Source organism: Glycine soja, chromosome 17 (genome assembly GCF_004193775.1).
Source record: "Glycine soja cultivar W05 chromosome 17, ASM419377v2, whole genome shotgun sequence".
In the NCBI taxonomy this organism is placed as follows: domain Eukaryota; kingdom Viridiplantae; phylum Streptophyta; class Magnoliopsida; order Fabales; family Fabaceae; genus Glycine; species Glycine soja.
Genome location: NC_041018.1, coordinates 19,673,735 through 19,745,823, shown reverse-complemented (window position 1 = coordinate 19,745,823; position 72,089 = coordinate 19,673,735). Strand labels below are relative to the sequence as shown.

At 37.1% G+C, this 72,089-nt stretch overlaps 1 long non-coding RNA gene, 1 other non-coding gene and 1 pseudogene across 4 annotated transcripts; 2 read left to right on the top strand and 1 right to left on the bottom strand.

The window, feature by feature from the left end:
• Nucleotides 1-6,708: 6,708 nt before the first annotated feature.
• On the bottom strand, nucleotides 6,709-6,815 carry LOC114394280. The gene has a single exon (XR_003662686.1). It is a non-coding gene; the product is annotated as a small nucleolar RNA R71 (small nucleolar RNA).
• Nucleotides 6,816-19,956: 13,141 nt separating this feature from the next.
• On the top strand, nucleotides 19,957-41,584 carry LOC114392985. Of its 3 annotated transcripts, XR_003662446.1 has the most exons (6): nucleotides 19,957-20,148; nucleotides 20,243-20,299; nucleotides 20,442-20,494; nucleotides 21,197-21,350; nucleotides 40,015-40,160; nucleotides 41,003-41,584. It is a non-coding gene; the product is annotated as an uncharacterized LOC114392985 (long non-coding RNA). The 3 variants fall into 3 exon arrangements; XR_003662445.1 differs by lacking the exon at nucleotides 41,003-41,584 and having other exon boundaries at nucleotides 40,015-40,996; XR_003662444.1 differs by lacking the exons at nucleotides 40,015-40,160; nucleotides 41,003-41,584 and having other exon boundaries at nucleotides 21,197-21,758.
• Nucleotides 41,585-62,422: 20,838 nt separating this feature from the next.
• LOC114391532 lies at nucleotides 62,423-67,046 on the top strand (annotated as a pseudogene).
• Nucleotides 67,047-72,089: the final 5,043 nt, after the last annotated feature.

The window sequence follows — 72,089 nt, the reverse complement described above, 5'->3', positions numbered from 1 at the left end:
TTGGCCAGCAATCAGCTATGGGCCACGCTACAATAATTTCCCTACGTCTAGATGTTTAGGAATTTTGCTCATCATAAATGTGTAGGTTTAAAATAGGTAGCAAAATACCTTTGGCAATTTACACTTTGGATATGGTAGCAAAATACTAGGGTGTATGTACATGAAATTTTGGGTAGTCAAAATGTCTCACAAAAAAATATATACATATTGCATGTTATGTAAAGAAAATACATTACAAAAAAAATATACCTTTGAATACAATTTTAGTCAGCAAAAGGAAATATACTTGAATTTGCATGCGGCTTTAGGTAGCAAAAACACTTGAATAAAGCATGAAATGTATCACCTTATTGTGTAGATAGCCAAGATTCATCACAAAGTTTGTATATGCATAAATATTAGAAATACCGGAATGTGCACATGTGCAATTTTTGGTACCCCAAATGCTTTGAGTATGCATGTATGTAAATTTAGCCAAGGAAGTGCATGTGATGTAGGTAGCAAATACACCTTGGAAGTACATATAAATAATCTAGGTAATGGATGTGTCTTGATTGTACATGGGTGCATTTTTCTTAGTTATAAGAATGTCTTGTGCAAGTGAACGTTCGTAAAAAAGTATGTGCATAAGTTTACTCTAAATTTACATTGATGTTTGTATGTTGTATGCCATTTTTGTTTTAAGAGTAGCATTTCTTGGTAAAACTAACTTTCCAAATGTTTGCTCTCGCAGGAAATGGCCCCGAGGAAGCTTGCCTCAAAGAGGTCCAGGAAGGATAAGGCGGCCGAAGGAACTAGTTCCGCTCCTGAGTATGACAGTCACCGTTTTAGGAGCGCGGTACACCAGCAGCGCTTTGAGGCCATCAAGGGATGGTCGTTTCTCCGGGAGCGGCGCGTCCAGCTCAGGGACGACGAGTATACTGATTTCCAGGAGGAAATAGGGCGCCGGCGGTGGACATCACTGGTTACTCCCATGGCCAAGTTCGATCCAGAAATAGTCCTTGAGTTTTATGCCAATGCTTGGCCAACAGAGGAGGGCGTGCGTGACATGAGGTCCTGGGTAAGGGGTCAGTGGATCCCGTTTGATGCAGATGCTATCGGTCAACTCCTGGGATATCCGTTAGTGCTGGAAGAGGGCCAGGAGTGCGAGTATGGCCAGAGGAGGAACCGGTCTGATGGGTTCGATGAGGAGGCCATCGCCCAACTGCTATGTATATCGGGGCAGGATTTTGCCCGGACTGCTGCAGGGAGGCGAGTGCGAAACATGCGCACCAACATGACCACCCTGACCCAGATATGGATGACGTTGCTCCTCAGCAACATCCTGCCCAGCGATCATAATTCCGACCTCCCCCTACCGAAGTGTCAGCTGGTGTACGCCATCCTGACGCGGATGAGCGTCCATGTGGCTCAGTTAATCGCTGATGCCATTTATATTTTTGCAGGTATGGCGCCTACCAGGCACCCTTTGGATCCAGATAAGTCCAACAGGGCCCTGGGATTTCCCGCACTGATCACAGGACTCTGCCAGTCGTTCGGAGTCCCCGTTGCACCTACCAAGGTGATTCGGCCGCCTATCACCCGGGCTTTTATTGAGAAGTACTGTACCCAGAGACAGGCTCAGGGTGATGCTCCACAGGCCGCAGGCGCGCCACCACCACCTCATCAGGCTGGCCAGGCTGGGGCATTTGACATGGAGCAGTATTTACGGCATTTGGTTCGCCAGCAGGCGGCCAACCACCGAGCACATGTACAGACCCATGATTGTCTGTACCAGATGAGCCTCAGCATGCAGAGCCAGGGATTCGCTTCTTTTTCATGCCCTACTCTAGACCAGTTCAGGGCAGAGGTTGCATGGCCCGGAGATTGGCCCGAGGCCCAAGCGGGAGAGGCGCCCCCAGAAGCTCCCGGCGATGGAGAAGAGGCCCACAAGGACGAGGAGATGGCCGATTTGCTTGACTTCTTGGGAGGGAGTGGAGATACATGACTGGGAGATCCCCAAGATTCATGTTTTCTTTCATATTTCTTTTATCATTTTTATGTTATGTTATTGTTTTGACTTGAGAGACTAATGTTTGTTTTTGTTGTTTCGATTGTCATTTGTACAGCGCATACATTTTTGTTTGGATTGTTGCGTTAGTGTTTATATATCATTACTATCGATGATGTTTGAAATCCTGGAACCGTGTAGAGTTCTTCGTTTAGCAACATCGTCCAAAAAATATATGTAAAACAAACAAAAATCATGATAAAAATAAAAATAGAAAAGAAAAAAATGAAATGGAAAAGAGAGCAAATGAGAAAAGAAGAGAGCAAGTAAAGAAAAAGAGAGCAAATAAGGAAAAAGAAAGCAAGTAAGAAAAAAAAAGATGGAAAAAGAAAAATAAGTTGTCTAGCTGAAAAACCGACATGCTTTTGAAAAGAGATGACTTCCAACTTTTCTTTGAAAAAAAAAATTTCACTGATCATAACTAGTTTTTGGAAAAATGTGTACACCTGAAGGGTGAATGCTATGAAATTTCCCCGGACGCCCGAAATGGACTCGGATGAATGCACAAATTGATAAAAGAACATATTTTGGAAACATTGGGTTGATTTAAAATAGAGGAAATGAATCCTGAGCCCTAGATCACATGACCATAAAAATTTGACACTTGAGTGTCCGCATAGGTGCATGCATGACCAGTTTTGCATAAAGTTTCCAAATCATCATTTTTGCATTTGTGTCATGGAAAAAATGTGGGGCATCCCTTTTATCCTTGAGCCAAACCAAACCCCGACATGTATCATGTCTAGCCATTCTACAAACTTTGAGCCAAAATCCTGACTCACCATAAACCTTGACCCGGGGTGAGAATGTCAATCCTTACTCTCGGAAACAAAAAAGAAGGAAAGGAAATTTCCAATCAAAGAAAGAAAAAAAGAGAGGAAAGGAAATTTCCAATCAAAGAGAAAGAAAAGAAGAGGAAAGGAAATTCCCAATCAAAGAGTGGGAGAAAGAAAAAAGAAAAGAAAGAAAATTCCCAACCGAAGAATGGGAGAAAGTAAAAAAGGGAAGGAAAGAAAGTTCCTGATCAAGGATCGAAAGAAAACAGAAGAAATGTGCAGAAAGGTCTTTTTGACCAGACAATATCTGAACAATACAAAATTGTCACCAAATGAATAAAAAGAAGGAAGGGAAACCACGACCTAAAGTGGTCTTCTCCCTTTAATTACCAACCAAAATCCTGTGCGCTAGCGACTTTTTCGCCTCGCATCAACAAAAACAGAAAAGGAAAAGGCCAAAAACACACAAAAGCCGAAAAACCCACCAAAAGAACCCATTCCCAAGGGAAGTCCTATTGATCCATGATCACGCATGTAATTTTTGATTTGATAGGGAATAATTTGCAAAGTCAAGTCATGACATATCTATGGTTCGGAATTAGGATAAAACACTTACCTATGCGAGATTGATACACCTTGAGTGGATTTCTTCTATGTTTGTCGAACCCAGTGTTTCCTCTAAATGGTCATTTAGAAACGAAATGCTAACATCCAAAATCTCATTTATGGTTATGGGGGATTCCATCAGCAGACTCTCCTTCCCCGGTAGACGCATTGTTTTTCACTCAAAAAGGCATATGCTGCTCTAATCAGTTGGAATATTTGTCTCCTTTGCTAAAGCATGTTTGCATTTTTAGTGGAGAAAACACCGAGACTTTTTCAAGTCTCGCAAGTTATCCAGAACTACGTAGGTCTGAGTTCCTCATTGGAGGATACGTAGGAGCAAGAGCCTCGCTTTTGTCGACCGCACCTCTTTTTGTTACCATGACTCAAAAGCTGGTAGCCCGCGGAGACACCTTACAGTTATCCGCGCCTCGTCATTCAGTGACCCCAAGTGTGATTGATGAGCAGAGGCCAATATGGTCATTTGCGCCCTTTCCGGAGATGTCAGCATCTTCCGGTGGAGACTTTTTCAAGTCTCGCAAGTTATCTAGAACTACGTAGGTCTGAGTTCTTCATTGGAGGATATGTAGGAGCAAGAGCCTTGCTTTTGTCGGCTGCCCCACAAGATCTGTCATATTGACCATGAGGTCATGTGACATGCGGAGACAAAATTTGGTCATTCTGCACCCCTTTGCCATTCAGACACAGTCGTGTCCGATGGCACGCAGAGACAAAATTTGGTCATTCTGCACCCTTTGTCATCCAGAGGCGGCGGGCCCGATGACACGCGGAGACAAAATTTGGTCATTCCGCACCCCTTTGCCATTCAGACACAGTCGTGTCCGATGGTACGCAGAGACAAAACTTGGTCATCCTGCACCCTTTGTCATCCAGAGGCGGCGGGCCCGATGACACGCGGAGACAAAATTTGGTCATTCCGCACCCCTTTGCCATTCAGACACAGTCGTGTCCGATGCTACGCAGAGACAAAACTTGGTCATTCTGCACCCTTTGTCATCCAGAGGCGGCGGGCCCGATGACACGCGGAGACAAAATTTGGTCATTCCGCACCCCTTTTCCATTCAGACACAGTCGTGTCCGATGGTACGCAGAGACAAAACTTGGTCATTCTGCACCCTTTGTCATCCAGAGGCGGCGGGCCCGATGACACGCGGAGACAAAATTTGGTCATTCCGCACCCTTTTGCCATTCAGACACAGCCGTGTCCGATGGCGCGCAGAGACAAAATTTGGTCATTCTGCACCCTTTGTCATCCAGAGGCGGCGGGCCCGATGACACGCGGAGACAAAATTTGGTCATTCCGCACCCCTTTGCCATTCAGACACAGTCGTGTCCGATGGCACGCAGAGACAAAATTTGGTCATTCTGCACCCTTTGTCATCCAGAGGCGGCGGGCCCGATGACATGCAGAGATTTACATCATCTTCCGCACTTACAAGATCTGTCATACTGACTTTTGAGTCATGCTGACGGGCGGAAATACCCGAGTGGTTATCCGTATAAACATTCTTTTGCTATCTGTAAGACAGAACGCTTGATAGCATGCAGAGACTGACATAGTCTTCTGCACCTTTTGTTCCCCCGAGAACAACAAGTCATTTGCATGCGAAAATTTTATGGTCACCCGCGACTCTCGTCAACCGAGAGGAACGAAATTAGTGTCTTATCTTTACTTTCCTTTTATCTCCAATAAAAGACAAGTAAAGAGGGGCAACTGTCATACCCTAATTTCGTCCGGGGACCTTTGCTTGATGACATGCGACTTTTCTTTGGTCTTTGTGAGGTGCTTGGCACCCATCATTAGGCAATTTGTGAAATTCGGGACATGCCGAAAAACAAAAGAAAATATTGATGCACAATCCGTAAGGTTCCGTGACACACCGGAAATCAAATGGAAGCATCGTTGCACAAATAAGTGAGGTTCTCTAACGTTCCGTAAGTCAAAAAGGGGATGATTATGTAATCCACAAGGTTCCGTAACATTACGGAAAGAAAACAAGTATCGTTACGAAATTCGTAAGTTTCCGTAACTTTACGAAAAAAGAATCACCAAAAAAAAGGCAGGGGGGTGTACTTAGTAAAAATGGGGGTGCAAATAGCAACCAGGCCCACTTGGGCCCTCCAGAATATTCCTCCAGAAGGCTGTTGCTTCTGGAGGAAGCAACCCTGCTCGCCTGATAGTTAGGGTTGTTATTTTTGGCTGAATTTTTGTGTGGGAAGTTCTTTTGACTCATATTTTGTGTGAAAAGTACCAGGAACACTTGGTGTGGCTGGCTTTGAGAGATTCAAAAAAATTTGAGAAGTTATTTTTAGCAAAACTTAAAACAACCATAACTTTTGTTCCGGGTATCAGAACGACTATTATTATATATGTATTTGGGGTAGAAAAAATTTCCCATATTTTGGCAACCCAGCAGAGCTCGGTTGAGGTCTCTAACTAGCCAAATTCGCCTATTTACTAAGTTTTTTTTTTATTTTCAAGTTTTATTATTCGATTTTTCTAAACTTTCCTTAGGCAGTTTCCATAGTTAGACTTTGAATTTTTGTTTGAAATTTTTTGTGCTATCTTTTCATGATTTTAGGGTGTTCCTCACAAAATTTCAGCTCATTTTGGTATCATTTGAGTATAGTTGTAGTTTTACCCCCTTGTTAGGTGCTTGTTGAGAAACACAGTATTTGCTGCATATAGTGCATGACTAGGGGAAATCCAGGCGATTTACAACCCTTTGATCCTGAAATAGATAGAACCTTTCATAGATTAGTTAGGCATAGTGTGCATCCTGGTCATTCTGTGCATTTTGAACATTCTGAGCATTCTTTTGAGGGTGATTCTAAATATTCTGATTTTGAACATTCCTCTACTAATTTTATACTGAGAACATGGCTCAATCTCCACCTCGTGGGAGGACTCTAAGGGAGATGGTTGCACCTGATTTCACTTATGAAAGCGTGTGCTTTCAATATCCTGATGAGGGTGTTCCATATGTTCTCAAGACTTGACTAATACATTTGCTGCCCAAGTTTCATGGTCTTGTAGGTGAAGATCCTCTTAAGCATCTTAAGGAGTTCCATATTGTTTGTTCCACCATGAAGCCCCCTAATGTCCAGGAAGATCATATCTTTCTAAAGGCTTTTCCTCATTCTCTGGAGGGAATGGCAAAAGATTGGCTATACTACCTTGCTCCTAGGTCCATTTTTAGCTGGGATGACCTTAAGAGAGTGTTCTTGGAGAAATTCTTCCCTGCATCTAGGACCACTGCCATCAGAAAAGACATTTCAGGCATCAGGCAACTTAGTGGAGAAAACTTGTATGAATACTGGGAAAGATTCAAGAAATTGTGTGCAAGTTGTCCTCACCACCAGATTTCTGAGCAACTCCTTCTGCAGTATTTCTATGAGGGACTTAGCAACATGGAGAGGAGTATGATTGATGCTGCTAGTGGTGGAGTCCTTGGTGATATGACTCCTGTTGAGGCTAGGAATATCATTGAGAAGATGGCTTCCAACTCCCAACAATTCAGTGCAAGAAATGATGCTATTGTTCTTAGAGGAGTCCATGAGGTGGCCACAGATTCATCTTCATCTACTGAAAATAAAAAGCTTGAAGGAAAACTTGATTCCTTGGTCAACCTAGTAACTCAGCTTGCCATGAATCAGAAATCTACACATGTTGCAAGAGTTTGCGGTCTATGTTCTTCTGCAGATCACCATACAGATCTTTGTCCTTCTTTGTAGCAATCTAAAGTCAATGAGAAACCTGAAGCTTATGTTGCAAACATTTATAATAGACCCCCTTAGCAGAAAAACCAACAACAACAAAATAATTATGATCTTTCAAGCAACAGATACAATCCAGGTTAGAGGAATCATCCAAATCTGAGATGGACAAGTCCTCCACAACAACAGCAGCTTGTCCCTCCATTTCTGAATGTTGCTGGCCCAAGCAAGCCATATGTTCCTCCCCCAATGCAGCAACAGCAACAACAACAAAGGCAACAAGCAACTGAGGATCCTCCTCAACCTTCCTTAGAAGAGTTAGTGAGGAAAATGACCATCCAGAATATGCAATTTTAGCAAGAGACAAGAGCCTTCATTCAGAGTCTGACAAATCAGATGGGGCAGATGGCTACTCAGATGAACCAAGCTCAGTCCCAAAATTCTGACAAATTGCCTTCACAAACTGTCCAGAATCCCAAAAATGTGAGTGCCATTGCATTGAGGTCGGGAAAGCAGTGTCAAGGACCTCAACCAGCAACATCTTCCTCATCCGCAAATGAACCTGCCCAACTTCACTCTATTCCAGAAAAAGATGATGACAAAAATTTAAAGATTAAGTTGCCTAACAATTCCTATGCAGGTGAATCTTCCACTGGTAATTCTGATTTACAGAAGCAGCATATCTCTCTTTCATTCCCTCCAAGAGGAATTTCCAACAAAAAAATGGAAGAGGTAGAGAAGGAGATATTGGAAAGATTTAGAAAAGTAGAGGTAAGCATACCTCTATTGGATGCAATAAAGCAAATTCCAAGATATGCTAAATTCTTGAAGGAGTTGTGCACTAATAAGCGGAAGCTTAAAGGAAGTGAAAGAATTAGTATGGGTAGAAATGTCTTCGCATTGATTGGTAAATCTGTTCCCCAAATCTCTGAAAAATGTAAAGATCCAGGTACATTTAGCATACCTTGTATTATAGGGAACAATAAGTTTGACAATGCCATGCTAGATTTAGGAGCTTCTGTTAGTGTGATGCCTTTGTTTATTTTTAATTCTCTATCTCTTGGTCCCTTGCAGTCAACTGATGTGCTAATTCATTTAGCTAATAGAAGTGTTACCTATCCTGCTGGTTTCATAGAAGATGTCTTAGTTAGAGTTGGTGAACTGATTTTCCCTGTTAATTTTTATATTTTGAATATGGAGGAGGGATTTTCTAAAGGATCAGTTCCCATCATTCTAGGCAGACCTTTTATGAAAACTGCTAGAACTAAGATAGATGTATATGCAGGCACACTATCTATGGAGTTTGGTGATATAACTGTTCATTTTAATATTCTTTATGCTATGAAACACCCATCTGAAGATCTTTCTGTATTTCGTGTTGAAATAATTGATCATATTGTTGATGAATACATGACTAATCTGCATGTCTATCACTCCTCATGCATTGAATCTGAATTTGTACTTGATCATATGCCTAAATTTGATGCTGAGAGTGAATCTGAAATTTATATTGATTACATGTATGGTGATGTTTTACCTCTTGAGATTGATTTTCTAGAGTCAGATAGAACTAACCATGTTTCAGGAAGTACACATACCTCTGACTTTCTTTATGAGGTACAGGCTAAGAAACCATCTCTTTCTACCATTATCCAGCCGCTCACACCAGAATTGAAGCCTCTGCCATCAAATTTAAAATATGCTTACTATGAGAGCAAAAGTTTTCCAGTAATTATATCTGCCTCCCTTGCTGATGAGCAAGAGGAGAAGTTGTTATCAGTTCTCAAGAAGCATAAGAAGGCTATAGGCTGGACCCTGGCGGACATTCCTGGTATTAGCCCATTCACATGTATGCATCGGATACTTTTAGAGGATGGGGCTAAACCAATAAGACAGCCACAGAGAAGACTCAACCCGGTAATTCTTGATGTAGTGAAGAAGCAGGTAACCAAGCTTTTGCAAGCTGGAATCATTTATCCTATCTCCGACAGCCAATGGGTGAGTCCCGTCCAGGTAGTCCCAAAGAAAACCGGCCTCACCGTGATAAAAAATGAGAAGGAGCTGATTCCTACTCGGGTGCAGAAGAGTTGGAGAGTCTGCATCGACTATAGGAGGCTGAACCAGGTTACCAAAAAGGACCATTTTCCCCTGCCATTCATTGACCAGATGCTTGAACGCTTGGCAGGTAAATCTCACTACTGTTTCCTTGATGGTTTTTCTGGTTATATGCAAATCATTGTTGCTCCTGAGGATCAGGAAAAGACCACATTCACCTGCCCCTTCGGCACTTTTGCCTAAAGGAGGATGCCTTTTGGCCTGTGCAATGCCCCTGGTACCTTCTAGCGGTGCATGATTAGTATTTTTAGTGATTTTTTAGAAAATTGCATAGAGGTGTTTATGGATGATTTCAATGTATATGGATCCTCTTTTGATGTTTGTTTGGATAGTCTGGAAAAAGTTTTGAATAGATGCACTAAAACTAACCTTGTTCTAAATTTTGAAAATTTTCATTTTATGGTTGAGCAAGGTATAGTTTTAGGCCACATTATTTCCAAAAAGGGCATTGAAGTAGATCCTGCAAAAATTTATGTTATTTCACAATTGCCTTACCCCTCTTGCGTGCGAGAGGTGTGATCTTTTCATGGTCATGCTGGATTCTACAGGCGCTTTATAAGAGATTTTAGCAAAGTAGCCCTTCCACTATCCAACTTGTTGCAAAAGGAGGTGGAGTTTGACTTTAATGATAAATGCAAGGAGGCTTTTGATTGCCTCAAAAGAGCACTGACTACCACCCCCATCATACAGGCACCCGACTGGACAGCCCCTTTTGAGCTTATGTGTGATGCATCAAATTATGCATTGGGGGCTGTCCTTGCTCAGAAAATTGATAAATTGCCTAGGGTGATATATTATGCTTCTAGGACTTTAGATGCTGCCCAAGAGAATTATACTACTACTGAGAAAGAGCTACTAGCCATAGTTTTTGCTCTTGAAAAATTTCGTTCTTATTTGCTTGGTACTCGCATTATTGTCTATACTGACCATGCAGCTCTAAAGTACTTGTTGAAGAAGGCTGATTCAAAGCCTAGGTTGATCTGATGGATGCTCTGGCTCCAAGAGTTTGACTTGGAGATCCGTGATAGGAGCGGAGCACAAAATTTAGTTGCTAATCATTTGAGTCGGATCGAACATGTGTTTGATGAGGACTCACCCATTCGGGATGATTTCCCGGATGATCATTTATATATATTGTATAGTATTTCTGATTCTTTTTCTACTCCTTGGTTTGCTAACATTGTCAATTATTTAGTTGCTTCTGTTTTTCCTCCCTTAGCATCTAAGGCTCAAAAAGATAAAATTAAAAGTGATGCTAAGCATTTTATTTGGGATGACCCCTACTTGTGGAAATTGTGCAATGATCAGGTCATTAGACGATGCATTCCAGATCATGAGACTGACTCAGTCCTACAGTTCTGTCATTCTTCCGCACCGGGAGGTCATCTGGGTGTTCAAAGGACAGCTCGCAAAGTGCTTGATTGTGGCTTTTATTGGCCCACTATCTTTAAAGATGCGTGGAAGATCTGTAGCACTTGTGAGCAGTGTCAGAGAGCAGGAAGTGCACTTACATGGCGACAACAAATGCCTCAGCAACCTATGCTATTCTGTGAGGTGTTTGATGTCTGGGGCATAGATTTCATGGGCCTTTTCCTGTCTCTTTTGGTTATGTTTACATTCTCCTTGCAATTGATTATGTTTCAAAATGGGTGGAAGCCAAGCCCACTAGAACTAATGATGCTAAGGTTGTTGCAGATTTTGTCAGATCTAATCTATTTTGCAGGTTTGGAGTACCTAAAGCAATCGTTAGTGATTAAGGAACCCATTTTTGCAACAAATCAATGCATGCCTTGCTTAAAAAGTACGGGGTCGTACACAGGGTATCCACACCATACCACCCCCAAATCAATGTGTCATACCCTAATTTCGTCCGGGGACCTTTGCTTGATGACATGCGACTTTTCTTTGGTCCTTGTGAGGTGCTTGGCACCCATCATTAGGCAATTTGTGAAATTCCGGGACATGCCGAAAAACAAAAGAAAATATTGATGCACAATCCGTAAGGTTCCGTGACACACCGGAAATCAAATGGAAGCATCGTTGCACAAATAAGTGAGGTTCTGTAACGTTCTGTAAGTCAAAAAGGGGATGATTATGTAATCCACAAGGTTTCGTAACATTACGGAAAGAAAACAAGTATCGTTATGAAATTCGTAAGTTTCCGTAACTTTACGAAAAAAGAATCACAAAAAAAAAGGCAGGGGTGTACTTAGTAAAAATGGGGGTGCAAATAGCAACCAGGCCCACTTGGGCCCTAGAGGAAGCAACCCTGCTCGCCTGGGCGAGCTGGGCGGCAAGCATCTCCCCTATTTTGCTATAAATAGGGGAGGAAGTGAGATGGAAAAGGGTTCAGCCCCTTAGGCACTTCTCTCTCTTTCGAATTTGCTTGGAAAAATTATTTCCGTGAAGAAAATCCAAGCCGAGGCGCTTCCGAAACGTTTCCGTAACGTTTCCGTGAGGAATTTCGCGAAGATTTTCGACCGTTCTTCGACGTTCTTCATTCGTTCTTCGATCTTCAACGGGTAAGTACCTAGAACCAAGCTTTTCGATTCATTCTATGTACCCATGGTGGTCCACATTGTGTTTCGTGTATTTTTATTCTCGTTTCATTTACTTTTTATACCCCCTTTTGACGTGCTTAAGCCATTTTATTTAAGTCATTTCTCGCTTAACCTAAAAATAAAATAAATTTCCACCGATCGTTTGAATTGTATTATCCGTTAACTTCGATTAAAATGAATTCCGATCGTTCGGTCGTGCCGTAACCACGTTGGAAATAAAAAAAAGAGGTAAAATAATAATATAATAATAAAAAAAAAAACGTCTTTTAGTAAAATAAAGCGGAAAATCAATCGGACGTTTTCTCTTTGGGATTTCTCATTCTTAATTGAATTGACTAATAACTAAAGTGAAACTAAGGCTAAAATCAACTCGCCTAGTCAAGTTCGTCCATAAAAATAGGTTTTTGAAGTTTGTCATTTCAATTTCTTACTAAGTAAAAATGGATCATTTTCAAGGTCCAACGCCTTAAAATGATCACCTTTTTAAGTAAAAACAATCACTTGATAAAAAAGAACTACGTAGGTCTGATTTCCTTATCACAATTGAGGAATACGTAGGAGCAAAGGGAAACACCCTTGTCGACCACAAAAAGAGAAAAAATATAAAAAGGGTATAAAGGATATAAAGACATAAAAAGGGAACGTAAAAATCAAAGTCATGTTTGCACATTCGATTAAAGGCTGCCGCCCCTTGGGACGGACGTGTGGGGTGCTAATACCTTCCCCGTGCGTAAATACAACTCCCGAGCCTTTCACTTAAAAGTTCGTAGATCACGTCCTTTCCGGTTTTTCCGACGTTTTCCTCAAATAAACGTTGGTGGCGACTCCGCACGTATTCCTTTCGTGGAACACGCATCCCGCGAGTCTCGCGTCGCCCTCCCGCCGAAGGGTAGGTTGCGACACAATGGAAAAGCAGAAATTTCTAATAGGGAGATCAAGAGAATTTTAGAGAAGATTGTGCAGCCAAGCAGGAAAGATTGGAGTACCAGGCTTGATGATGCTCTTTGGGCACATCAGACTGCCTACAAAGCACTCATAGGAATGTCTCCTTATCGGGTTGTCTTTGGAAAGGCATGTCATCTTCCAGTGGAGATTAAGCACAAAGCATACTGGGCAGTGAAGACCTGCAACTTCTCTATGGATCAAGCTGGTGAGGAAAGAAAGTTGCAACTGAGTGAGTTAGATGATATCTGCCTAGAAGCCTACGAGAATGCCAAGTTCTACAAAGAAAAGACCAAGAAGTTCCATGATAGCATGATAATTAAGAAGGACTTCATGGTTGGGCAAAAAGTGTTATTGTATAATTCTAAGCATAGACTCATGAGTGGTAAGTTGAGGTCTAAGTGGATTGGTCCTTTTGTTGTTACTAATGTTTTTTCCTTATGGTACAGTTGAGATCAAAAGCGACTCCACAAACAAGAGCTTCAAGGTCAATGGACACCGACTTAAGCCATTCCTCACAAAACCCTTCTTTAGTGGACGTAGTGGTGGAAGAGACTTCCTTACTCCACCCTACTCTTCCTCCACCATAACTTAGGGAGTTTTTCTTTTCCTATCTCCTTCTTTACTTTTATTACATTTTTCCGATTCTATGTGATGGTTTAATTGCTTTTAATCTTTTACATGTGCTACATTGAGGACAATGTGTTGTTTAAGTATGGGGGGAGTGTTTTTTGGTTTTGCTAGTTTTGTTAGTTTTGTTAATTTTGTTAGTTGTGTTAAATTTGTTAAATTTGTTAGTTTTGTTGGGTTTCTAGTTTAATATTTTAGGTCAATTCTGTTTGCATGTACAACTTTGCATATTTTTCTTTGAAATATAGGATATGTTCAAGAAATGGGTAATTGTTCTGAAAATAAAAGTCTCTTGACAGTTTGTGATTTGAAATCCTTGTTTTTCCTCTACATGTCATGATAGTTTTTCCTCTCCTGTGAAAATTTTCCCGAACGCCCAAAATGGACTCGGATGAATGCATGAATTGATAAAGAAGCATATTTTGGAAACACTGGGTTGACTTAAATAGGAAAAATGAATCCTAAGACCTAGTGTCACATGACCATAAAAACTTGATGCTTGAGTGTCCACATGGGTGCATGCATGACCAGTTTTGCATAAAAATTCCTAATCATCATTGTTGCATGTGTATCATGGAAATAATGTGGGACATCCCCTTTATCCATGTACCGCTGGCCAAACCAACACTCTGACATATATCATGTCCAGCCGTTCTACAAGCCTTGAGCCAAAATCCCAACTCACCATAAACCTTGACCCAGGGTGAGAATGTCCGTCCTTGCCCTCAGAAGAGAACAAAACATAAAAGAAAGTTCCCGATCCAAGGTCAGAAGATAGCAAAAGAAGAAAATTCTCAATCAAAGATTGAGAGAAAGCAAAAAAAGAAAGAAAATTCCCGATCAAAGATCGGAAGAAAACAAAAGAAATATGCAGAAAAGGCTTTGGACTAGACAATATCTGAACAGTACAAAATCGTCACCACCAAATAAGGAAAAAAAGGAAACCACGGCTTGAAGTGGTACTCTCCCTTTGATTGCCGACCAAAATCCTGTGCGCTAGCGACTTTCTCGCCCCGCACTAAACAAAAATAGAAAAGGAAAAGGCCCAAACACTCAGAGCCAAATTCCCCTCCAAAAACACTATTCCCGAAAAAGTCCTATTGATCCATGATCACGCACGTAATCTTTGATTTGATAGGAAATGATTAGCAAAATTAAGTCATGACATATCTATGGTTCGGAATTAGGATAAAACAGTTACATGTGCGAGATTGATACACTTCGAGTGATTTTCTTCTATTTTGTTGGGCCCAGTGTTTCCTCTCATTTATAGTTATGAGAAAATTTCATTAGCATACTCTCCTTCCCCAATAGACACATTGTTTTTCACCAAAAATCATATGTTGCTTTGATCAGTTTGAGGTTTTGTTTCTTTACTAAAGCATGTTTGCATTTTAGTGAAAGAACACAAAGACTATTTTAGTCTCACAAAAGCAAGAACTACGTAGGTCTGAGTTCCTCATCACAAATTGAGGATAGGTAGGAGCAAAAGCCTCGCTTTTGTCGATCACCCCACTCTTTCGCTATCTGTCAGACTCAGAGTCTGGTAGCATGCAGAGACTAACGTCGTCATATGTACCCTTTGTTAATCAGGGGCAAGCAAACCCGTTGACACGCGGAGACTTGCATCATCTTCTGCACCTTTGTCATCCAGAGACGGTGAGTTCGATGACATGCAGATATACCCAAATGGTTATTCGTACAAACGATTTTTGTTAATCCTGACCCGTGAAGTCAAGTGGCATGCAAAGATACCCAAGTGGTTATCCGTATAAACACTCTTTCTCTATCCATCAGACTCAGAGTCCGGTAGCATGCAGAGACTAACATCGTCATCTGCACCCTTTGTCAATCAGGGGCAAGCAAACCCGTTGACACGCGGAGACTAACATCGTCTTCTGCACCTTTGTCATCCAGAGACAGCAAGTCCGATGACATGCGGATATACCCAAGTGGTTATCCGTACAAATGATTTCTATTAATCCTGACCCGTGAAGTCAGGTGGCATGCGGATATACCCAAGTGATTATCCGTACAAACGGTTTCTGTTAATCCTGACCCGTGAAGTCAGGTGGTAGGCGGAGATACCCAAGTGGTTATCGGTACAAAACGGTTTCTGTTAATCCTGACCCGAGAAGTCAAGTGGCAGGCGGAGATACCTTATGGTCATCCGCACCTTTTTTCAACCAAGGCGAACGAGTTCGATGGTATCGGGATGATGTTGGTCGTCCGATTCTGATTATTTTGAAAATTTTTGCAGGTTTTTACTCTCGTCATCCAGAGACATTCAAGCCCGGCGATGCACGAGATTCTTCTTTGCTAGGAGGGGACGATCAAGTTCGATAGCATGTGGAAACGTCGTGGTTATCCAATTTTATCGCTTTCAAGGCACTGAAGTTTTGCTAACGCTCCTGATGCCTTTTCTTTTCTTTCTGAATGATAGGTTTCGTTGGTTGGGATATTGATCGGCCGAATGATGCTCCTCTTAAACGAAATTAGTGTCTTATCTTTACTTCACTTTTATCTCCAATAAAAGATAAGTAAAGACGGGCAACTGTCATACCCTAATTTCGTCTGGGGACCATTATTTGTTGGCATGCGACCTTCTCTTGACCGCCTCAAAATGTTTAACACCCATCATTGTGTAATCCGTAAAGTTCCGCAACATTCTGGAAGTAAAAAAAAAGCATTGTTGCGCAATCCATAAAGTTCCGCAACATTCTGAAAGTCAAAAAGAGCATTCTTGCGTAATCCGTAAACTTTCACGACATTCTGGAAGGAAAAACAAGCATCGTTACGTAATCCGTGAAGTTCCATAACGTTTCATAAAGGAATCAATAAAAAAACACAAAGGGGGGTGTATTTAGTGAAAATGGGCATGCAAATAGCAACCAGGCCCACTTGGGCCTTCCTGAGGGTTCCAAAAGAAGGCAGTGTCTTCTGGTGAAAGCAACCCTGCTCGCCTGGGCGAGCTAAGCTGGCCTGGGCGAGCTGGGAGGCAACCACCTCCCTCTTTTCTCCTATAAATAGGGGAAAGAGGGCAGAGCAAAAAGGTTCAACCCTTCTGGTATAGAGAATTCTCTCGAAATTAGTGAGAAAAATTGTTTCCGTGAAAAAAATCCAAGCCGAGGTACTTCCGTAACGCTTCCGAGACGTTTCCGTGAGCGATTTCGTGGAGATTCTTCACCGTTCTTCATCGTTCTTTGGGCTTCAACCGGTAAGTTCTCGAAATTGAATCTTTCAATTCATTCTATGCACCCTTAGTGGTCCCTACTTGTTTCGCGTACTTTTATTTTCATTTCATTTGTTTTTTGTACCTCCTTTTAACGTGCTTTAACCGTTTATTTAAGCCGTTTTCTCACCTAATAAATGATAAAATGAATTTCAACCGATCATTTATGTTATAATCTCATTTAAACACCATTAAAATAAAATATAACCGATCGTTCACACTGTAATCGCGGTTAAACCAAAAAAGGGGCAAAATAATAATAAAATAATCAAAATATCTTTGAATAAAATAATCAAAAAAATCAATCAGACGTTTTTTTCTTTGAAAGTTTTCTTGCATGAATTGATTAATAACCAAAGTGAAACTAAGGCTAAAATCAACTCAAGAATCAAGCTTTGTCCGCAAAAATCACTAAAAACCGTTTTAAGGTCCAACGCCTTAAACGGTCCTCTTTGCTTTTATCGGTTAACATGGACCGTTCAAAAGCATAAAATCAACATGTAACTTTACCGCTTTTGTCGACCACCCCAAGAGATCGTTAATGGTCCAACGTCTTAATGTTTCTCTCCTTTCAAAACCAAGAGATCGTTAATGGTCCAACGCCTTAATGTTTCTCTCCTTTCCAAAAATCAAAAGATTGTTTAATGGTCCAATGCCTTAAACGGATTTTGTTTGGTCGAAATATATCTTGCAAAAAAGATAAAAAAAACAACTTAACCAATGTTCAGTTCTGAAAGAACTACGTAGGTCTTATTTTCTCATCGCAATTGAGGATACATAGGAGCGAGGGAAACACCCTTGTCGACCACGAAAAGATAAAAAATACAAAAGGCATAAAAAGACATAAAAACATTAAAAAGGAGGAAAATAAAACAAATCAAAGACATGGCATTTGCACACTTGATTAAAGGCCGTTGTCCCTTGTGACGGACCCACAGGGTGCTAATACCTTCCCTATGCGTAAAAACAACTCCCGAACCTTTCACACTTAAAGTTCGTAGACCACGCATTTTCTGGTTTTTCCGACATTTTCCTTAAATAAACGTTGGTGGCGACTCCGCGCATTTTCCTTTCTTGGAAGACGCACCCGTGAGCCCCGTGTCGCCCTCCCGCCGAAGGGTAGGTTGCGACAATACTGATGCCATCAAAAACAAGAAGAAAAAACTAGTCGAAAAAGAAAAATCAAAAGAAAAAAATTTCAAGTAGAAAGGTGAAGAATCAAAATTGGACTATATTTATGAAAATTCACCTTTAGGATTTGAGAAACCAATGTCCTTAGGATTAAAAAAGATAGAATCTCAAGATCCTTTAGAAGAAATTAACTTGGGGATTGAAGAAAATTGAAAGCCTATATATGTTAGCAAACTGTTAGACAATAGGCTTCATAAAATATAGTTTCTCTTTTACAAGAGTTTAAGGATTGTTTCACATGGGACTATGAAGATATGCTTGGACTTAGTAGAGAATTGGTGGAACTTAGATTGCCTATCTATGAAGGGAAAAAACTAGCGAAGCAAGTACCATGAAGATTTGCTCCCAATGTCGTAGAGGTCATCAAGGCAGAGATAGAAAGGCTATTGAAGACCAATTTCATTCAAACTACAAGATATTTTAACTAGATTTCTAATATAGTTCTTGTAATTGAAAAAGAATGGGAAATGCATATGTGTATAGATTTTAGCGATTTAAATGCAACAACACCTAAAGATGAATACCATATGCTAGTTACTGATATGTTAGTTGATTCAACGACATACAATGAAATTTTAAGTTTATTAGATGGTTATTTAGGATATAATCAAATATATATTAAAATGATGTATCTAAAACTGCTTTTTGATGCTCAAGGGCACTGGGAACATACGAATGGACGGTAATGCCATTTGGTATAAAAAATGCTGGTGCAACATATCAATGAGCAATGAATCTTATTTAGCATGATTTAATTGGGAGATTTATGCAAGTGTATATAGATGATGTGGTTGTGAAATATGAATTGAAAGACAATCATCTAGAACATTTAAGGTTATCATTCGAAAGAATGAAAAAGCATGGATTGAAAATGAATCCATTAAAATGTTCTTTTAGTGTCTTTTATTATCCATCAAAAAGGAATTGAAATAGATAAAAATAAGGTGAAAACCATTTTGGACACTTCTCCTCCAAAGAATAAGAAACAACTTCAATCATTGTTAGGTAAAGTGAATTTTCTCAAAAGATTCATTTCTAATGTATCAAGAAAAACTAAAGTGTTTTCCCCTTTACTCAGATTGAAAGACGAAGTTGATTTTTGATGGGAGAAGGAACACCAAGAAGCCTTCGATGACATCAACAAATATCTTGCTAATCCACCAATTCTAGTACCTCTTATGAAAGGGAGAGACTTAAAATTGTATATTTCAAATTCGACTACTGCAAACATGCTAGTGCAAGAAGATGATAATGACATATAATGTGCTATTTATTATCTTAGTCGAATTCTTAATGATGTTTAAAGATATAGTGCTATAGAAAAATTGTTTGTGCTTGTATTACTCTTGTACTAAACTCAAATATTATCTAAAGTCTTTTATTGTTCAAGTATTGTCTCATTATAATGTTTTTGATCCCTAAAAAATACTCAATTTTTGTGTTTGCTCCCTAATAAATTTTTGTTTTGCGTTGAATCCCTAATAAAATAAAAATTTTATTTTTTATCCATGATGTTTTGTTTTAGTCCCTGATAAATTAGAAAATTTTGTGTTTGCTTCCTAACAAATTAGAAAATTTTTTTAGTCTGTATTAATAATAAATGAGAAATATTTATCATGTAGCAAACACAAAATTTGATAATTTATTAGGGACTAAAAATAAGTGTCAAGAACAAAAAAAAATTGTTGTTTCATTAGTGACTCATCACAAAACAAAAATTTATTAGGAAACAAATACAAAATTGGATATTTATTAAGGATCAAAAATATATTTAAGCCTTTGCATAATAGAATAGGGAAACATACCCTTGCATTGATAGAATTTTCACTTACTTTTGTACCTTTAAAAGCTATTAAAGGCCAAATTGTAGTAGATTTTCTTGCTAATCATTCAAACATAGAAATATTGGAATGTTATATAGGGATTAAACCTTGGGTATTGCATTTCAATGGTTTGAAACATGTAGATGCACTACTAGAAATATATTCTTTTACGACACCTATTCTACGATGGTTCTCTGTGGAATCGCTTTAGAAAATGAGACAGTGACATTTTTGTAACTATTTTAATGAAAAATGTCTTTTACGACGTACATTATAAGACGGTTATTGAAAACCTCCTTAGAATATTCCATTCAGCGATTTCATGGTGGCGAGATGTATGCCGGCGATGGTGGTGGTGGCTATTGCCGCCCTTGACTTGACGGAATCCTCCAATTGGTAGCGGGACATCAACAGCTCCCCGCTCTGGCAGGATCGCATCTTCCACCTCCTTTCCATCCTTTACAGAATCGTCAACGTCGTCGCTCTCGTACGACACCGTTTCCACCAGATTTCTATTTCCACTTCCGTTAGGGTTTCCTTTCCAATTATTTATAATAATTTTAATATTATGATGATTTTAGGTTCAATTAGTTCGAATACAATTGAGAGTGCCAGAGTATGGTTGGACCACGCAGAAGGTCTTTCACTTTCACAATTTCATTGTGAATGGGGCTTTGTATCATTCTAATATTTTTTTCTAATTATTTTTTAATCTATTTGTATATGTTTCAAGATTGACATTTTTTTGGTACAAAGTTGATGCTCGCTCTGGTTTTGCAGTTTGGTGTCTTGTTTTTGTCTTCCGTCGAGATGTGCAGAAGTTGCAGCCAAAGGTAGAAATGATTTGTTTCAACTTTTTTTTTCAATTCCTTCATAAATTAAGTTTTTTAATCTCATAGCTAATGCTCAGCTTCGTGTGTGTAGATTGTCCAATATATCTTACTTGAGATGCCTCTTTTTTTATCACATCATTTCATAGCTAATCCTTAATTTAATAATTTATCTCTATATCTTTTTTTTTATCACATCCTATTACCTATCTATTTACTACCTTCATCTATGTATGATTGTATGGTCAAGATTTGTTATTCTCATAATAATAAGCAAGAACAATTCTCACTTGATATGGGCCATATGTGTCATGTTTGTGTGTATGACATAAGTCTGGATTTATGAAATTAATCAAGTTCAGTCTAGGTTGGGGTATTTTGTTAAGTTTGTTTAACTTCAAGGTGTAAAGATAGAAATGTTTTTACTTTGGTGATATTTAACTACAGTGATATGAGTCTTCTATTGTCTTTTGAAGGGTTGGAATTTGGAAGATGTTCAGGGCTTGCATAGAATGAGCTGTTGACATTTCTTTTTATTTGTTGTTTAGGGTCAGGGGTGTTGATATAACTTAAAACAAGATAGTTCATTGACTTGTAGCATGTTAGTTGAAAATGAGAAGTCATGTCATTTTACTTCAAACTCTTATCTCTTGTCTAAAGGATTTTGCTTATCTGTTGTCTTTAACTGTTTTTTCTACCTTCCAGTTCTTTGCATTGTTTTGAGGGTCTAGAATGGCTTCATCTGAAAAGAGGAAGAAAACAATTTGCAAGAGGACTAGTGGTAAAGGTTGATCCTCAAGGCAGGTGTGGTGGAGTTCTTATCTATGGTTTGCAAATGATAATACTAAAGGCTACTCAGGTTTATCCTCTCCTTGCAAATTTGAAATTCTTTGTAGTATATGGCACTACTTATTTCCTTTGTAACCTGTTTATTAAAAAAAATCATTAGTCACTAGAAAGAGAAGGGACAGCCTAAGATGCCCAGCCTCTGTATATGTCTATAAAGGGAACTTCCTTGAAACATCCTTTAGTTCCATAACTGTTGGTTCATTCTTTTCATACATTTGCGCTTGAAAGTAGGATTTGGGTTCAAGTTTCTATGGAGTCTAGTCATGCAGTTGCTGGTTCTGTTTTATTTTCCTTTCTTTTTTCTCCAAATAGGGATAAGTCTGATTTTGTAAACCTGCTTTGAAAGTCTTAGGTTCTATCCAAGGCAATGTCTTTCACCTAAACAATGAGTAATGTCACTACCCTAGTCACTGGTCAATGGTCACTAATGTTGGTAGCAGTACGTAGGGATTTCATAAGTAGCAAATATTAATAGGCTTGATAACACACATGTTTATATTAACTTTGGTGCCACGTCATGATCGGTACTCAACATTTCTCTCAATTAACAACCTTTAACAAGTGCCGTTATCAAGTAAATGATAATTAATTGACTAATTAATAAAAATTAAGACAGTGAGTAGCTGTTTCAAATGCTTTAAGTTAAAGCAACTGATTGTTTTTTTTTTCAAGCAACTGATTGTTGCTCAGACCCAAATCCTAGTATGCAATGGAAGGCAAGCTACAATCTTTGTTACCGCCGAGACCGTACTATGACTATGACCTATATACTGAGGGTGATGGTTGGTGCTGTGTACTACTTCAACCCTTTCTTAAAATTCACACTATTAATTAGTAGAAAATATATGAATTTCCTTTGATTTTAATGATGATTTAGTGAAATTCCCTTTGTCTCGGCACATTGTTGTGTTTTCAAAGTTGATTAATTAACAGAGTCATGAGACCCTTTACCTTTTTTATATAGTAAAAATGTGACAAGAACAAAAAAAAAACTCCGACGAAAGATGTAATTTGGCTAAGTTTGTAAAAGGTCAAATATCGCATTTACTATTCTCCTTTAGAACTTTAATTGAGTAGTGAATAGAATCTGTTCTATAAGTTCGTAGTCTGTACCATAGAGTAATTCAGTTTACCCCTTCCCCTGTGTGTTCTAGTGATCAATTAGACAATTATCAAAAGAGGAAGAAAAAAAAGCCTCCAATAACAATAGTTGCAGTTGCAGTCTTGCACTTGATTTTTTTTTTTTTTTGAGTTTTCTATCCGAGTCCTTCTCAAATCGAGGTAGACATTTAGATTTTTTCTTTATAAAATTAAATTTTGATTATTGTCGAATTAATGTGACTAAATATTGTCCTCTTGAGATGTCAAAGAGAATCATCTCGAATCATGTGTTAGCTGACCAAAGATTGCCTCTTAAGTATGTATTTATATATGGTAAAAAATAAAAATACTAGCTTTCATGAGATGAAATTTGGATTTAGTTTTTGATAAAAAATAGAATCATGGTTGTTGCTAGTAACATCAATATTAAAAGTTTCTTAAAAAATATGGGTATTCTTATTTCTTTTTTAATTTTGTGGTGTGTTGGAGGGGGAAGAAAATGGGGCCTAATCCAAAAGCAACAAAATGAAATAGAAACCATCTTTGGCAAACATGTCTGCACCATATCAGCAGTAATAAGCAAGGAAAGACTAGAAGGGACATGAAACATTAATTAAATGTTTATTTAATAAGCTCTCTTCACATGATAGCTTATGTCATAAATTTAACCATGAAATTTAGTGAAATAAGCTAAAGAGAGCTTATAGGAGTCCTAAGTTATATTCATAAGCTGAAATAAGTTCCATGTAAACTCCTCCAATCACCACCACACCACCTCATTTGTACGCAATACTTGCAGAATATTTGTTTTGCAGAGCAATGATAAATTGTAACATGGAATATGAGGATTTTATTTTTAACGCTAATGAATTTAATAATCAAATAAAAACATTTTGTTTTCTATTTGCATGTATTTGAATTCATTCATACATTTTGGAAAAAGACCAACTTTACTTTGTGATTATAATGCATGTTTCAAATCAATTGTATTATTTATAAAATTATATAAGCATTTATTGTGTTTTATTGTGTTTGTGCATAAAATATTGACTGTTGGTTTGGTCAAAATGACATGTTTCTTAAATTTATTTTCCTGTTTCTTTATTTGGTACCCTTCTTTTATTAGTTGAATATAATATAATTAGTAGCATTGTTTCTGGATCAAAAATTGAATTTGTTGGACAAGCGGCCTCAAAAATATTAAGAGGGGGGGTTGAATTAAGATTTCGTTGACTATTCCTAATTGAAAATTTCTCTTTCTTAATTATTCCTTAGATTCAATTATTTCTTTGTTAACAAGTTACTGAAATAATAAATAAAGGAAAATAACTTGCGGAAATATAAACACAACAGAAAGTAAAAGAGATAACGGAAGAGATAATGCAAAACCGGATTTATCCTGGTTCGGCCACAACCCGCGTCTACATCCAGTCCCCAAGCAACCCGCTTGAGATTTCCACTATCCTTGTAAAATTCTTTACAAGCAATGAACCACAAATGAATCCCCTCCTTTGTGTTCAGTGATTACAACCAAGAAGTTATGTCCACTTCTTGCAATGAACCCAAAAGCGGTTAGTCTTTTGAGTCTAGTGATAACAACCAAGAAGTTGTACCTACTTCTTGCAATGAACCCAAAAGCGGTTAGTCTTTTGGATCCAGTGATCAACCAAGAAGCAAATCCCCTTCTTGCAATGAACCCAAAAGTGGTTAGTCTTTTGAGTCCAGTGTTTAACCAAGAAGACCTTCTCTTGAAAAACAGACACCAAGAGTCGGTCTTGTGAAAAACTTTTTGTAAGAATGGAGGAGGAGAAGAAAATAGAATAACACAAGTTTTTGCCCAATGAACTTTTCTTGACAAAGAAAGTATTGAACAAAAACTTTTTAGAAAGATGTTGAGAATGATTCAGTAATCAATATCTTTTGAAATTCGTGCCATGATCACATATTTATAGCCATTTGATGGCTCTCGAAGAAACCATGTTAAAAGTTGTGATTCTTGGCAATTTCTTCAAAAACTAGTCACTTTAAAAGATGTGACTCTCTTGAAAAACTAGTCACTTAAAAGTTGTGACTTTGAAAACTAGTCAATTTAAAAGTTGTGACTCTTGGAAACTAATCACTTCAAAAGTTGTGACTCTTGACAAATTCTTCAAAAACTAGTCACTTTAAAAATCGTGACTCTTGGAAATTTATTTTTCAAAACCAGTCACTGGTAATCGATTACCATTATAGTGTAATCGATTACACATCAACAGATGTGACTCTTCATGTTTAGATTTTAAAAACCAATGTTTAGAAACACTGGTAATCGGTTACAAATGTTGTGTAATCGATTACACAAGTTTGAAAATGTTTTATCATAAGTTGTGACTCTTGAAATTTGAAATCCAACGTTCAAAAACATTGGTAATCGATTACATGCACATGGTAATCGATTACTACTTTGTAAAATAGTTATAAAACTGTTTGGGCTTCTGGTAATCGATTACTGCCTCATGGTAATCGATTACCAGAGAGTAAAAACTCTGGTAAAAAGATTTTTCTTTAAAAAATTCTTTTGGACAAATTTTTCTTGATGCTTTTCTTGAAGTTCTTGCATATCTTGAATCTTTACTTGAATCTTGATTCTTGATTAAGTGACTCTTTGATTCTTCAAACTTGCTTGAGTCTTGATTCTTGACTTGAGTCTTTGGCATCATCAAAATAAGCTTGGAAGCTTTGCTTCCACAATCTCCCCCTTTTTGATGATGACAAACCTGAAATCAAGAGAATACATGCAAGTTTTGTTCTATTGTTGACTCATCTCTTTCTCCCCCTTTCTTTTTGAATTCATGCTTGTCGCAACCTACCTTTTTGCGGGCGAGGCTCACGGGTGCGTGTTCCAAGAAAGGAAATATGTTAGTGCTTAGCTTTACTTAGTTTTAAAAGATTGGCTAAAATTTTGTTAAAACATAAGCACTTAGACAATGAAGGAAAGCTGGAGTTGCTGCACATGATGTCCAACATTATGTCAAGGAATCAGATTGGGCTGCACAATGCACAAGGCAAGATAAAATGTCAAATGAAGAATTGAAGCTGCAGGATCCACGATGTCGGATACAATGTCCAGGACATCCTGCCCGAAAATACTGGACACATAAATCTGTTATATCTTTAACAGATTAATGTGCAGTCAGCAACAGATTAGGCGCTCTATCTTTAGGAACGAATTAAAAGATAATTAAAGTTTGAATTACAAACTTGAATAGTTTCGTTCAGGGATTAGAGATTGAAGATAAAAACTAAAAGATAAAACTTTATCTTTTAGATCTTTAAGTGCAGATTTTTCAGGAGAATGATAGATCTTATCCAGCGCAAGTTGTTGCAGCCCAGATACGCACACTGCTATATAAACATGAAGGTTGCACGGGTTTTTCATCAAGTCAGAGATTGAAGAGTTATTTTGTGAGTTTTGTGACTTGAGTGTTTTGTGAGCCACCTTGATGTTACCCTAACATCAAGTGTCGGACCTGAGTGTGTAGAGTTGATCTCTATTGTTCAGAGAGCAATCTCTGGTGTGTCTTTGATTTGTTTGTAAACACGGGTGAGTGATTGAGAGGGAGTGAGAGGGGTTCTCATATCTAAGAGTGGCTCTTAGGTAGAAGTTGCATGGGTAGTGGTTAGGTGAGAAGGTTGTATACAGTGGCTGTTAGATCTTCGAACTAATACTATTTTAGTGGATTTCCTCCCTGGCTTGGTAGCCCCCAGATGTAGGTGACGTTGCACCGAACTGGGTTAACAATTCTCTTGTGTTATTTACTTGTTTAATCTGTTCATACTGTCATATATAATCTGCATGTTCTGAAGTGCGATGTCGTGACATCCTGTACGACATCTGTCCTCAGTATCAGAATTTCAATTGGTATCAGAGCGGGCACTCTAAATCACTGAGTGAGATCTAGGGAGATAAATTCTGATGAACATGGAGAAAGAAGGAGGACCAGTGAACAGACCACCAATTCTGGATGGAACCAACTATGAATACTGGAAAGCAAGGATGGTGGCCTTCCTCAAATCACTGGATAGCAGAACCTGGAAAGCTGTCATCAAAGGCTGGGAACATCCCAAGATGCTGGACACAGAAGGAAAGCCCACTGATGAATTGAAGCCAGAAGAAGACTGGACAAAAGAAGAAGACGAATTGGCACTTGGAAACTCCAAAGCCTTGAATGCCCTATTCAATGGAGTTGACAAGAATATCTTCAGATTGATCAACACATGCACAGTTGCCAAGGATGCATGGGAGATTCTGAAAACCACTCATGAAGGAACCTCCAAAGTGAAGATGTCCAGATTGCAACTATTGGCTACAAAATTCGAAAATCTGAAGATGAAGGAGGAAGAATGCATTCATGACTTCCACATGAACATTCTTGAAATTGCCAATGCTTGCACTGCCTTGGGAGAAAGGATGACAGATGAAAAGCTGGTGAGAAAGATCCTCAGATCTTTGCCTAAGAGATTTGACATGAAAGTCACTGCAATAGAGGAGGCCCAAGACATTTGCAACATGAGAGTAGATGAACTCATTGGTTCCCTTCAAACCTTTGAGCTAGGACTCTCGGATAGGACTGAAAAGAAGAGCAAGAACCTGGCGTTCGTGTCCAATGATGAAGGAGAAGAAGATGAGTATGACCTGGATACTGATGAAGGTCTGACTAACGCAGTTGTGCTCCTTGGAAAACAGTTCAACAAAGTGCTGAACAGAATGGAAAGGAGGCAGAAACCACATGTCCGGAACATCCCTTTCGACATCAGGAAAGGTAGTGAATACCAGAAGAAGTCAGATGAAAAGCCCAGTCACAGCAAAGGAATTCAATGCCATGGGTGTGAAGGCTATGGACACATCAAAGCTGAATGTCCCACCCATCTCAAGAAGCAGAGGAAAGGACTTTCTGTATGTTGGTCTGATGATACAGAGAGTGAACAAGAAAGTGATTATGACAGAGATGTGAATGCACTCACTGGGAGATTTGAATCTGATGAAGATTCAAGTGATATTGATATTGAAATCACTTTTGATGAGCTTGCTATATCCTATAGAGAACTATGCATCAAAAGTGAGAAGATTCTTCAGCAAGAAGCACAACTGAAGAAGGTCATTGCAAATCTGGAGGCTGAGAAGGAGGCACATGAAGAGGAGATCTCTGAACTTAAAGGAGAAATTGGTTTTCTGAACTCTAAACTGGAAAACATGACAAAATCAATAAAGATGCTGAATAAAGGCTTAGATATGCTTGATGAGGTGCTACAGCTTGGGAAGAATGTTGGAAACCAGAGAGGACTTGGATTTAATCATAAATCTGCTGGCAGAACAACCATGACATAATTTGTTCCTGCCAAAAACAGCACTGGAGCCACGATGTCACAACATCGGTCTCGACATCATGGAACGCAGCAGAAAAAGAGCAAAAGAAAGAAGTGGAGGTGTCACTACTGTGGCAAGTATGGTCACATAAAGCCCTTTTGCTATCATCTACATGGCCATCCACATCGTGGAACTCAAAGTAGCAGCAGCGGAAGGAAGATGATGTGGGTTCCAAAACACAAGATTGTTAGTCTTGTTGTTCATACTTCACTTAGAGCATCAGCTAAGTAAGATTGGTACCTAGATAGCGGCTGTTCCAGACACATGACAGGAGTTAAAGAATTCCTGGTGAACATTGAACCCTGCTCCACTAGCTATGTGACATTTGGAGATGGCTCTAAAGGAAAGATCACTGGAATGGGAAAGCTAGTCCATGATGGACTTCCTAGTCTGAACAAAGTACTGCTGGTGAAGGGACTGACTGCAAACTTGATCAGCATCAGTCAGTTGTGTGATGAAGGATTCAATGTAAACTTCACAAAGTCAGAATGCTTGGTGACAAATGAGAAGAGTGAAGTTCTAATGAAGGGCAGCAGATCAAAGGACAACTGTTACCTATGGACACCTCAAGAAACCAGTTACTCCTCCACATGTCTATCCTCCAAAGAAGATGAAGTCAAAATATGGCATCAAAGATTTGGACATATGCACTTAAGAGGCATGAAGAAAATCATTGACAAAGGTGCTGTTAGAGGCATTCCCAATCTGAAAATAGAAGAAGGCAGAATCTGTGGTGAATGTCAGATTGGAAAGCAAGTCAAGATGTCCCACCAGAAGGTTCAACATCAGACCACTTCCAGGGTGCTGGAACTACTTCACATGGACTTGATGGGGCCTATGCAAGTTGAAAGCCTTGGAGGAAAGAGGTATGCCTATGTTGTTGTGGATGATTTCTCCAGATTTACCTGGGTCAACTTTATCAGAGAGAAATCAGACACCTTTGAAGTATTCAAAGAGTTGAGTCTAAGACTTCAAAGAGAAAAAGACTGTGTCATCAAGAGAATTAGGAGTGACCATGGCAGAGAGTTTGAAAACAGCAAGTTTACTGAATTCTGCACATCTGAAGGCATCACTCATGAGTTCTCTGCAGCCATCACACCACAACAAAATGGCATAGTTGAAAGGAAAAACAGGACTTTGCAAGAAGCTGCTAGGGTCATGCTTCATGCCAAAGAACTTCCCTATAATCTCTGGGCTGAAGCCATGAACACAGCATGCTATATCCACAACAGAGTCACACTTAGAAGAGGGACTCCAACCACACTGTATGAAATCTGGAAAGGGAGGAAGCCAACTGTCAAGCACTTCCACATCTTTGGAAGTCCATGTTACATTTTGGCAGATAAAGAGCAAAGGAGAAAGATGGATCCCAAGAGTGATGCAAGAATATTCTTGGGATACTCCACAAACAGCAGAGCATATAGAGTATTCAATTCCAGAACCAGAACTGTGATGGAATCCATCAATGTGGTTGTTGATGATCTAACTCCAGCAAGAAAGAAGGATGTCGAAGAAGATGTCAGAACATCGGGAGACAATGTAGCAGATACAGCTAAAAGTGCAGAAAATGTAGAAAATGCAGAAAACTCTGATTCTGCTACAGATGAACCAAACATCAATCAACCTGACAAGAGTCCCTCCATTAGAATCCAGAAGATGCACCCCAAGGAGCTGATTATAGGAGATCCAAACAGAGGAGTCACTACAAGATCAAGGGAGATTGAGATTGTCTCCAATTCATGCTTTGTCTCCAAAACTAAGCCAAAGAATGTGAAAGAGGCACTGACTGATGAGTTCTGGATCAATGCTATGCAAGAAGAATTGGAGCAATTCAAAAGGAATGAAGTTTGGGAGCTAGTTCCTAGACCCGAGGGAACTAATGTGATTGGCACCAAGTGGATCTTCAAGAACAAAACCAATGAAGAAGGTGTTATAACCAGAAACAAGGCCAGACTTGTTGCTCAAGGCTACACTCAGATTGAAGGTGTAGACTTTGATGAAACTTTCGCCCCTGTTGCTAGACTTGAGTCCATCAGATTGTTACTTGGTGTAGCTTGCATCGTCAAATTCAAGCTGTACCAGATGGATGTGAAGAGCGCGTTTCTGAATGGATACCTGAATGAAGAAGTCTATGTGGAGCAGCCAAAGGGATTTGTAGATCCAACTCATCCAGATCATGTATACAGGCTCAAGAAGGCTCTCTATGGATTGAAGCAAGCTCCAAGAGCTTGGTATGAAAGGCTAACAGAGTTCCTTACTCAGCAAGGGTATAGGAAGGGAGGAATTGACAAGACTCTCTTTGTCAAACAAGATGCTGAAAACTTGATGATAGCACAGATATATGTTGATGACATTGTGTTTGGAGGGATGTCGAATGAGATGCTTCGACATTTTGTCCAACAGATGCAATCTGAATTTGAGATGAGTCTTGTTGGAGAGCTGACTTATTTTCTGGGACTCCAAGTGAAGCAGATGGAAGACTTCATGTTCCTCTCACAAAGCAAGTATGCAAAGAACATTGTCAAGAAGTTTGGGATGGAAAATGCCAGCCATAAAAGAACACCTGCACCTACTCACTTGAAGTTGTCAAAGGATGAAGCTAGCACCAGTGTTGATCAAAGTCTGTACAGAAGCATGATTGGAAGCTTACTATATTTAACAGCAAGCAGACCTGACATCACCTTTGCAGTATGTGTTTGTGCAAGATATCAAGCCAATCCCAAGATAAGTCACTTGAATCAAGTAAAGAGAATTCTGAAATATGTAAATGGCACCAGTGACTATGGGATTATGTACTGTCATTGTTCAGATTCAATGCTGGTTGGATATTGTGATGCTGATTGGGCTGGAAGTGCAGATGACAGAAAAAGCACTTCTGGTGGATGTTTCTATTTGGGAAACAATCGTATTTCATGGTTCAGCAAGAAGCAGAATTGTGTGTCCCTATCTACTGCAGAAGCAGAGTATATTGCAGCAGGAAGCAACTGTTCACAACTAGTTTGGATGAAGCAGATGCTGAAGGAGTACAATGTCGAACAAGATGTCATGACATTGTACTGTGACAACATGAGTGCTATTAATATTTCTAAAAATCCTGTTCAACACAGCAGAACCAAGCACATTGACATTAGACATCACTATATTAGAGATCTTGTTGATGATAAAGTTATCACACTGGAGCATGTTGCCACTGAGGAACAAGTAGCAGATATTTTCACAAAGGCATTGGATGCAAATCAGTTTGAAAAACTGAGGGGCAAGCTGGGCATTTGTCTGCTAGAGGAGTTATAGCAATTACTTCTATCTGAACGTGCTCAAACGTTAATAGCACGTTCACTACTGGGCCAAAACAAATTCAACCTTCGTTTCACACGTCCCCCTACATTCCTCATTCAAACTTACATTTTCGCGGCAATCTCGTTTTCATCAGCATTCCCCAACACTTCTCAGATATTCACGAAACCACTCCAAAAGCTCTGCTTCTCCATGGCTACCTCACCAAAAGAAACCTCATCCCCTGTTTCACCCTCTGCACCATCATCTCCATCATCCACCAAAACTCCATCAAACCAGGAACAACCTGAATTCAATATCCAACCCATACAAATGATTCCTGGTCCAGGCCCTGTTCCTGAGAAACTGGTCCCTAAAAGACAACAGAGAGTGAAGATTTCTGAAAACCCTAGCTTTGCAACAAGCCCTAGGGAAGAAGACACTGAGATGGATAAGAAGATCCGCAGTCTTGTGAATAGCATTTTGAAAAATGCTTCTGTCCCTGATGCTGATAAAGATGTCCCAACATCTTCCACCCCAAATGCTGAAGTCCTCTCTTCATCCAGTGAAGAGGAATCAACAGAGGAAGAGGATCAAACCACAGAGGAGACCCCTGCACCAAGGGCACCAGAACCTGCTCCAGGTGACCTCATTGACCTAGAAGAAGTAGAATCTGATGAGGAACCCATTGCCAAAAAGTTGGCACCTGGCATTGCAGAAAGATTACAAAGCAGAAAGGGAAAAACCCCCATTACTAGGTCTGGACGAATCAAAACTACTGCACAGAAGAAGAGCACACCAATCACTCCTACCACATCCAGATGGAGCAAAGTTGCAATCCCTTCCAAGAAGAGGAAAGAAATTTCCTCATCTGATTCTGATGATGATGTCGAACTAGATGTTCCCGACATCAAGAGAGCCAAGAAATCAGGGAAAAAGGTGCCTGGAAATGTCCCTGATGCCCCATTGGACAACATTTCATTCCACTCCATTGGCAATGTTGAAAGGTGGAAATTTATATATCAACGCAGACTTGCTTTAGAAAGAGAACTGGGAAGAGATGCCTTGGATTGCAAGGAGATCATGGACCTCATCAAGGCTGCTGGACTGCTGAAAACTGTCACCAAGTTGGGAGATTGTTATGAAAGTCTAGTCAGGGAATTCATTGTCAACATTCCCTCTGACATAACAAACAGAAAGAGTGATGAGTATCAGAAAGTGTTTGTCAGAGGAAAATGTATTAGATTCTCCCCTGCTGTAATCAACAAATACCTGGGCAGACCAACTGAAGGAGTGGTGGATATTGCTGTTTCTGAGCATCAAATTGCCAAGGAAATCACTGCCAAGCAAGTCCAGCATTGGCCAAAGAAAGGGAAGCTTTCTGCAGGAAAGCTAAGTGTGAAGTATGCAATCCTGCATAGGATTGGCACTGCCAACTGGGTACCCACCAATCATACTTCCACTGTTGCCACAGGTTTGGGTAAATTTCTGTATGCTGTTGGAACCAAGTCCAAATTTAATTTTGGAAACTATATTTTTGATCAAACTATTAAGCATTCAGAATCTTTTGCTGTCAAATTACCCATTGCCTTCCCAACTGTATTGTGTGGCATTATGTTGAGTCAACATCCCAATATTTTAAACAACATTGACTCTGTGAAGAAGAGAGAATCTCCTCTATCCCTGCATTACAAACTGTTTGAGGGGACACATGTCCCAGACATTGTCTCGACATCAGGGAAAGCTGCTGCTTCAGGTGCTGTGTCCAAGGATGATTTGATTGCTGAACTCAAGGACACATGCAAGGTGCTGGAGGCAACCATCAAAGCCAACACAGAGAAGAAAATGGAGCTGGAACGCCTGATCAAAAGACTCTCAGACAATGGCGTTGATGATGGAGAAGCAGCTGAGGAAGAAGAAGATGCAGCAGAGGATACAGAATCAGATGATGATGATTCTGATGCCACCCCATGACCATCAGACCTTTATTTTTTTTTTTTTTTGCTTTTTACTCTTACTAGCTATTGGGGCATGTCCCTTTGAACAATTGATTGTTATTGGTCTGTAATATTTGCACATTAATTTCATGCATTCTACTCTTGCCAAATTCTGTCTAAAAAGGGGGAGTAGTAGGATATTATGCATGATTTATGATTTTGAGGGGGAGTAGTATTTATACTGCTGCTGCTGATGATGATTGATGTAAGCTATTGAAACTAGTAGCTGATAGAAGATGCTGCAGTGAACTGCTGCCTAGCAGAATATTCACTTCACAGCAGTAAGAGCATGGAGACAGGGGGAGCAGAAAGCTGATGTCACGTGAGATGTCTTGACATCCTGGAAAAGACTTGTAGATTTGCAACTTGCAGAATTTTGCTGTCACCACTACAGATACTGCTGTGCTTGATTACTCTGATAATGAAAGTTGCTGATCCCACTTGCATGACTGCTCGTACCTGCTCAGGAAGTGTCTAAGTATGTTTTAGACAAAATTTGCCAAAGGGGGAGATTGTTAGTGCTTAGCTTTACTTAGTTTTAAAAGATTGGCTAAAATTTTGTTAAAACATAAGCACTTAGACAATGAAGGAAAGCTGGAGTTGCTGCACATGATGTCCAACATTATGTCAAGGAATCAGATTGGGCTGCACAATGCACAAGGCAAGATAAAATGTCAAATGAAGAATTGAAGCTGCAGGATCCACGATGTCGGATACAATGTCCAGGACATCCTGCCCGAAAATACTGGACACATAAATCTGTTATATCTTTAACAGATTAATGTGCAGTCAGCAACAGATTAGGCGCTCTATCTTTAGGAACGAATTAAAAGATAATTAAAGTTTGAATTACAAACTTGAATAGTTTCGTTCAGGGATTAGAGATTGAAGATAAAAACTAAAAGATAAAACTTTATCTTTTAGATCTTTAAGTGCAGATTTTTCAGGAGAATGATAGATCTTATCCAGCGCAAGTTGTTGCAGCCCAGATACGCACACTGCTATATAAACATGAAGGTTGCACGGGTTTTTCATCAAGTCAGAGATTGAAGAGTTATTTTGTGAGTTTTGTGACTTGAGTGTTTTGTGAGCCACCTTGATGTTACCCTAACATCAAGTGTCGGACCTGAGTGTGTAGAGTTGATCTCTATTGTTCAGAGAGCAATCTCTGGTGTGTCTTTGATTTGTTTGTAAACACGGGTGAGTGATTGAGAGGGAGTGAGAGGGGTTCTCATATCTAAGAGTGGCTCTTAGGTAGAAGTTGCATGGGTAGTGGTTAGGTGAGAAGGTTGTATACAGTGGCTGTTAGATCTTCGAACTAATACTATTTTAGTGGATTTCCTCCCTGCCTTGGTAGCCCCCAGATGTAGGTGACGTTGCACCGAACTGGGTTAACAATTCTCTTGTGTTATTTACTTGTTTAATCTGTTCATACTGTCATATATAATCTGCATGTTCTAAAGCGCGATGTCGTGACATCCTGTACGACATCTGTCCTCAGTATCAGAATTTCAAAATACACGCGGAGTCGCCACCAACGTTTATTTGAGGAAAACGTCGGAAAAACCGAAAAAGACGTGATCTACGAACTCTAAGTGAAAGGTTCGGGAGTTGTATTTACGCACGGGGAAGGTATTAGCACCCCACGCGTCCGTCACAAGAGACGGCAGCCTTTAATCAAATGTGCAAATATGACTTCAATTTATATTCTTTTCCCTTTTTACGTTCTTATGTCCTTGTTTATGCCTTTTTATGTTTTTATCTTTTTGTGGTCGACAAGGGCGTTTCCCTTTGCTCCTACGTATTCCTCAATTGTGATGAGAAAATCAAACCTACGTAGTTCTTTTATGAACAAAGTGTTTTGGTTAAGTTATTTTTTATCCTTTTTTGCAAGATATGTTTTTATTGAATGAAAGGTCATTTAAGGCGTTGGACCATTAGATAATCTTTCAATTCTTTTGAAAAGTGAGAAAACATTAAGGCATTGGACCATTAATGATTTCTGTATTTTTGAAAGAGATAACAAAGTTACATATTGATTTTAGGCTTTTTAGAAATCTACATTTAACCAATAAAAGCGAAAAAGACCATTTCAAGGCGTTGGACCTTTAAAATATGGCTTTTTTAGGCGTTTGACAAAATGTTTGGTTTATGAATTGATTTTAGCCTTAGTTTCACTTTGGTTATTAGTCAATTCAATTAAGAAAGAAAAATCCCAAAGGGAAACGTCTGATTGATTTTTTTGTTTTATTTTACTAAAAGATATTTTTTGATTATTATATTATTATTTTACCTCTTTTTGGTTTCCAACGTGGTTACGGCATGACCGAACGGTCGGATTTCATTTTAACAGAAATTAACAGATATTACAATTCAAATGATCAGTGGAAATTTATTTTATTTTTTGATTAGGCGAGAAAATGACTTAAGTAAATGACTAAAGCACGTCAAAAGGGGGTACGGAAAGTAAATGAAACGAAAATAAAAGTACGCGAAACAAATGAGGACCACTAAGGGTACATAGAATGAATTGAAAAGTTCGATTTCGGGAACTTACCGGTTGAAGACCGAAGAACGATCAAAGAACGGTTGAAAATCTTCGCGAAATCACCAACGAAAACGTTACGGACAAGTTACGGAAGCGCCTCGGCTTGGATTTTCTTCATGGAAACAATTTTTTTCACTAATTTCAAGTGATCCCGAAATACCAGGAGGGTTGAACATTTTTCTCCTTCACTCCTCCCCCTATTTATAGGAAAAATAGGGGAGGAGCTTGCCAGCCAGCTCGCCCAGGCGAGCTCAGCTCGCCCAGGTGAGTTAGGTTGCTTCCTCTAGAAGCAACCGCCTTCTGGAGAAACATCCAGGAAGGCCCAAGTGGGCCTGATTGCTATTTGCACCCCCATTTTTACTAAGTACACCCCTTGCCTTTTTTTGGTGATTCTTTTTTCGTAACATTATGAAACTTTACGAATTTCGTAATGACACTTGTTTTCTTTTCGTAAGGTTACGGAACCTTACGGGCCATGTAATTACTCCTTTTTTAGCTTTCGGAATGTTACGGAAACTCACGGATTGCGTAACAATATTTCCTTTTGATTTCCGACATGTTACGGAATTTCACAGATTGTGCAACAATGCTTCCTTTTGATTTCCGGCATGTCTCGGAACTTCACGAATTGTCTAACGATAGGTGTCAAGTACCTCAAAGTGGTCAAACGAAAGTTGCATGCCACCAAACAATGGTCCCCGGACGAAATTAGGGTATGACAATGCTTAAATTTAAAAACTTAGTAAATTATTTTATGTCTTGATTTCTAAAATACCCATTTTCTCTCCCCCTTTGGCAACATCAAAAAGCCAAAGTGCGTGGATGTAATAATAAACATATATAAATAATTTTAAAATATACACAAAACATAATTTTAATAGCACATTCATAAATTTCATTCATAGTCATATATCAACAAAATAACCAAGTTTAAACACATAACATAAACAACTAAGTGCAAATAAGTAAATAAAATAACCAAGTTCAGTCATGATCAACTAAGTACCAAATAAGTAAACAACGTAATCAAGTTCAAAAAACATAAAGTCAAAGACATAGCCAGATACATGGCTTAAAATAAAATATAATAATAATCTAAATCTATCTAAGTAACAAAAATCAGTTATGAACACATACATGGTAACTCATTACTTATTTTAATTATTTTAGCATATCAATATAATTTTAACAGAATCCAATCATGTCAAGTCATACATAATCAATTCAAGCATAATCAACTCAAAAAAATAAATTCAATCAATCATGTATATTCAAATCTTTAAACTAAATATAGTTAATTAATCATAGTAAATTTTAACATAATCAAACAGTTTTGGAAATATCTTCAATTAACCGCAATAATAAAACTTTAATTGAATGCAATAATCAAACCGTGAGATAGTTCAGATGTTACCTCTTTTGAGATATAACTAATAATGTTGTCAAGAAGATGTTTTAGGAGACATTCTACTCTTTTGCTTTAGTCTTTGATTTCTTGAGAATCATCTTCTTCGCTTTCATAGTTTTTGGTCAAAAGGTTGATTTCTTGTTTTTCAGAATCTTCAGATGAATCATTATCATCCCAAGCAATGTAGGCTCTCTTATCCTTCTTTTCTCCATAATTTTTCTTCTCAGATTTCTCAGTCCATTGCTTATTTGTTGGATAATTTGCTTTTAGATGTCTAGGTTGATTGCACTTGTAACATCTTAGAGTTGGAGAAGTCTCTTATGATCCCTTATTTTGATTGAAATTTTGACGTCTTTGATGAATTTGTGAAAACTTTTCACAAATAGAGAGAAATCTTCTTCATCATCCGAGTCCTCATTGTCAATATCTTCTTGGAAAGAGGATGAGGCTTTAAGTGCTATTCCCCTTTTTCTTTTGTCACTTTCTTCATTTTGATTGAGTCTTTGCAATTCCATCTCATGTTCCTGCAACTTTCCAAATAATGTGGCAAGAGACATACTAGATAGATCTTTAGATTCAGTAATAGCAGTTACCTTTGGCTGTCATTCTCTATTTAAACATCTTAAAACTTTATTTATCAAATCCTCATTTCGAAATGTTTTTCCTAGTGATGCAAGATGATTAACTATGTGAGTGAATCTTTTCTGCATATCTTGTATGTTTTCATTTGTTTTCATCCTAAAAAGTTCATATTCATGGGTTAGAGTATTAATCATAGATCTCTTAACATCAGTTGAGCCCTCATGTGTGAGTTGAAGTGTGTCTCACATTTCTTTGGCACTTGTACAATTCGAAACTCTAAAATATTCATCTATTCCTAGGGCAGAAGTAATGCTGTTTTTGGCTTTAAGATTATATTTAACTCTTCTTCTATCTTCTTTAGGCCATTTATCTCTAGGTTTTTCTATTGTTGTGCCTGTTGATGTACTTCCATCTACTATGGTGGGTACATAAGGTCCTATTTCTATGGCTTCCCAAATATTTAAATCTATTGCTTTAATGAATATTTGCATACGGGTTTTCCAATAATGGTAACCCTCTCCATTAAAGATATGAGGCCCATTGATGGAATTTTCTTCTGGGAACAAGAAATTTGCTGAGGCCATATTTCTTGAAGTTTCTAAACTTTCTACAAGAAACCCGCTTTGATACCACTTGTTGGACAAGCAGCCTTAGAAATATTAAGAAGGGAGGGGGGGGGGGTTAAATTAAGATTTCATTGACTATTCCTAATTGAAATTTTCCCTTTCTTAATTATTCCCTAGATTCAATTATTTCTTTGTTAACAAGTTACTGAAATAATAAATGAAGGAAAATAACTTGCGAAAATGTAAAGACAACAGAAAGTAAAAGAGATACGGGAAGAGAGAATGCAAAACCGGATTTATCCTGATTCGGCCACAACCCATGCCTATATCCAGTCCCCAATCAACCCGCTTGAGATTTCCACTATTCTTGTAAAATCCTTTACAAGCAATGAACCACAAAGGAATCCCCTCCTTTGTGTTCAGTGATTACAACCAAGAAGTTATGCCCACTTCTTGCAATGAACCCAAAAACGGTTAGTCTTTTGAGTCCAGTGATAACAACCAAGAAGTTTTACCCACTTCTTGCAATGAACCCAAAAGCGGTTAGTCTTTTAGATCCAGTGATCAACCAAGAAGCAAATCTGCTTCTTGCAATGAACCCAAAAACGGTTAGTCTTTTGAGTCTAGTGTTTAACCAAGAAGACCTTGTCTTGAAATACAGTCACCAAGAGTCGGTCTCTTGAAAAGCTTTTCGTAAGAATGGAGGAGGAGAGGAAAATAGAATAACACAAGTTTTTTCCCATTGAACATTTCTTGACAAAACAAGTATTGAACAAAAACTTTTTAGAAAGATGTTGAGAATGATTCAGTAATCAGTATCTTTTGAAATTTGTGTCATGGTCACATATTTATAGCCATTTGATGGCTCTCGAAGAAACCATGTTAAAAGTTGTGACTCTTGGCAGTTTCTTCAAAAACTAGTCACTTTAAAAGTTATGATTCTTGGAAACTAGTCACTTCAAAAGTTGTGACTCTTGTCAAATTCTTCAAAAACTAGTCACTTTAAAAATCGTGACTCTTGGCAATTTATTTTTCAAAACCATTCACTGGTAATTGATTACCATTATAGTGTAATCGATTACACATCAACAGATGTGACTCTTCGTGTTTAGATTTTAAAAACCAACGTTTAAAAACATTGGTAATCGATTACAAATGTTGTGTAATCGATTACACAAGTTTGAAAATGTTTTATCACAAGTTATGACTCTTGAAATTTGAAATCCAACATTCAAAAACATTGGTAATCGATTACATGCCCATGGTAATCGATTACTACTTTGTAAAACAGTTATAAAACTATTTGGGCTTCTGGTAATCGATTATTGCCCCATGGTAATCGATTACCAGAGAGTAAAAACTCTGGTAAAAAGATTTTTCTTTGAAAAATTCTTTTGGACAAATTGTGCTATTCAATCTTTTCTTTGAAAAAAATATTTTTATACTTATCTTGATGCTTTTTTTGAAGGTCTTGCATATCTTGAATTTTCTCTTGAATTTTTACTTGAATCTTGATTCTTGATTGAATGACTCTTTGATTCTTGAAACTTGCTTGAGTCTTGATTCTTGACTTGAGTCTTTGGCATCATCAAAATAAGCTTGGAAGCTTTGCTTCCACATAATTAACTAATGTTATATTGTATAATCATAATTAAAAAAAATGTAAGAGATTCTAATTCTACTGCTTTTATTGCATTGCTTGTGTATTTATTTTCTTTGCCTGAAAACATATAATATACATAAGTTTGTTTTATTTTTTATTTTACGAGTATCAGGTTAACTTGTTATATAGGCTATATTGAACCTGTAATGGTGATTTTGCATGAACGTGAACTCACTTGGGCCGGACGTGTCTCATGGAAGCATCATACTTGCACGATATCAACAATTAGTATCAGCATAACTTTGAAGCAACATCCACTTATTTGGTTAGCTATTGTAAGTTCAATGTAGATGCATAGATGGCACTTCAATGTCATTTTGTTCAAAAGTGGCAATGACAAAATGGAAAATATTTTATTCCCCTGCCCCCCTCAATATCTAAGTTAGCTAGAGTATTTTAGGTTATGGCTGGTTTATTAATCTCCTTATTGGTGGTTGTTGTCCATTTCTATTTTATTTAGTATTTTCTTTTCATCTTATAATTTATAGTTTTGTTTTCTCTTAACTTGTAGGCGAAAAAATATAATTTGGCTAAATAGTGTCTATTAAATTGTTTAAAACAATTTTGGTTTTGTTGTCTCTCAATTTCTAAGCAAACAAAATTGACTGTGAGCAATAGTGTCTATTATATTGACCTTTTCATTTTATAAAAAATACTGCCTCTTCTGTGTGAGATCTCTTTCGTAACCTGTTAATCAATGTGTGCATGGAGAGCTTATATTTTTAATAATATTTCCTCCTGGAAATCATTTGTATCTCTTAAGTCCAACATCTTTTAACTTCTGATTATTTTGCCCCTTTTTTGCTTTAAACTATTTTTGTAAATTCGTGTCGTATTCATTTTGTCAGAATCTTCCCCATGATGCGTACAAGCTTTTTGAGTGAATTCTCTTCTAAATATTGTTCACTTTCAGCTCCACTGTGCTTGCTTTCTATGAGCTAGCCTATAGCTTTTAGTGCCTGATTCAATTTGTAGGGAGAAATGTTGCAAGATATTATGTCTTTATATGTATATATTGGGTTAAATATGATGTTTGTATTCTGAGTGTCATGTTTTACTTCCTAATCCCAAAAAGAAAAAATTAATGCATTGAAAATTCTGCTGTTGATGTTTTTAGGAAGCAATAGATCTGAAGAACAAAGTAGATATGATAAAAAAGTTAATGGAGAAGGGTTACTGAGTGAAGGTAATTTGTTTCTATTGTTTGGTTTTGAACTAGATTTTTTCATCTATATTGTCTCTACAGTGTCTCGGGAGCAATCTTGTTAGTAATTGTGTTTCCACTATGTTCTATCCCGAGAAAATATTGTGTTTTCTCTAAAGATGTTTGATTGTTTTCTCTATAACTCGCGAGGGGTATATAGTTACCACGACATATTACTTCTTGCTTATGGATCTTTACCATTTATTTGGCTAGGATTTAATCTGTTTCTTGTCATTTTTTGGTTTGATTTTGCATGGAGCCATGGACTATTACCACTTGTTGGGGAAACAGAAAGTGTGTTCCATTTGTATTCTATATCTTGATTTACCCTGTTAATTTTCATATAGTATAATGTCACAATTTTATATTCAGCTGATTTCAAATTAAAATTGTTGAAATTGTTAAGATTACATATTATTCTGTTATTTATGTTTCTTTGCTTACTTGGTTTTTTTTTTTTGCCCAAATTATTTGCGCTAGTGATTAAAGTATTCAACAGATTGTGGTTACCATTTCATTATTGTAATTTCATCATTTAGTACATTTATTTAGGTTTTGTTCAATGCTTGAATGCAATCATGCATACAATCCAAGATGGTTGTTTCGTAATAACCGTCTAGGAAAATATACATTCTAAGACGGTTCTTACGTAAGAACTGTTTTAGAATATATTCTTTCTAAGACGGGTGTTAAAAAAGACTCGTCTTAGAAGACAGACTTTCTAAAACGATTCTTATGTAAGAATTGTCTTAGAAGGTCTGCTTTCTAAGACGGTTCTTACATAAGAACCATCTTAGAAAGTAGGACATTCTAAGACTGATAGACTTTCTAAGATGGTTCTTTTAGAAAGCAGGGCTTTTAAGACGGTTCTTACATAAGAACCGTCTTAGAATGTATATTTTCTAAGATGGTTCTTATGAAACAACTGGGTCTTTTTTAACACCTGTCTTAGAATGGTCATGTTTTCAACGACGGTGTTTCTAAGAACCGTCATCAATGGTATTCATTTTCAATGACATTGGCTATAACGACGGTGAAGAACCGTCGTTGAAAGCCCTATTTAACCGTCGTTAAATAATTTTTTTCAGTAGTGATGGTTATGGAATTGGTGTTGTTTTAATTTCTCCCAATAATATGCCTATGAGGATCCTTATTGAAATCAAATCTTTATGTTCCTATAATGAAGCAGAATATGAAGCTTTAGTAGTTGGTTTAGAAACATTATTGAATCTAGGTGCAATACATGTATTAATTACAGGAGATTCTAAGTTATTCATCAATCAATTAACTCAAAAATTTAAGAGCATTAAAAGTAATTTTCTAAAATACTTTTCATATGCATCTAAGTTGTTAAGTAGATTTGATGAAGGTGAGTTTAAGCATGGGTTTCAAGAGCAAAACAAAGAAGCTAATGATTTGGCTCAAATTACTTATAGTTATAAGTTGAGTAAACAAAATTTCTAATCCTTGATAACTATCAAAGAAAAATTACAAAAAGAGGTAAAGATTTTGAATATAAAGGTGTTGCAACTCTTGACTGGACCTTTTGCCGATTATCTTCAAAATCCCAATTTATCTATGGATCGAAAGATAAAGTACAAAGCTATAAATTATGTTATTATGGGAGATCAGTTGTATAAAAAAGGTCGTAGATGGAGTCTTATTACAATGTTTGGGAGAATCATAAGCCTACATTGGTTTAGCAAAAACTTATGAAGGAATTTGTGGTTCTCACCAAGTTGGCGAAAAAATGAAGTGAATGTTATTTTGACAAGGTTATTATTGGCCAACTATTTTGAAGGATTGCATAAACTACTGCCAAATCATGCGAAGAATGCCAGAAACATGATCTCATACAACAAGTTCTAGCAAGTGACTTACATTCAGTAACGAAACCTTGGCCTTTTCAAGGATTGGCTTTAGATTTGATAGGTCAAATTCGTCTACATTTTTTGAAAGGACATAGATACATTTTAGTTGTAGTGGATTATTTTACTAAGTGGGTAGAAGCCATTCCCTTGAAAAATGTTGATCAAGGAGATATAATTAATTTCATAAAACAAAATATCATTTTTTGATTTGGTATTCCTGAAACACTTAAAATGGATCAAGACACCATTTTCACGAGTAGACAAGTAGTTAAGTATGTCAATTCTCGAAATATAAAGCTATTAACTTCTACTCCTTATTATGCACAAGCAAATGACCAAGTCAAAACCATAAATAAGATTTTGATAAGCCTAATTAACAAACACAGTGGTCAGAAACCCAATAGTTGGCATGAAAATTTAGATCAAGTTCTTTGGGCTTATTGAAATTCACCTAATGGGATCACTGGTGTTAATCCTTTGAAGATGGTTTATGGGCACAAAGTTGTTTTGCCTATCAAGATAAATCTAAATTCGATTCGAATTCAAAGACAAAATGAAATTTAAGTTCAAGATTATTGGGATATAATGTATGAAAAATGTTTAATTGCTTTAGAAAACATTATACGTTAAAAAGAGAAAACAAAAGTTGGTGAGTTAAGCATTGTAAAGAGGAGTAGTGAAAGCTTAGGTGAGATGTTTGGTTTATATATATACAATTTCAGAGATAAAAGAAATTTCAAAATTTGAATAATAAAATATATTTTAAACCAATGATATGATGTTACTTTGGCACATAATATGGATAGACAATTATAGTCGTAATAAAGGTAATCATGCCTATATCGGTTAGCATGAAAATTGCAACCATGATTTGATGCAATCCTACCTCCCAGGGGCATTGGACAGAAGACTCCAAGAAGATTGAGCCAGAGATGCAAGAAAAGGCCCTAGGGTTCTCATGAGCCTTAGGGTAAATTTTAGGTTCATGGGCTAAGTATGAGCCCACTTATCTTTGTACATATTAGATTAAGGTTTCATTATTTTTGGGCCATGTATTTAGGTCTCCATAATGTAGGATTTTTCAGCCCTTGTATTTTAGGGCACCTAGACTAGTTTTTGTATTAGGGGTAGTTTTGTAATTTTAGATGCATTAAGTGAATATTTGATGTGTGTGTTGGAAAATAAATTTAATTGAATTAGGAGAAGCCCAATCCAATTAAATTTAAGAGGGGGAGGTGAGCATTTGCTTGCTACACCCATTACCACATCATATAGTCACACTTTGTGCATGTCCTTCATGTTTTACATGCCTCATAACACCTAAGCACACTTAGTAGAGAATCTTGGACTTGATCTTTGATTAGTGGGTTGAACCATAACTAAAATTCACTAATCATAATTAGTGAAATTTGGCTCCACAAATTCAATTTTAAATTCAAGTGAAATTTGAATAGAAATTCAAATTTCCCTCCACTTTTGTGTGACACTTAGGCTATAAATAGAGTCCATGTGTGTGCATTTTTTTTACTTTGATCATTTGAGAATTACACTTCAAATTTTAGACCTTATTTGAGGCACAAAATTTTGTGTTTCTTCTCCCTCCTTCTCCCTCCACTCATCTTCTCCTACCTTTAAGCTCTTATCCATGACTTCCTATAGTAGTGAGCTTCTTCTTGACTCATCTTCTCCTTGAAGTGACATCTCCAATCATCTTTCTTCCTTCTTCATTTTGCTTCCTTTGAACTTCAAGAAGCAAAGGATTCCATTGATGAAGAAGATCCAAGGTCTACAAGCTCTACATGGAGCTACATCATGTGGTATCAAGAGTATCTTTGTCTAGGTGATGTTCTTTTGCTTCCTCTATCTTTTTGGTCGGTCAATTCACTTTAATTATTTGTTCTTCATCTTACTCTCCCTGTATATCCTCCATTGTCTTTTGGTTTGGTGCTGTTTAGAGTAGATTAAAAAAATAAACTGATTAGATCTTAGATCTACACTTGTTCTTGCATTTCTATGGTTCAAATTTTACAGATCTACTCTTGAATCATGTTTTTGTGTTGATTTTAGTTTCTATCCTTTTTCAGTCATAATCTTCTTGTGCTGAACCTCTAGATCTAAATTTTCTTCCAAAATACTGATTAGAAAAAATAAACAAAAATCTAAGTGTAAATCACTTAATCCATATTGTCTTAAAGTCATGTTTAGTCATAATAATTGTCACATTATGTTCTAAGTTTGTGTTGAATTTTGATTTTGTTGATTGAATTCTAGATACATTTGTTCATGCATGTTATTTAGTTCAGAACATGTTCTAAATCAATTCCTAGAAGTAGTCTTGTTGTTGAACTTTGTTTTATTTTCTAAGTTTCCTATATGATGCCTATGAAGAAATTGAGTTGTGGGGCTGAGTTGTGGCTGGATTTGTGAATCAAAATAAGTCTTAAGCTCTCTTGAATTATGTTATTCAAGAAATTTGAGCATAAGCAAACACAAATTGTAATTATCCAAGCCTTAAGCAACATAAACACTACTCTTGATTTCTAGGTTGAAATCGCTAGTGTTGGCAGCTTGAGCATATGAATTTGTAAACATTACTGGGAATTGGCCACTGCGAATTTTGAGCTGAAATTTTTACTGAATTTTCTAGACATATGGAAAAAAATTAGAAAAAAATAACTAAGTGATTTGGATAAAAGGAAAAAATACGAAAAATCACACAAGTTGACAAGAAAATTAGTGTCCAGGAAAAAGAAAAGGGAAAGGGAAGTGTGCTTGTTGTTTTGACTCGAAATTTGTTCTATAATTGGTGCCTATTTTATACCAATCTTAGTTCTGAAATTTCAATTGAAAATTAGTGTGAAAACAAGTGCCAAAACTAGAGGTTTCTTGAGTCTTATTTTTTTAGTTTTTTTTACTATACTCTAGAGCTATTCTAGGTTTCTCTTTGAGTCCTAGCTTGCTTTTATGTACTTTTCATTGCCTTAATTGTTGAATAATCCTTCAAAATTTGTCTTGTTAAAACTCTATTGGTTTATCTTTCATTTCATTTTTTGCTCTTTGGTTATTGTTTGTCTCTTTGTTTCCTTGTTTGTGAGTTGCCATATAGGGAATTGGAAAGGAGGATTGTGCCATCCCTTGAAGAATTTGAGTCAAGAAGAAAGGTGCAAACCACCTTAAGAGCTATTAGACTAAGAAACACTCCAAATTGAGTGAATCACCAAAGAGAGAACAACCACCAAAATTGAGGACCATTTTGTCATTTTGTAATTTGCAATTTACTTACCTTGTTTGCTTTCAAGTTTTGTAATAAAAATGCCTTTCATTAGAAGTGTGTTGGCAGCCTCCAATAGGTTACTAAACTTCCATTTATGTGTAATAATTTTAGGCAATTTTCCCTTAGGATAGTGAGTGTTTTGTTGGAAACCTTAAATGTGATCATCCAAACACTCATAGGAACCTTAAATGGGAAATGAAGGTTGAACAACTCTTTGTTTACCATCATATTAGCAAAAAGAGAAAAGTTTCATTGGCTACCCTTAGCTTTCAAGGGTATGCCCTCTATTGGTGGACATCCCTTGTTAGGGAACAAAGGATTCATGGGGATCCTCCAGTAGAGTAATGGAATGATCTTAAGAGTGCCCTTAGGAAGAGGCACATTCCCTCCTACTATGAAAGGGAGCTTATGGACAAGCTCCAAAGGTTTAGACAAGGGAGTATGAGTGTTGAAGAATATAGACAACAAATGGAACTACTCCTTTTAAGAGCTGGACTTAGGGAGGAGGAAAGAACAAGCATAACTAGGTTCCTTAGTGGGCTTAATATGGAAGGAAGGGACAAGGTTGAACTCCTTCCATATAGGGACCTAGATGAGCTAGTCCAGCTTTGTATAAGAGGGGAGCAACAACTTAAAAGAAAGTATTGTTCAAAATCTTATGGCTTTCACTCTTATCCTAGGAAGGACCAAACCTAAGGAATTTTGGGGGCTGCACCTTCAAAACTCAAGGAAGATAAGGGTAAGACCATAGACAAATCCACCCCTAAGACTAGTTCCCAAGAAAGGACTAGCAACATTAATTAATTAATTTACAATGTGGTATGGAATTTTTGGGTCTATTTCCTATATTTGTTTGGTTTGGACTGCATAGATTTGTTTTTTTATTAAATTACAAGTTAGGTTGGTGATACAAAAATGAATATTAAAAAAATAAAAAAAGAACTATGGCGATTCCTAAAATATCGACATAGAAAGCTCAACATTAATGATAATTTTCTAGAAAACTGTCATAGAAAGTCCACCTTCTATGAGGGTTATGAGAAAAACTGTGTTAATGTAGATCTTTCGATCATGATTTTCTGGGAATTGTCATATAAAGCTCATCTTTTGCGACGATTTTAAGAAAAACTATCATTAATGTTGATCTTTCTATAATGGTTTTTTGGAAATTCTCATAGAAATTTCATTTACCGATATAAAACTACACGTAAAAAAAACTTTTATTATAAAAACACAACATATTCTATGACAGTTCTAAAACCGTCGTGAAAAGTTGTCCACATTCTACGATGGTGGATTCCATGACAGTTAAAAACTGTCCTGTAAGACCCTAAAGAACCAACATCGAAGGCCATATTTGTAGTAGTGCTTGAAAATACGTAAAGGATAAAAAGAGCAAATTGACCATAACCGCGACCTGTCAGTAGAACCAAAGTAATATGAAAATCCTACCTTAGAAGCTTACATGAGTTTCCTATAATCTGGAAATTATAGGCTATGCTAGGAAGTCCTTAATCATAAGTTAAATTTCACTAATAATTCCACTAGATATTAACTTTCCACTAACCATTACAATGGCTCATTAAGTTCCACTAACTGTCATAATGAATTAGGAAGCTCAAAAACACTAAAAACTAACATAGGAAAGATGAAAAGACATTTGAACTTATTTCTCCAAAATTAAGTACAAAGGTACATTCAAAATCGGAAAAATGGAAAAAATTGGTTTAACAAACTCGTTGGTCCAAAAACTAAGTAATCCAACCAAATAAATTTTAGTCTGTAGATGCAACCTCAGTCTTAAGTGTTAGACTGATGTTTCTTGATGCAATCCCACCCTGCAAGGGCATTGGATAGAAGATTCCAAGTAGATTGGGTCAGAGATGCAAGAGAAGGCCCTAGGGTTCTCATGAGCCTTAGGGTAGATTTCGGGCCCATGGGCTAAGTATGAACCCACTTATCTTTGTACATATTAGATTAGGATTTCATTATTTTTGGGCCTTGTATTTAGGGCTCCATAATGTAGGTAGGGTACCCTAGAAATATAGGATTTTTCAGCCCTTGTATTTTAGGGCACCTAGACTAGTTTTTGTATTAGGGTAATTTTGTAATTTCGCATGCATTAAGTGAATATTTGATGTTTGTGTTGGGAAATAAATTTAATTGAATATGGAGAAGTCGAGTCGAATCCAATTAAATTTTACAGGGGGAAGGGAGCATTTGCTTGCTACACCCCATTGCCACATCATATAGTCACATTTTGTGCATATCCTTCATGCTTTACATGTGTCATGACACCTAAGCACACTTAGACGAGAATCTTGGACTTGATCTTGGATTAGTGGGTTGAACCATAACTAAAATTAACTAATCATAATTAGTAAAATTTTGGCTCCAAAATTTGGCTCCACAAATTCAATTTCAAATCCAAGTGAAATTTCAATAGAAATTCAAATTTCCCTCCAATTTTGTGTGACACTTAGGCTATAAATAGATGTCATGTGTGTGCATTTTTTTAAACTTTGATCATTTAAGAATTAAAATTCAAAGTTCAGACCTCTTTTGAGGCACAAAATTTCGTGCTCCTTCTCTCCCTCTCCCTCCATTCATCTTCTCCTACCTTCGAGCTCTTATCCATGGCTTCCTATGGTGGTGAGCTTCTTCTAGACTCATATTCTCCTTGAAGTGGCGTCTCCAATCTTCTTTCTCCTTCTCCATTTCGCTGCCATTAAACTTCAAGAAGCAAAGGACTTCATTGATGAAGAAGATCCAAGGCCTACAAGCTCCACATGGAGCTACATCATTGCTCTCCAAATTAGTCTTCAAGTTTGCTAAAATAATCTTCAAATTATAGATATGAGATAACTCTTGGATTGGACTTTGATCTCCAAATTATAAACCTTCTTTTGCTTGCAATTGCATAATTAAGTTTTGAAAATATTTTTTAGTATCTATTTTTGTCAATGAGTCTTTCATTTATTGCAAAAGATATTTGGACCTTGAAAAATAGGCTTTTAACATTGGTTTTTTTTTGGACATTTCACATCAGTTATGAATTGCTTTTGAAACTGTCATTGTTAAAAGTATCAATTTTAACATCTGTTATGAAAACCAATGTTGAAATCCAATATACAACATCGATTCTTCCCAAAACTGATGTTGTTTAGTAAGAAATGTACAAAAAAATGAAGAAAAAAAATGCAAAAACAACATCAGTTTCTAACAAAACCGATGTTGTAATACACCACACAACATCAATTTTGGTGAAAACCAATGTTGTTTTTGCATTACAATATCGATTTTGTCAAAATTGATGTTGTAAGGTGTATTGCAACATTGATTTTGATAAAAACTGATGTTGTAATGCACCTTATAACATCGGTTTTGTCAAACTAAAAATAACTTAAAATAACATTGATTTTTGAAGACCGATGATAACATCGCCACTTTAACATCAAGATTGTATGAACTAGAGAACGAGATAACATATGATTATCTCGGTTTTGATTTCAACCTGGTTGAAGGTCTTGCCCATTCATCTCGGCTTAGGTTTTAACCTGGTTGAAGGTCTTGCCCTCTCATCTTGGGTTAGGCTTTAACTTGGTGGTTCTCCCTTTTCGCTTTGCAGAGCTTCTTACCCAAGGCTGTGGGGACTTACTTGAGTAGCGCATTAAGTTAATCTGGACCTTGATTATGCCCATTATTGTTTCAAGGGGATGATCCAACCATTGCGAATTCCCTCAGGAAGCGATGCTTAAATATTTTAGAGAAGACTAACAAAGTTACACTTTTCTGCACGTGAGATAACATTCGACTAGGTGTTCATAATTATTGGTACTACATGACTAGGATTGTTGTAGTGACACACTCTCAAACTTCTTGTGTTTGCGAATAGGCCGAAACCTGTTGACTATCCTGGAGTACCAATTGTCGTTGTAGGTTTCACATTTATAAAAGAGTTCGTCTCCACAGGGACTTGAGTTCACTTAATTCATTTGGATAAAGGTAATCAGTTTAATAGTTATGTACAAATTTAATCAAAAGTCATTGGTTTTGGTTTGATTAACTAAAGACAACTTAAAGTAAAAGAAAAGTAAAAATAGCGGATTTACGGAAATACAAAAAGTACAAAAATAATGGAATTTGTGGAAACAATTTAAATTAATTCAAGAAAATATAGGATTGGATTTCATTGTTCATACCCTTAGTATCCTAATAAGATTAACATGTATAAATCATTTTCTAACATTACTGATGCACACATAGTTATCCCATGTCTATTCCTCGCACTTGGAACCTAAGAATATTTACTAAATATCGATTCCTCACATATGCAGTAAATATCCCAGCATTACAATTATATTCTCCTGCATTTTGCAATCAAAACGTTATGCTCTATTCCTAGCAACGTAACGTAAAGAGTAAAATCATTCGGTTCAAATTCTAAGATTACTTTCCAGTCTCACTTAGAATCCAATTTCATGACACTAGTGAACAAATAGAATCAAACATTACGAGTAGAATGAAATTACTAATAATGAGTAGAAAAGATTAATACATATATAATATCAAAAGGGATACATAGGGGCACAAATATTACATCCAATCCTTAAGAAAAACTACCTGATCATTGTGCAAAGCACAAAACTAACAAGAGAAATGACGAAGGAAGTGATCCACGGTCACAACTTTGCAGCACCTCGACTCCCCTTTTCCTTCTCCTCTTCTTCTTCTTCTTCTTCTACGTTTTTTTTCTCAGCTTTCAGGTTGCTGGATCTTTTTTTCTTCTCTTCCCCTATATGACTATTTATAGAAAAAGTCATTTAGTGTAGGGGAAACTCGCCCAGGCAAGTGGCTTGCTTAGGGTTGAAGATTTCTCTTAGCCCAGTCGAGCTAGATGCTAGCCTGGGAGAATTTAGGGTAAAAAATCTTCATGAAAATACCATTTTCCCTTCCTTTTAGCTTTGTTTCTGGATTTAACAAACAACCATCAAAACCTATAAAATCATGGATGAATCTTACATATTTAAACAACAATATTAGTAAATGTACAATATATAGTTACAACTAGTTTTAAGGGTAGATTATAAGAAAACTATTACATTTAAAGGATAAGTGCTAACAATTTAATCCCAAAAATAAGTGAAATTTGGCACTTATCAGATCCCCTATACTAGATAACATCGACAATCCCACAACTTTTCCTCAAACCTATGCAAGTGTCGTGGGATTCAACTGTGTTTAGGGTGTATAATGATGATGCCTCCCTGTACATAAAGCATGAAGATCTTTCTGAAATAGTACATGATGGTCAGTGTCTCAACATCTTTGTTATACAAACGTGGATTATATAAGTCACTTTACATTACAGCCCATTACATAACTAATTGTTTTAAATTGATGCATAATTTTCTTTATTTTAACAACAATAGGCATATGACTCAATTAAGTCTGCGATCGGGGAACACCTCTTTGTATGAACTCCTTGAGCCATAGTCTATACAGAGATCTGGGCAATCACAATTTGAATTTGAGGATTATATTAAGAAATGGATGTAGAATTCACAGAGAGATGTCTACCTACTAGCCTATTTGAATGGGTAAGTAAAACTGAACAAATCAATTTAAATAATGTATGTACTATAATAACTTAATGTTCTCCAATGCAGTGCACATTGGAAAATGGTCATTATATGTCCTAAGGACAATGTTGTTGTCTGGTTCTGCTCAATTGTAATATGTAAGACATTTACTTTATCATTTGTAAGACATCAATATTTTAATAGTACAATATGCATGCATTCACTACCAAGTACTTATTGACAAAGTATGAAGTATGAAGTATTTCCATGTAGTATGAAGTATGACACATGGACACCATCGATTCACTGGTCATGGATAATTAAAGATTTTAAGCCACCCTTTAACCACTCTATTTCCCCCTCCTGGGATATCCAACTTGGTCACTGCACCCCTCATGTACATACCCAACATACATCATAACAATGACATTATCAACATTAACAACATCTCATCTCAATGTCATTATCAACATCAACATCATTTCATCTCCATGTCATTATCAACATCAAAATTATCTCATGTCAATGTCATTCTCAACATCAACATCATCTCATCTCAATGACATTATCAACATCAACATCATCTCATCTCAATGACATTATCAACATCAACATCATCTCATCTCAATGACATTATCCAACAATAAAAACATCATCTCATATCAATATTCTCATCAATAACAACATCATCTCATATCAATATTATCATAAACACAAACATTGTCTCATATCAATTATTATCATCAATAATAATATCATCAATAATCACATTCCACACATATATACATATAAATTTCATGCCTGACATTTACACTCCCCAGGTCTGCAGATAACATAAATCTAATAAAATGATAATGTCATTTATCAATAACAGATGTATCGCATCCCATTAGTAAAAAACGTTGTCTTTCTTGAAAACCAACATGCACAGGGACAAACATACATTCCCATAATTGGGTTCCCTGACCCTAATTATGGTATCAAAGCCATAAATTATAATAAACTCCCCTCACCTATCGTGAGCTCTCTGTCATCTCCTCTCTGTGTCACTTAGAGGCCTCTCATGTTCACATTCGTCATTCCAAATGCAAATTTCTATCTACCAAATTGAAGGCAATTTAGAATAGATTTCAAAAACAAGGTTAATATCAACATTCAGGGTCAAATACCCCTATCAAAATAAAAGGGGCTAAGGGGTGTTACGGGTTCTACTACAAAGAGACGTCATTTTAAAATGCAGATCATGCCAATGTGACTGGGGTGTAGCGAGTGTCATGAAAGCAACATCAATTTTATAAAAAGGTAACTTTTACAACATCTCCTTTTCAAGGGTTTTTCAAAGGAAGCGTAAAAAGTCCTATTACGGTACCCAAAACATAAGAGATACTAAGAGAAGCACAAACTAACTAGGAGAAAGGCATAGAAGTCAAGATTACCTCAGAGAAACTATGAAAGAAAGGATTGAGAGCCTATTCTCTATCGAATACTTGAGATGGATTGTGAGGATTTTGCTCCAATTAAAGTGTTCCTCTCTGTGCGGTGGTCTGGCAGCAAGCAACAATGACTCATGGTGGCCCCCGGTGAGCATGAATGGTGGAAGAGGAGGAGTTAGGGTTTTTGGAAGGAAATTTTACAGAGAGAGAGAGAAAGAGTTAAAAACATGAAATGTTGCACTGTTGGATGTATTTGTAATTTGCCGATCTCACAAGCTGGCTTGCTAAGTGGGAATCCACTTTTGGCGCAGAGCACAGTCTCTAACGCTTAGTGAATTACTTCCTCGGATTGGGATTGCTCTTAACATGCCTGTCTCAGTGAGAAAATTCCCCTCTTGAGATGGGAATTGCGCTTAGTGCACCTGTCTTGCTAAGTGGATTTCCTTCTCAGGTTACGAATTGCGCTTAGCGCACCTGTCTCGGTAAGCAAATTTCCCTCTTGATTTGGAATTGCGCTTAGTACCTCTGTCTCGCTAAGCGAGTTGTCCAAAAATGTTATCCAAAAAATCCCAACGGTCAAAACATGCCGACATGAGTGACGAAACCTACAGTTCAAGTTTGAAAATGATCCCACAGTTAACGAGTCTAGAATCGTAGTTTTACTAGAACATGTTTGGGTAAAAAGTTGAAATCTCACAATCTCAACATTGGTCAATCAAACACTACATAACCTAACATCCACATCAAGCAATTACTCATAGCTAATCGACATAACACCTTAACTCACCCAAATCAATCAAATAATCAATAACACAAAATTTACATTAAATATCAATTTTAAGTTATTGAAATTTGAAGGTGTTGCAACTTTTTCACCCTTTTAAAAATTTCGTTCCCAAAATTTAGCTGAGTTAAACAAGGTTGGATAGGCTTCTCGCATCTGACTCTCTAGTTCCCACGTGGCATCTTCTCCTGATGCGCCTCCCCAAATTACCTTGACCAACAAAATCTATTTCCCTCTTTGATGCTTTGTTCGCCTATCCTCAATCCTCAAAGGTAATGTTTCATATGTCAAGTTCTCCTTCACTTGTACGTCATCCAATTCGATCACATGAGATGATCATGGATATACTTACGGAGTTGAGACACATGAAAGACATTGTGAATGTTAGAAAGAGATGGGGGTAATGCAGTTTGGTATGCCACAGGACCGACTCTTTTGAGAATTTGGAAAGGATCGATAAAACGAGGTGAGTTTTTGAGATTTCAATGCTTGACCAACCCTAGTCGACGGAGTGAATCTTAAGAATACATAATCATCAACCTTGAATTCCTAGTCTTTCCTCCTCTTGTCCTGATAACTTTTCTAAATGCTTTGAGCAGTCATCATCCTCTCTTGGATTAACTTGACCTTCTTAGTGGTTTGTTGTACCACTTTAGGTCCTAAGGTGAGGTTTTCTCTGGGTTCTAGCCAGCACAGGGGTGTCCTACACCTTTTACCATACAGAGCCTTGTAGGGAGCCATGCCAATGGTAGAATGAAAACTATTGTTATAGGTGAATTCTATCAATGACAGAAAACTCTCCCAACTCCTCTTTTGTTCGATGACACACGCCCTCAAAAGATCCTCCAACGACTGAATGGTCCGTTCCATCTGGCCATCAGTCTGAGGATTGTAGGCTAAACTTAGCCTAAGCTTGGTTCCAAACACTTTGTTTAGGCTCTCCCAAAATCTAGAGGTAAACCTAGAATCTATATCAAACACTATGCTAGATGGCACACCATGTAATCTGACAATCTCACTAAATATACAGGGAGGTCAAATTCTTTGAGGAAGATCAAATATTAATTGGAATAAAGTGAGCAAACTTGCTTAATCTGTCAACAATAACCCAGATAGAATCTAAACCTCTGGGGGTCGTAGGTAGTCCTACAACAAAATCCATGGAAATATTGTCCCACTTCCATTGGGTTATATCTAAGGGTTGTAACTTACCGGAAGGTCTCTGATGTTCTATTTTAGCCTTCTAACAGGCTAAACATCCATACACAAACTCATTAACCTCTCTCTTCATGTTGGGCCACCAAAACATTGTCTTCAGATCATGATACATCCTGGTAGCACCAAGGTGGATGCTCAGGTTACTCTTATGTCCTTCCTCTAAGATCATCTTCCTAAGCTCGGGACATTAGGAACACAAATTCTATCTCAAAGTCTCAGGACTCCATCTGATCCTACATTGAAACTACTGTCTTTCCCTGATGTTATAACTTTTAATTGAGTCTTTAGAAAAGGATTAGACTTCTGGCCCTCTCCGATCTCGCCTAACAACTCACTAGTAATCCTTAAAGCTTCAGTCTCACACTGTTAGGGGTAACCTCACACGCAAGGCTAAGATCTCTAATTTGTTCTAGGAGATCTAGCTCTCTGACCATCAGAGCAGATATATGTAGGAATTTCCTACTCAAGACATCAACCACTACATTGGCTTTGCTGAGACGATAGCTAAGCTCAAAATCATAATCCTTAAGAAACTTTAACCATCTCCTCTGATGCATGTTCAACTCTTTCTGGCTAAACAAGTACTTGAGGCTCTTATGATCGCTGAACACTTCAAACTTGGAGCTAAACAGGTAATGCCTCCACGTCTTAAGGGCAAAAACTACAGCAACCAACTCCAGATCATGGGTGGGATAATTCCTCTCATGAGTCTTGAGTTGTCTAGAACCATATGCCACTACTTGGCCATTTTGCATCAACACTCCTCCTAAACCCATCTTTGATGCATCACAATACACCTCAAAGGGTTCCCTCCGGTTAGGCAAAACTAGCACGGAGCGGTCACCAACTTTTCATTTAGGGTTTGGAAACTATGCTCATAGTAGGTATCCTACACCAAAGCTTGACCCTTACAAGTCAGTTTGATCAAAGGTAAAGCTAACTTGGAGAAACCTTTTATGAATCTCTAGTAATATCTAGCTAAACCCAGAAAACTCCTAATTTCAAAAACAGACTTAGGACTCTCCCACTCAAGGACAACTACTATCTTAGAGGGGTCTATAGCTATACCTCCTTGAGATATCACATGCCCTAGGAAACTAACTTTGTCCAACCAAAAGTCACACTTGGGAAACTTAGCAAAACAATTCTCAAGTGCTCCTCATGTTCCTTTATAGTCTTGGAGTATACCAAAATATCATCTATGAATACTACCACAAAACTATCAAGGTAAGGGTGAAAGACTCTATTCATGTAGTCCATAAACACACCAGGAGCGTTGTCACACCGAAGGGCATGACTAGATACTCGTAGTGACCATAAAGGGCACTAAAAGTAGTCTTCGGAATATCCCCAGACTTCACGCGGATCAGATGGTCACTTGACCTAAGATCTATCTAACTAAACACACAAGCTCTTACTAGCTGGTCCATAAAGTTGTTTATCCTAGGCAAAGGGTACTTATTTTTAACCGTCACCTTGTTCAACTGGTGGTAGTCTACACATAACCTTATGACCCCATCTTTCCTCTTCACTAACAACATTGGTGCTCCCCATGGAGGCACATTGCTTATCCAACAACTCCTCCAACTATTTCTTAAGTTTGTCTAACTCTATAGGAGACATCCTATAACGGGCAATGGATATGGGTCCAGCACCGAGTACCAGGTCTATGGAAAATTCTATCTCTCTCTCAGGTGGTAAACCAGATATATCCTCAGGGAACACTTCAGGAAACTCTCTGACAACAAGGAGGTCACCAATAGAAACCTTTGTCTTTATTTCTAGGTTAGACAAGATCATGTACACTTGAGCATCTTTTTTTAAAGATGTCACAACTTGGTTGGCAAAGATAAACATCCTATCCTTACTCACTCCAGAATCATCGAACACCCCAGTTTTGTCAAAATATTTTAACAAGACATGGTTGAAAGATAAGCAATCCATACCCAGAATAACATCAATTTGGCTCAAATGCAAACAAATCAGATCAATTAAGAATGTTCTACTGGAAATTTTCACTGGATAATTCAAACACACATTAGAAGTTACACAGAACCACTAGTCAGGGTCTCTACCACTAGCTCTTTATTTAAAGAAGACATAAAAAGCTTAACTTTCTCTACACACAAATAAGATATAAATGAATGGCTTGCACTGGAATCGAATAGTATAAGTAAGGGAATCCTACTTATGAAACATTTACCTTGGATTAGATCTTTGGATTTTGAAGCTTCAACACCATTATGAGTAAAGACCCTTCCCATCGTGGCCTTCGAATGTTCAGTTTGGTCATTCAGGCCCCCACCATTTTGCTTCTTCTCAGTATATGGGCGATCTCTCTGAATATGCCCCTTCTGTCTGCAGTTTAAGCAAATCATGTCCTTATCGGTACAATTTGAGGAGATGTGGTATGGCTTACCACACTTGAAACAAATGATCTGGGTTGAGAAATGAGTGGGTTTGCTATTACTACCACCAGCAAACCCTATAATAGCAGTCCTCTAATTGTTGGGGTGATTACCATGTTGCTTAGGAGGGGTCAGGTATGGTTTTCCTTGATTTTGAGATCCATTATTTTTATTCTTCATTGGGCCCATACTCCTATAATAGGCTACCCTATCTCGAGAGTTCTCATCCCAAATCCCAGACATGTTCAGCAAAACTGGAAACTGACGGACACCTTGATAGTTCACAGCTTGCTTCACCTCAGGCCGTAAGTCGTTCAGAAACTTCACACATTTTGAACTTTCACCATTTCTTCCTTGATAGTGAGGAAAACACCTCTCCAAATCCTCAAACTTGGCTACATATTCAGCCACAGTCATGTTTCCCTACTTGAGCTCTAGGAACTCCATCTCCTCTTGTTCCTGACATCCTCAAGAGAGTATTTCTCCATAAATACCCTCTTGAAGATGTCCTAGGTCATAGCTTGACCTTCAACCTCCAAGCATTGGCGAGTGTTCTCGCACCAATACTTAGCTTCTTCCACGAGAGTATATGTACCGAAAGCAACCTTTTTCCCCTCTGGACATGCCATCACTTAAAAGATTTTCTCAATCTCCCTTATCCAATTATCAGCACCATCAGGGTTGTATCCTCCATTGAAAGCAAGTGGATTGTTTCGTTCGAAGCAGTCAAACCCTTGATACTCAGCAGCTCTAGCAGCTTCTCCTCTATTCTGATTCCCCATAGCCTGAGCTAAGGCTTAGAGATCATCAAATATCGCATGATCATTCCGTACAACCATCACTCCCTATGCACACCAGGAAGTGAGAACATGGAAAGAATACACACAAGAAAAAGAACAGAACAAAATCACACCTATCTTAAGCCCATACTTAGTTACTCTTGAGAATTGACGCCTCGAGAAATTACTCCTCTAAAACAATCCTCTCTCGAGAAATTAACACTCACTTTCCATTCTTTATACCCTTGAATGCATTCCATATCGTCTTGTTACACTTCACAAATTGTATAGATGGCCAGTTTGATAACTCATGACAAGGCATTGAAACTCATGGTATAGTAGGCATCGGGGATATATAAGTGTTATGACTACACCAATCAAATCTCTATAAGTCATGGAAACAGAACAAGGTGAGTAAGTTCCAAATACAAACAACCAGAGTAACTATCAATCAATCAAGTGCTCAAACATCAGACATTCATCAAGGCAACAACAGAATGCACAGAAAACACATTAAACTCACAACTGACTGGTTGAAAGGTTCGACCGACTCTGATACCACTAATGTAATGACCCGTCTCGTCGCTACGATACCAGTACTCTAAAATGCATAAATTTCAATTTTAAATGAAAACTCTATTAATTTGTTTAAGAAAAACGAGAGTAAATTTTTTTTGCCACACACTTTCATCAAACAACACACACATACTTAATTGAATATGTGTGTGTGTGTGTGTCTATATGTATATATATATATATATATATATATATATATATATATCAACCTAGTATACATCATCCAAAATAATTATGGAGCACACTACGAAGGAGTTGATTAACAAAACAAAACTCTCTCCCAAAATAATCTCAACGTCATCATGTCGGCTTGACGGCTTTAACAAAAAGAATCTCCCTCCAAGCAATCTACTGCAGCCCATCTACTTCCACGAACGAAGGTCCGCGATCATCATAGGTACCAACCATATGGTACAAAATTGCAAGGTTGAGTTTATTATAAAAGAAACCAACAATTATCAAATGATCATGATTAGCAAGAGAAACAATAACAAGTACCATGATCATACACAATTATCCATCAATTCAACACACATGTAACAACTATTCATCAACTTTTCCATAATTCCAATTAATCATGTTCAATATGATGCATGCACCTAACCTTAACTCTTAAATGCAATGTGGTACCATTCGTCAGAAAATAGCCAGAGCGTGTCCACGCGACACTCACAGTCAGGAAAACTAGGCAACAAGTGTCGAGGTCACCCTATCATGCACAGACAACTTCCCCCCTATGGTGATCATCCTAAGTCATAAGGGAGTTCCAAACTGGGTGACATGCCCCCAAGTACAAGTATTTTCCCTCATAATAAACTACAAGTACTTACTAACAAAGTTTATACTATTTCCATGTAGTGTGAAGTATGACACATGGGCACCATCAATGCACTGGTCGTGGATAATGATTCCTAGCCACTCTTCACTCCTTCACTCCAGAGATGCTTTAAACTCTATAACCACTCTATTTCCCCTACCAGGGATATCCAACTTTGTCACTGCACCTCCCATGTGAAAAAAGATGATGGTACTCAATAAACCAATAGGGGAGGGGGGTGTGAATTGTTTCTCAACAAAACCAACTTTTAAAACTAGAGTCACAAAAACCTCTTTTGTATAGATCGTTCATTAAAGTTATTTCTTTCACAAAGATATATCTTGAACCTTTTTGAAAACTAATTAATACTTGAATGAGGGATAAAGATAAGATCAAGAGAAGAGATGCACAACCTTTTTTATATTGGTTCACTCTCTATCACTAGAGAAGCTAATCTAGTTATCTAATCCAAAACCAAAATTAAATTTTCACTATGCATAATGAATCCTTACAAGCAATCACAACCAATCTATAATTCCCACCCCGAAAAAAAGAGACTTAGGCACCCAACACTATGGTCCTTTGTGAATAAGAGCCTAAGAGAACCCTACTCTTAGCCCAAGGTAGAAACACCTATTCTAGCATGACCTAAGCGATTCATGCACAAACAAAAAGATGTGCAAAACCATACACAAAAACCCAGAGTAAAGGTACATACAAACTGATCAATCCTTTCCATAAAACCTTGCTTGACTAAAGAGGTGTTCTTCTCAAACTTAAGAAAGTGACACAACTCACTTATAACAAAAGATCTACATAACCTAACATCCACATCAAGAAATTACTCATGGATAATCCACCCAACACCTAAACTCACCCAAATCAATCAAATAATCAATAACACAAGAATTACATTAAACATCAATTTTAAGTTATCGAAATTTCAGGGTGTTACATTAAAAACCTATTTTCTAGTAGTGTGTTAGTGTGTGGAGGCACTTTAGGGATCTTCATTGCCACGACCTTGTGTTCTAGGTATCTTCGAGTTGCCATTGCGGAAATGTTTTTGCTAAAATAGGTAATTTCAGTTTCAATGACTGAGATATCAACATTCAATCCTACGCAAAAAAGAGTTGATAAATTCTTTGAAGGGTCAGATTAATTTTGAGTTGTCTGTGTTATTTTGATCATTACAGAAAGCAAGAATGGAATATATCAACATTTTGGAACTTGTAGAAGTTGGAGTCCTAGAAGAAGATGACATTGAAAGAGCCATAACAATAAAATTCACTCCTGTAATTCTTAAACTTCTTCTGTTTAGTTGTCAATCTCAATGTAGCTAAAATCATCTTGATTAGGTATTTCTCCACAACTAATGTCTTGAAATCACTTTGAACATACATCACATCATTCACATGCCTAAACACAATAAGAGATGGATAATGAGGTCTTGTTTGTTACAAAGAAATGACAAAATTCATAGAGCACTGTAATATGAAGTTGTCTAACAACCAAGGGATATTATCAAACAGTACAAAAAAATAACGGGTTATCTATATAGTAACGAAGTAAATTTAGTTGTCAATCCCAAGAGAAAACACCCTACAGTGTTTTTCTATAAAAAACTTATAAAGTAGAAACTCATTCAAGCTTACAAGGTAGAGAAAAATGAACTACGTACCCTGGCAGTCTTACCCTGGCTTTTGTTATGGTTAGATAAATGTTTTATTATTAATATCCTCCATGAATATTAATTCATGATACTTTCTTGTGTTATACATGTGTGTCTTTGAAGTAATTAAAGAATGTGATTTTTATATTACAATTACATACTTAAAATTGAATCGTTGAATAATTTTCATCATATTTCAATTCATTCATTTTTTCCTTGTGCTTCAAAATTAAGAATTTCTGAATTTTCATGTTAAGTTTCGAGTTCTCACAACATGACCATTGCTTAAATATTAAGAAGTATTAAGCTCAATGCTTCAATGTAATTTCCAAACTGCTTGATTGTTTTTTGTTCCTCGAAGAACATTCAATAATCAATAGTTTGTTTCTCCTATAGGCAAAAAGCTATATCACAAATGGCACAACTAATTCTCAAATGTTGCCTTCAACCCATCTCTTCTCTTGTAACCTCTACCCTCCCCTTTAATTTATTTTTCACTAACTTCACTTTGGCAATTTCATGAACTATGCAAAACAAATGTGGATTTCAAAGGAAAGGGGATACCTAGGTCAATGACATACTTAATCTCAGTGTTTCGTCAGTCTCCTTCGTATAAACTAATTTAATATACTAATAAAGAATTATAATAATTGTTTCTTCTATTTCAATTATGAATTAATAATTTAATCTATGTTCTTATCTAGTTAATATTTTTGTTTTATTTTCTGTCTATCTTGGCAATGAACAATATGTGGTTGCAGTTGCTTTAACTATCAATATTGTCATTCCATTATTTATTTTTTATTTGGACTGATTATATTGATATAATTGGATCTGTAAGAAATACTTTTGATTTTAGAACTTACCTAGTCATATGAGGTATTCAAATTGTAGATTTTCATTTTGCAATGACAGAGCAATGGCATCTCATATTGTTGGTTATCCACACATAGGACCCAAGAGAGAACTTAAGTCCGCTTTGGAATCTTTTTGGGATGGAAAGAGTAATGTTGATGATCTGTAGAAGGTGTTGCTAACCTTAGGTTAGCCCTTTAGAAGCAGATGGATGATGCTGGAATAAAGTATATTCCTAGCAATGCTTTCTCATACTACGATCAAGTACTGGACACAACAACCATGCTTGGGGCAGTTCCACCTAGATATAATTGGAATTGTGGGGAGATTGGGTTTGATGTTTACTTCTTGATGGCAAGAAGGAATGCATATGTACCAGCTATGGAAAAGACCAAATGTTTTGACACAAACTAGTAAGTGAATCATCACCCATTTCTAAATTTTAGAGTTTTAAAAACATGATTAAAATGAAAAGGTTAGTATATGAATAGAGATTTTTTTAATGGGGACAAGGGACTTTGAAATGTTTAGTGTATTTAAATTAAATATAAAAATGAAAAATTGAATATGTCAAATGGTTTGTTATTTGTCAGTTCTGACAAACTTATAATCCCTTATGATGCAGTCGTTACATTGTTCCTGAATTAGGTTCAGATGTTAAGTTCTCGTATGCATCACACAAGGTTGTGGATGAATACAAAGAGGCTAAAGTTGTAAGTTCAAAGATAGCTTTAGCACAACTATCATACATTTGATCTATTTATTACTTGTTGCTGAGAAAACCTGCTAAGGGTGTTGAGAAGTCATTTTCCCTAATTGACAAGATCCTTCTTGTCTATAGGTATGGTCTTAAAGTAGTGATATGTTCTTGAATCATATATTAAAGTTGCTTCAATCATACTTTTTATTTAATGTAGGGAAGTTATGGCTGAACTAAAGGCAGCTGGTGCTACTTGGATCCAATTTGATGAACCTAACCTTGTGAAGGATCTCAATGCCCACCAGTTACAAGCATTTACTCATGCCTATACAGCGCTAGAGTCAAGTTTATCTGGTTTGAATTTTTTAATTTAGACATACTTTGCTCATGTCCTTGCTGAAGCATACAAAACACTCATCTAAGTGCAATCATTCGAGCCCTTGTTGTGTCAAACCTCCCATCATGTATGGTGATGTGAGCTATCCCAAACCCATGATAGTTTTCTGGTCTTCAACTGCTCAAAGATTGACCAAACGACCAATGAAGGGAATGCTTATTGGCCTTGTTACTATTTTGAATTGGTCCTTTGTTAGAGATGACCAACCAAGGTATGAAAATAATCCTTTAAGGTTACTGATGTGCCATTATTTTCTCCTATTTCTTAACCCTTTTTACACCATTTTAAGTACTGATTAGTCTTAATTGTCAAATTAATTAGGCAGTTTTATTATTTGGGCCCATTCAGCTAATTTGATGTTTTTAATCTAATTTCAGGAATTAATAAAGCATTAGGCTTGAATCTAGAATTGGGCTTGAACTTGAAGAGGGCAGACTAATTTATTCTACAAAATTAGATCTTATCTTATCTTATCTTATCTAGATATTATTTAGATTTGATCTCATCTAGATATTATTTCATCTAGATCTTATCTTATCTTATCTAGATTTGATTTGATTTTACTTATGGGCTTGGATTTAAAACAGATTTGTAAGCTTTGGGGCTGAAAAACTATATAGCAGCACCAAGGTTCTAGTTTAGCTCTCTCTCTCCTCTCTCTCTTCTATTTTTCATTTTTAGTTTTAGTCTCTCTTCTCTTTCTCTTTTATTTTCGTTTTTTACAATTCCAGTTCAGACTTTTAGTTTTATCAATAAAATTTCATTCTCTATTTGATTAATAGAAGACTAAGTCTCCAGCGTTGTTTTCTCTTGAGGATCAAGCACAATTCTCTTTGAGGTTCTATTATTACTGTTAAATTCTATTTAGTTTTTCCTCTTCACTAATTACTCTGAATTTATTGCTATTAATTCATGCATGCTTAGTGCTTGATTAATTGTCTCTGCGCTTAATTTACGTTCATGCTTAATGATCGTTTATGAGTGTCATACCCTAATTTCGTCCGGGGACCATCCGTTGTTGGGATGCGACCCTCGTTTGACCACTTCGAGGTTTTTGGCACCCATCGTTAGGCAATTTGTGAAGTTCCGAGACATGCCGGAAGCCAAAAGAAAAGCGTCGTAGCACAATCCGTGAAGTTCCGTGACATGCCGGAAATTAAAAGGAAGTGTTAGTGCGCAATCCGTCAAGTTCCGTAACGTTCTAGAAGGCAAAAAAGGGATGATTACGTAATTCGTAAGGTTCCGCAACATTACGGAAAGAAAACAAGTATCGTTATGAAATTCGTAAGTTTCCGTAACTTTACGGAAAAAGAATCACCAAAAAAAGGTTGGGGTGTATTTAGTAAAAATGGGGGTTCAAATAGCAATCAGGCCCACTTGGGCCTTCCAGGATGTTCCTCCAGAAGGAGGTTGCTTCTGGAGGAAGCAACCTAGCTCGCTTGGGCAAGCTAGGTGGCAAACATCTCCTTCCTTTTCCTATAAATAGGGGAAGGAGGGAAGAACAAAAATGTTCAGCCCTTCTGGTATTTCGAGATCACTTGAAATTAGTGAGAAAAATTATTTCCATGAAGAAAATCCAAACCGAGGCACTTCCGTAACGTTTCCATGGGTGATTTCGCGAAGATTTTCAACCATTCTTCGTTCGTTCTTTGTTGTTCTTCAGTTTTCAACCGGTAAGTTCCCGAAATTGAACTTTTCAATTCATTCTATGTACCCTTAGTGGTCCTCATTTGTTTTCACGTGCTTTTATTTTCATTTTATTTACTTTCCGTACCCCCTTTTGACGTGCTTTAGTCATTTACTTAAGTCATTTTCTCCCCTAATCAAAAATAAAATAAATTTCCACCGATCATTTGAATTGTAACATCCGTTAATTTCTGTTAAAATGAAATCCGACCGTTCGGTCATGCCGTAACCACGTTGGAAACCAAAAAGAGGTAAAAATAATAATATAATAATCAAAATTATCTTTTAGTAAAATAAGAAAAATCAATCAAACGTTTTTTCTTTGGGATTTCTCTTTCTTAATCGAATCGACTAATAACCAAAGTGAAACTAAGGCTAAAATCAATTCATAAACCATACTTTTGTCATCGCCTAAAAAAGCCATTTTTAAAGGTCCAACGCCTTGAAATGGTCTTTTCCGCTTTTATTGGTTAAGTGTAGATTTCTAAAAAGCCTAAAATCAATATGTAACTTTGTTACCTCTTTCAAAAATAAAGAAATCATTAATGGTCCAATGCCTTAATGTTTTCTTACTTTTCAAAAGAATCGAAAGATTGTCTAATGGTCCAACGCCTTAAATGACCTTTCATTAAAAAAAAACATATCTTGCAAAAAAGGATAAAAAATAACTTAACCAAAACGCTTTGTTCACAAAGAACTACGTAGGTCTGATTTTCTCATCACAATTGAGGAATACATAGGAGCAAAGGGAAACACCCTTGTCGACCACAAAAAAATAAAAAACATAAAAAGGCATAAAAAAGACATAAGAACGTAAAAAGGGAAAAATATAAGTTGAAGTCATATTTGCACATTTGATTAAAGGCTGTCATCTCTTGTGACGGATGCGTGGGGTACTAATACCTTCCACGTGCGTAAATACAACTCCCGAACCTTTCACTTAAGTTCGTAGATCACGTCTTTTCCGGTTTTTCTGACATTTTCCTCAAATAAACGTTGGTGGCGACTCCGCGCGTATTCCTTTCTTGGAACACGCACCCGCGAGTCACGCGTCGCCCTCCCGCCGAAGGGTAGGTTGCGACAATAAGTAATTGGTGTATGTGTCGCTTAATCACATAATGAATGCCTTATGTTAAATTTCGCTTACTAATTTAATTTAGGGTTGGATTAAGTGGTTGAACTGATAAAGGATAAACTCTCGTAACCTAGGATAAGAGACTTGCTTGTGAATCAAGGGGAAGCAATGTATTTTAATTCTGATAATTTCTAATTCAATTTTACTCGCTGTTTAATTTACAAAAGCAAACAACCCCCCCCCCCCCCAATTTGTTACTCTTTCCTACTATCTGTTATGAACATTTGGTGTATCATTGCTCGTTGGGAAACGACCTAGGATCACTTCCTAGTTACTACATTTTAATATTTATTTGATTCGGGTACGGCCTCAATCAGTTACCATGCTAGTTTAAATGATTGTTTTGCTGGATATTTGTTATTAGATTTGAAACATGCTACAAGGATGAGGTGGAGGATCTTGAGAAAGCTAGTATTACTGTCATCCAAATTGATAAGGCTACTCTAAGAGAAGGTTTACCTTAGAGAGAGTCTAAGGAGGCTTTCTATCTAAACTGGGCTATTCACTCATTTAGGATTTACCAACTATGGTGTGGAGGACACTACTCAGGTTCAGCTTCACTTCTCATGTTTCAATCTTTATTAATGATTACTCAAACTTATATATTAATATTAATATAAATATTAATATATCGTGATGTTTCACAGATTCACACTCACATGTGCTACTCCAACTTCAATGACATCATTCACCCAATCATAGACATGGATGTTGATGCTGATGTGATCACCATTCACACTCACATTTCTCTTGACCTCCAGTTAAGATAAGAAATAATAAAATCCCAAACACAATTATCCAATAATCAAATTGAAGTGCAGAGGTCTCCCTTTTAAGGTACACTAAATCACAAGTCCAAACTAGCAAAATATCTCTCATAAAGAAATTATATTAATTGTTTTTAAAAAAACAATTATATTAATTAATTTTCCACATTACTCATGCCACAAATTCATTTAAAACATTATCTAACATTAGAAATGAACTCCTCAACATGTAGATTCTATCACAAAAATTAACACCATCAAAATTCAACAAAAAAACATTTATCTTAAATTAAACACAGTTGTTAGACACATTCTAAATTCACTGTTTTGGAATTTTTAAAATTTTAAACCTACATTTTTTAATAAAAAAAATTCAGAGAGCAAGCTCAACATGTCATATATCACATATAGTTTTCAAAATTTAATAAATTGAAAAGCAACACATTGTTTATAATTAAATGCCTTTGTTTTTTAAAAAATAGAGTTTCCACAAGAAAAAAAAATAAATGCAAAACCACATTTTAAAACTTTGGGAAAATTACAAGGCACTCCAAATGGTCAAATACGCATCATATATTTTGTGAATTCATAATTCTCAAGAAAATAATGTTTTCATATTTATTTTCTTGATTGGACAATGTAATACCCTAATTTCGTCCGGGGACGGTCATTTGCTAAAATTTTCATCCTTGCTAGTCGAATTGAGCTGCTTGACGCTAGTTGCCGCGCAATACGAAAGGTTTTTTGGCGTTTCAGAAAAAAACATGAAAATACCTGAAGGGAAGGGCAAAAGGGTCATTTCAAGGCTTTTTTAGACCCCTGGCTCGCCCAGACTAGCCTTTGGCTCGCCTGGGCCACCAAGATAACTTCATGGTGAAGTAAACAGCTTGCCTAGGCGAGCAAGGTTGCTTTAGAATGAAGTAAGCAGCTTGCTGGGGCGAGCTGTCATGATCCTAAGCGGCTTGTTTTGCTATAAATATGCGTGAAGAGGGTTTGAGAGAGAGGTTTAGAGGTCCAAAGTTCCAGCATTGAGAAAAAGAAGAGAAAAGAAGAAGGAAGAAGAGAAAAAGAAGCTAAATCGCCGCCGAATCGCGACTGCAATCGATTTCTACATCGTTCTTCGTTCTTCATTCGGTTAGTGCATGTTTTAAGGATTTGAACATGATTCATAGACCCTTAGGGGTCCTCTCTATTGTTTTGTGCATCTTCATCTCCTTCTCCTATCATCGGTGATCGCTTTTCTTCTGTCAAGTAAGTTTTAACCGATCGTTAGTACCGCAAGTTATCTTTAAAAAAGGATTGAAGGTTAATAAGCAAAATCAAAATAAAACCAACTTATTTCATCAAAAGAAAATCAAGAGATCGTTTCAAGGTCCAACGCCTTAAAGATTCTCTCCTTTTTTCAAAAAAATCAAAAGATCGTTTCAAGGTCTAATGCCTTAACGACTCTCCCCACTTTTCAAAGTTTAAAACATCGTTTCAAGGTCCAATGCCTTAAACGAATTTTATTCGCAATTAAAATCAGTCCTTCAAAAAACATAAAATCAATGTAGCACACAAACATTCAGACTTAAAGAACTACGTAGTTCTGAGTTCCTCATCGGACCTGGGGATACGTAGGAGCGAGGGCAATACCCTTGTCGACCCCAAAAAGTAAAAAACATAAAAAGGGAAAAACATAAAAAAAAATATGAAAAGGGAAAAGTACACAATTTTGAATTCATGATTTGCACACTCGATTAGAGGCTACCGTCCCTTGTGACGGGTGTGTGGGGTGCTAATACCTTTCCCATGCGTAAACAACTCCCGAACCCTCATTTTCAAAATATGCAGACCCTTTTTGGTTTTTGTAACGTTTTCCTCGAATAAACATTGGTGGCGACTCCACGCGTTTTCTTCACGACAAGACGCACCATTTTTTTTTCAACTCGCCCTCCCGCCGAAGGATAGGTTGCGACAGACAAAATGTGGTTTTTAAGAAAGTAAATATTTAAGAATATTTTGCAAACTAGTTAGGATTAACCAAAAAACATATTTAGTCCCATTGATTTATCAAACAATTTTATGGCCCCGGTTTTCAAAATCTGTGGTCCATAATTTTTATAGAAAGAAAAATAATACACTTGACGGATTCAACAATTCCATTAAAAAAATAGTGGTCAAAACAATTTTTAAAAAATTCCTAGTGACTCTAGAGGCCCCAAAACAGCAGGGAGTCATCTCAAAAACTAGAAATCGTGCACAATAATATTTATAAAAATACAAACCATATGCAGCCCTAACATAATAAACAAGTATTTTTCAAGATTTATAGCATTTTCAAGATACCCATGACCCAAACGAGTCCCCAACATCACTAGAATAAGAAGAAAGCAACATGGCATAGATGAAAAGAGGAAAACCCCTCCATACCTAGGAGCTACAAGTTAAAAAATGGAGTTGGGAGTGAGAAAGAGCACTTGGGTGCACTTTCTAAAATTGTTTTTTTGAAGAACTGTCTTAGAAAATGACTTTCTAAAATAGTTATTTACAAAACCATCTTCAAATCCTCAATTTCTTTTTACATTTTTAAAATAAAAAAAATATTCTAAGATTTTAAGTCGGTTCAAAAACCATCGTGGAATGGACCAAATAACTGACTTGAAAATGCTTTATTGTAATAGTGGTGGTCACAAAGAATACCCAGGAGCAATTGTTATAAAAAAAAATTAAAGAAGTGAGCTTCTTGAGCTTTGAAGATGAAGAGCAAAGGAAGAAGATGAGGATAATGAGTTTACTTACCCAAAACTAAGCAAGAATTGGCATCCAAGCTTCAAAACCCCAAGACCCAAGCTCTCCAACACACAAAGGCAGCAAAAGAATTCACTCTCCCACTCTTCCTCAAAACCAACGATAGTAAGGGGCATGAAGCCTCTCAATGTTTATTTTATAATTGTGGCTGAAACCATAAATGCGTATGATTAATGGATCTTTGGGTCCATTTCATACAGATCGAACAATTTTAGTTATCTTAAAATTTTCTTTATTTCATTAGGTCTTTAATCACATCATTTTAAAATTATTATAAACTTATTTGTAAGCTATTTGGACCATTAAAAATATAAGTTTTCATTTTAGTCAAAAGTTCTACATATTTACCACAATGTTATTAATGAGTTGATCAAAATATTTTCCATTGACTTTGACCAAAATGAGTGTATCTTTGACTTTTTAAATTTTGCAGTTCTCTCCATAAATTTTCAATGTCAATACGTACTTAACAATTATTAAGTAAAACTTATTTATTTTTCATGCTTTTCCCAAATTACTCAAAGCAAATATTTTACTTATTCAAAATGAATAAACCCCAATTGTCATATCCTAATTTCGTTCGGAGACTATCGCTAAATGATATTTTGATTCTTGCTAGTCGGATTATGATATTGGGCGCCAATTACAGTGCGAAGCAAGGAATCACTCACTGTTTTGATCAAGAAAACAAAAAGATACCAAGGAAGGGAGCAAAAGGGTCTTTTTTTTATTTTTCTAGACCCTAGATGTCCCAGGCTAGCATCTAGCTCGCCTGGGCCATGAAATAGCTTCATGTCTAAGCAACCAGCTCACCTGGGCAAGCTCATTCCTTCAAAGCTAAGCATCAGCTCGCCTGGGCGAGCTTCAACCGCCCAAAATGGCTTTTTCCCTATAAATAGCCATACTAGGGGGTTTTAAGGGGTTCCAAGGTTTAGGAGTGGAGAGAATTGAGAGAAAAGAAGGAAAAAGAAAGAGAAAGAGAGAAAGAAGAAGAAGAAACGAAGCTGAGGCACCACTGAATCGCGACCATGATCATTCCCTACATCGTTCTCTTGTTTTGTGTTCCTCGTGCAACAATTGGTTAGTTTTGTTTTTAAGAGTTGAATGTAATCTATGTACCCTTAGGGGTCCCCTCTGTTATTATGTTCATATTCATCTTCTCCATCGATCATCAGTAATCTCATTTTATTTTGCAAAGTTTAATCCTAACCGATCACTAGTGCCGTAAAAAATTTGTTGTCTTAAAAAGATTGAAAGCTAATAAACAAAAAACCAAAATAAAAAAAAAACCAACTCATAACTAACTTTTCTCCATCCAATATCACTTGAGATCGTTTCAAGGTTCAACACCTTAACAACCTTTTTGTTTGTAATTAAAATGAATCTTTCAAAAGCATAAAACCAACTCAACACACAAACTTTCTCACTTTAAAGAACTACGTAAGTCTGATTTCCTCATCGTACTTAGGGATACATAGGAGCAAGGGCAACACCCTTGTCGACTCAAAGAAAATAAAAATAATAATAATAATAAAAAGGGAAAATACATAATTTTGAAGTCACGTTTTGCACACTCGATTAAAGGCTATTGTCCCTTGTGACGGGTGCGTGGGGTACTAATACCTTCCCTATGCGTAAACAACTCCCAAAGCCTTATTTTCAAAATTCAAAGACCTCTTTTGGTTTTTTCTAAAATTTTCCTTAAATAAACATTGGTGATGACTCCCACGTGTTCTCATTTTGGAAGACGCACTTTTGCTTTTCGCTCGCACGCCCATTGTAGGGTAAGTTGTGACAGATGGCAACTCCACTGGGGACGTGCTAGAGAGTTAAGCCATTTGATTAGTGTGCAATTTTATCGTGACTTCTTCTTTATTTATGTTCCCTTTTCTCTTTTATCTTTTGTTTGGTCCATATTTGTGTATAACCTTTGCTATGTTATTGTCTTTTGGTGTGTATCTATCTATCTATTACGTTCGTAGTTAGGAATATTTTTGTGCCATTGAATCCTGTGATAGACGACATGTCACGTACTTGATTAGTGATGATAGTCATATAATTAGTGAGATAGATCTTACTTCTCTTTACCTTTTGATCCATGCAAAGTTTAAGGATGCTCCAAGGACTACCTAGAACTCATCGTGGTCTCTATGCTTTTAATAAGTTTTATTTGGTAATAGTGAAGTGAATGTGAACTTTTTACCCAGGCAAATTTTTTTATCTATATTTTTATATTTTTTATTTATTCATATGTAT